The sequence below is a fragment of the Rhinolophus ferrumequinum genome, chromosome X (assembly GCF_004115265.2).
Source record: "Rhinolophus ferrumequinum isolate MPI-CBG mRhiFer1 chromosome X, mRhiFer1_v1.p, whole genome shotgun sequence".
NCBI classification, from domain to species: domain Eukaryota; kingdom Metazoa; phylum Chordata; class Mammalia; order Chiroptera; family Rhinolophidae; genus Rhinolophus; species Rhinolophus ferrumequinum.
The window spans coordinates 12,010,831-12,082,919 of NC_046284.1; positions in this window are offsets into that span (position 1 = coordinate 12,010,831).

Sequence of the window (72,089 nt, forward strand, 5' to 3'; positions counted from 1 at the left end):
TTCTCAGGAGCTAGCTCATGTTGCAGCTTGCACTTAACCCTTCCTATCCCCTCTGGTATACTTGTTTTGTTTTACTCCACGCTTGGACTTCTATATAGCCATAGTCAGCCATGCCAGGGTTATACTAGTACTGATTTTGCAGGAATATTGTAAATATTATATAGATCATCTAATTAGATATTATAATATAAAAGATTATATATGTACACACACACACACACACACACACACACACACACATAGTGTAGGCCCTGATGCATAGAGCACTCAAGAAATATCAGCTACATATTGCCAACAAGCCCTAGGAAGGATGACCTGTGAAAAACTGTGTGATCTTTTTGACAACCCCTAGTTGCCTAGTTGAAAGCACGCTTAATCCTACACTGAACGTTGGCCAAATGGCCACTTTGTCCCACACTCATCTATACACTCTCAGGACCTTCACCTACTGATGTCAAGGAGAGGAAAGTAAAGACAAACATAAGGAAAAATATACCACGGGAAATAAAGAATATAGCTCTCTGACTAGACGTTGCCAAAGAGGACACACCAACAGGAGTTGTCCAAGGGTATACACGTAATATCGTTATGTTCTAACTACAGGGCTTGGCAGAAGAGTGTAAATACTAAGTCTGACAATACCGTATTGTGATCAGCCATTGGCGATGTGGTACCCAAGTGCAGGCCCACACACCATGCCTCCTCTGGCATCTATTCCACCCTGATTTGGTTTTTGTACCATCTCCATCCCACCACATTAGAGATTTTAGACATTTTATCATTTATTTATTTATCTCTCTCTCTCTCTATTATTTATTTAGTTTACTGGTTTAACACACAAAGCCAATTCTTTTTTTTTCAATTACAGTTGACATAAAATATTATTTTATATTAGTTTCAGGTGTACAGCATAGTGGTTAGACATTTATATAATTTATGAAGTGATCCCCCTGACTAGTCTAGTACCCACCTGACACTATACATAGCTATTACAGTATTATTACTTATATTCCCTATGCAGTACTTTACATCCCCCTGACTATTTTGCAACTACCAGTTTGTACTTCTTAATCCCTTCACCTTTTTCACCTAGCCTTCCAAACCCTGTCCCATCTGGTAGCCATCAGTTTGTTCTCTGAATCTATGAGTCTGTTTCTATTTTCTGTGTTCATTTATTTTATTCTTTAGATTCCACATAAAAGTGAGATCATATGGTATTTGTCCTTCTCTGACTTATTTCACTTAGCATAATACCCTCTAGGTCCATTCATGTTGTTGCAAATGGTAAGATTAAGATTTCATTTCCTTTTTATGGCAGAGTAATATTCCATTATGTATATGCACCACATCTTCTTTATCCAATCTTCTATTGATGGGCATTTCAGTTGCTTCCATATCATGGCTATTGTAAACAATGCTGCAGTGAACATAGGGGTGCATATTGAATTAGTGTTTCGGATTTCCTTGGATAAATACCCAGGAGTGGAATTGCTGGGTCATAAGGTAGTTCTATTTTTAATTTTTTGGGGAACCTCCAAACTGTTTTCCACAGTGGCTGCACCAATTGGCAATCCCACCAACAGTGCACAAAGTTCCCTTTTCTCCACATCCTCGCCAACACTTGTTTGTTGATTTATTGGTGATAGCCATTCTGACAAGAGTGAAATGATATCTCATTGTGGTTTTTATTTGCATTTCTCTGATGATTAGTGACGTTGAGCATCTTTCAATATGCATATTGGCCATCTGTATGTCCTCTTTGGAGAAATGTCTATTCAGGTCCTCTGCCCATTTACTTGGATTGTTAGTTTTTTCAGTGTTGAGTTGTATGTGTTCTTTATAAATTTTAGATATTAACCCCTTATCAGATGTATCATTGGCAAATATCTTCTCCTATTCAATAGGTTGTTTTTCATTTTGTTGATCATTTCCTATGCTGAGAAAAAGCTTTTTAGTTTGATGTAGTCCCATTTGTTTATTTTTCCTTTTGTTTCCCTTCCTGAGGAGATACAACAGAAAAAAACATTACTAAGAGCAATGTCAGAGAGTTTACTGCCTATGTTTTCATCTAGGAGTTTTATTGTTTCAGATCTTACATTTAAGTCTTAATCCACTTAGTTTATTCTTGGATATGGTATAAGAGGGTGCTCGAGTTTCATTTTTTTTGCATGTATCTGTCCAGTTTTCCCAACACCATTTATTAAATAGGCTGTCTTTACCCCACTCTATGTTCTTGCCTCCTTTGTCATGGATTAAATGACCATATAGGCATGGGTTTATTTCTGGGCTCCCTATTCTGTTCCATTGATATGTTTGTCTGTTTTCATGCCAATACCGTAGGGTGTTTTGATTACTGTATCTTTGTGGTGTAGTTTGAAATGAGGGAGCATGATATCTCCAGCTTTGTTATTCTTTCTCAAGATCGCTGTGGCTATTCAGGGCTGTTTATGGCTCCATATAAATTTTAGGATTATTTGTTCTACTTCTTTGAAAAATGCCATTGGTATTTTGATAGGTATTACAATGAATCTATAGATTGCTTTGGGCAGTATGGACATTTTAATGCTGTTAATTCTTCCTATCCATGAGCATAGTATATGCTTCCATTTATTTGTATCTTCTTCAATTTCTTATAATTTTCTGAGTACAGAAAATTATTTGCTTCCATTTCATTTACTTCTTTTTCTGGAGTTTTCTCCTATTCTTTCATTTCGGACATGTTTCTTTCTTTCCTCATTTGGCTATCTTACTGTGCTCGTCTATGTATTAGGTAAATCTCTTATGTCTCTTAATCTTTGCCGGGTAGCGTTAGGTAGTAGGTGTCCTATATGGACCAGTGGCATAGTTTCCCTGGTCACCTGCCTTGGTGTTCCTGGAGTATCCCTTGTGTGGGTTGCTTGTGCCCTCCTGTTGTAGTTGAGTCTTGATTGCTGTTGGCATGTGAGGATTGGAAACATTCACAGAATATCAGCTGCTATGTGGAAGCTGACCCCACAGAGCAGGATTCACCCCAGTGTGCTTGTGTGCCTGTTGAGACCTCCATTTTGATGTGTTGTTTGTGAAGCTAATTGGGTAGTTCTCTTTTGTGGTCTGCAGCCAGCCTCCAGGTGTCTTGGTTCTGGGTTCTCTTGGAAGGAGCTCCAGTGCAGGTTAAAGTCAGCTGCTGCCTGTGACTGGCCCAGGACTATCTGGTAGCAGGTACAAAGCAATCTGTAGTTGGTCACTTACTTTGCTGGACCTGGAGGCACATGCAAGAGGCCACACTGTGATCCAAGGCCGGCTGCCACCAATACTGGGCCTGGAGCATCTCAGCACAAGGCCCAGGGCATCCTGAGGCCTGATGCCACCTCCTGGCTCCCTATAAGGCTCAGCCACTGCAAGAGCCTCAGGTGGTATGGGAGTTGAGTGAGGAGGGGTCCCAGGTAGTCAACAGTGTGGGGTTAGTGGTGTTCACCAAGTTAATGCAGATTCAGGTTTGGCACCAACGCTGAGTCTGGGGTCCCTTGTAAATGTCTCAGAGAACACCAAAGCCAGCCGCTGCCTGCCCCATGCCCACAGCCCCTGAAAGTTGTCCAAAATAGACTGCAGCATAGGTTGGTTCTGGTTGCCCACCACTGAAATTGTCTCCAGTGGTGCACAAGTTGGTGAGCCTGGGGCCATGTGGCAAAATGCCCAGGGTACACCAAGACCAGTCACCATCTGCCTTGGGCCTGCAGACTCCTGAAAGTTGTCCAAGAAAGACTGCAGCCTGGGTTGGGGCTAGTTGCCTGCCACCAAAAGTGCCTCAGGCAGCGCATAAGCCAAAGCTGGCTCTTTGCTGCTAATAGAGCCACCTGTGGTGTGTGGGGCGGAGCTGGTTGCCAAAAGTGCCTCTGATGGTCTGCAAGTTGGGCGGGATTGGGTCCCAGGGTGGCATGAGCAGAGTTTACCAGGCCATTGCAGCTTCAAATTTGGCTGTGTGGGGGAGGGCTCAACACAGGAAAGATGGCCCCTGCCTATAGGCTACATGGGACAAATGGTGGCTCTCCTTCTAGCCTTCACCCTGAGGCCACACACTCAGTCTTTCCCTGTATGTCTCTGGTGCCTCTTGAGTCGCCGTCCCTCCGTTGCAGCCCAGGGTGAGTGCCTGTGAGTGAGTCATTCTGTGTGCAGGCCCCTTAAGAGGACGTCTGGTTTTCCAGCAACCTTCTGTCTCTCCCAGATGATCAGAATCCCTGCTGATTATCCCCAGCCAGATGTTGTAGGGACTTTTCTTCCTGCTCCCTGAACCCTGAATTGGGGAGCTCGGTGTGGAGCTGGGACCACTCACTCCCCAGGGAGGACCTCTGCTGCAGAGATATCCCTCCCGATTTTCAAACTCCACATGTGGGGATGGGGCCAGCCAATTTCGCGTATCCACCCCTCTTACTAGTCTCAACGTGATCTCTTCTTTATATCCTTAGTTATAACAGTTCTGTTCAGCTAGTCTTCAGCTGGTTCTCCAGGTTGATTGTTCTATAATTTGGTTGTAATTTTAATGTGGTAACGGGAGACAGCAAGCATAGCATTTTCCTACTCCGCCATCTTGTCTGGAACTTAGACAAGTCTCTTTTTCATAAATTCTGTTTGTATTATTTGGTTGAAGAGACTGTTCTCTGAGCCCTGACATAAGCGGGTGTTCTGGCTGACAGGCCAGAGTTTGTACAGAAAAAAAATTTGTGGGAAAAGTCACATAATTGATCTCATTTGTTAGGTATGTTAGGCCTTGCCTGGCTCTGGTCTCTGCATGCCTTTTCTCCCACAGCTAAAATGTCTTAGGCATTTTAGAACCCTCCCTCCTTCTCTGCTTCTTCCTCTTTTCATTTCTAAGATCAGGGTTGCTTGCTTGTGTTACCTCCATTTTATTCCCACTTCTCCAGTTCATGCCTCAGCACTTCTCAACTATTGTAATAGCATCCTAACTAGTCTTCTCATCTCTCTAATAAACATTCACACAGCTTCCACTTATTCTGATTCTGGTATCGTGAATTGAGAATTTACTATATTTCATACATTGCTTTAGGTAGTTCACCTTTATCATTCATTTAATTCTGTCAACAACATTTTGAGCACAGAACTGGTGATAATTCACATTATTAATGCAGAAGCAAGTTCAGAGAGGTTAAATGACTTACTCTAGGTCTTTCTGCTAAACAGTGGCAAGGTTAAGTCTTGTGGTTTTGGTACCACTTCATATTTGCCTCATACATTTTCCTATAATACAGATCCTTTTGCAAAATGTAATTTTTAGATCTAGGCATTCAAAGATCTTCATAGTCTAACCCTATCCTACCTCTTAATTGTTATCTACCATCTAATAGCCCCTGACAATTCATGCTTCAAGTTAACTAGTTGACTTCTTTCCTCCCAGTATTCTAGGGACACAATGCCCCTATAACTTTGCATGTGCTTTCTCTCTGCCTGAAGTACACATTCCTCCTTCTTAGACTATCAAAAATCCTGTAATTTTCAGGTTCAGGTTAATTGCTACTTCCTTCATGAAACCTTCCCCAATGCCTCTTGGGCAGTATTCATGCTATTTTCCTCTATGTTCCCACAACACTGCATTTTTTTTTCCAATATAGTATTTTTTAAACTCTGCCATCTATTACAGTTGTTAATATATTTGTCTCCTCCCTCCAGACAAAAAGTTCCTTCTGGGCAGGGACTATGTCTGATTTATCACTCAATTTTCATCACCTAGCGTAGTGCCTGGTACATCCAATTTTATGAAAAAGGTCTGTTGAATGTGAAATGAATATTGGACTTCTCCAAGGGAATAGTAGGTCTAAGTTATCAGACTAATCCCCACTGCTGTAATTAGCATATGCAACCAGGCCCCTTCAGTCCGAGTTAGGAGCCTATCATTCAGGCTCCCGAGATATTCTGTGCACTTTGAACATTGTATTCTAATTATCTGTTTATGTATCTGCCTTCCCTGTTCGGCTGCCTGAAATACAGGAGACATGTGTGAAGCCCAATGATTGTGACTCATGAATGGGGTTTAAGTGAATAAATGAAGGCAGAATGGACCTATGTAGTGCCTCGCATTCTATGTGTGCTGAGGGATAAGCTTCTTCTCAGTGATGCCCTTCTGCTGACAAACTATTTGAGTCAGTGCACAATAAATCACAGTATGATTGGCAGAAAAATGGGCAAATCAATTGTTATCTAGGGGAAATGGACAACTACGGAACAGTTTGACCATAACGGTGATCAGAGTAACTAGACCTTTGTTGCTGCTGTTTCCCACATAGACCTAGTTTAAAACAAATGGACTGGGTATTTGGGCAGCATAGGAACATCCATGGACAAGATAATCATAAAAATAAATATATATCTACTTCCCATCTGCTATTAAGAGAGGTGTATCTGTTTTATCTAATTTCCCATTTCAACAATATCAAATTCTGATGGTCCAGTTCAACAAAACTCAACAGGAGATTTGATATTTTACAAAAATAAGTACATGGAAAGAGACTCAGCAGAACTGAACAATGTCATAAAGGATAGCCTGTGACATTATCCACATAATGCCTTGACCTTAGTTATTCCAACTCTTGATTGAAAAATACAAAATATTTGCATGCATAGATCCTTCAATAATAATTTTTTTCTTTTCTGACATCAAGCCACCTGGCCTGAGATTTTGTAAACCAGGTGACTGTTTGATTCTCACAAGCATGACATTTTTATGAACATAATAACACAAAAATATGTATCAGAGCCAAGGTATCTTTAATATTTTTCTATCAAACTGTGACCTTTTCTATTCAAATATCTGAATCTTTCTTCGTTATGTTCACAAAACCCATTGAGAAGTTCTAAAGATATAATCTGAAATGTAAAGGTGTGTTGAGTAAAATTGGTTAAACCCAGATGTTTATTCAGAGATGCAACAGTTAGATAGATCTGCTGATTGACAATGGCGCTTCGAGTTCCTGGGTGAGTTTATCTGAATTACCTTCCAGATGAGTGAGGCCACAGGACAGATCAAATATGTTCATAAAGAGGAATATTAAGAAGACTTAGAAGAGATCCCCTGTGGGGCCAGATTATAGTTCATAGGATATTTGGAGAACATTTGCTGTTTCTCGGGAGTGGACAAAAAGTGTTAAAGGTACCTGGATGGTATAACATAGGTTTGTGAGGGTATTCTCAGAATATCCACTCTATCTCTTTCTGTAAGTCCTTTGAAAAGTCTGAGCATATCTAATTCAAGTCCCGTATTCCCCTATATTATCTCCAACTGTGGCACAAGTAACTGGGGAAACAATACAAAATAGGAATGCTATATCAGGACAGGTGTCTTTCCCTCTTCTTCAGTGTGCAACCTACAGAAGTCCTATAGGAAGGGACTAAGTGATACGATTATAATACGGGGTAAAAGTAACCAGTTTATTTCCTTAAATAGAAAAGAGCTCTTCCCCTTCCTTCATGGCAAACTCCTCACCTATTAGAACCAAGCTCAAATAGCCTCCACTGTGAAAGCCTTTGCTAACCTCTCTGGTAATAGTCATACATACCTTTAGGGAGCCTTCTCTATGCCAAGCAATATGTGAAGCAGAGATGAAAGGACAAGACTTTCACTCTCAAGGATCTTAGAGTGCAGAAAGGAAAATAGACACATGAACTTAAAGGCCAAAATATTACAGTGAGTTGCTGCTCTAATGGAAATATCTACAGAATGTAATAGTGAAAAAAAAGTGCATTAGTCTGCCTGGGAGAATTTCAGAAGACTTTTCTGGGAGTATAAAACTAACTCTTGATTTCACTTAAGCCAACAAAAGTCATTTTTACAAGATTTCAAAAGAGATATCAAGGATTCCAAGAAGAAAGAATTGTTCTTAGAATTGAAATACTTGAAGGATTCTTATTTTATGTTTCTCATCTCTACTATTTTTGAAGAGTTGACTTCAGTCTTCGTCCCTCCCTCCCTCTCTTCCTCCTTCTGACTCTCAAGCAGCTATCACTAATTCAATATATCCATAGTAAAATATGGCTATTTGAATTTACAGTCTCATTTAGAGAGTGCCTCCTGAGAAAAGAAAATGCGACTGGCCCTACGAAGGTCCATGTGTACCCCTAATTCAGTAGGCTGTAACTAGGTGTCAGGGTCATGAACAGAAACATAATTGCTCGTTCACAAGCCCCTGGATAATAAGAAGAGTTCGCAGGGAAAAGTGTTTGGACTAACACCAATAGGTAATCATTGCACATACCATTTGCAAAGAAATTCTGGTAGCTCTATATGACCGAAACATAGGTATGATGTGGAGAGAGGGTCAGAAGATGAGATATAATGCTAGGTGGGGTAAAATTTTGAGGACTTTGAATTTGGACTTTATCTTCTAAAGTCATATAATAGGCTTTGCAAGGGGACAAAAATATCTGACATTACTGATTAAAATAGAGAAAACTGGGGAAGTAACAGTTTGAAAACTATTATATATTATTTTATATAACTATATTGTATATAATTTTATATATGATATATTGGATATGCTATTGTCTATTGTATGTTATTATATGTTATTAGCACTATTGAACTTAAGGTACTTATAACGAAGTGGAGCTGCTGCAGAAGAGCTAAGATTTATTGAACACTCACTGTGTACCAGGCTCTCCACTTTACATAGGCTATCTTATTTAATTCACACAAGTTCTCAGCCAGGTAATATCATTTCGTCTCCATTTTACAGATGAGGTTCATAGAGATTAACTTGCCCAGGGTCACACACATAGTTGAGCCAGAATTTTTACCAACAGTCCGATTGCAGTCTGTGTACTTACCCCTTATTGTCTATGGCTTCTCAATGCAGAAACTTATACAAGGTCTGACGATTAAGTTCACGAACATGTTGCAACGATGTTGCTAACCTTTTTTGATATTAGAAGGATTATTCATTATGAATTTGTACCAACTGGATAAACAATTAACCAAGTTTACTATTTGGAAGTGCTGAAAAGGCTGGGTGAAAAAGACGAAAACAACCTGAACTTTTTGCCAGTAATTTATGGCTCTTCCATCACGACAATGCACCAGCTCACACGACACTATCTGTGAGGGAGTTTTTAGGCAGTAAACAAAGAACTCTATTGGAACATCCTCCCTACTCACCTGATCTGGCCCCCAATGACTTCTTTCTTTCCCAAAAAATAAAGGAAATATTGAAAGGAAGACATTTGGATGACATTCGGGACATCAAGGGTAATACGACGACAGCTCTGATGGCCATTCCAGAAAAAGAGTTTCAAAATTGCTTTCAAGGGTGGACTAGGTGCTGGCATTGGTGCATAGCTTCCCAAGGGGAGCACTTCAAAGGTGACCGTAGTGATATTCAGCAATGAGGTATGTAGCACTTTTTCTAGGATGAGTTCATGAACTGAATTGCCTGACCTCGTATATGCTGGTCTGAAGCTCAGGAACAGAAGTTATCTTTGGTATCACACTTATTACTTTAAACTGTCTGTCTTCTTCCTTAGACTATGAATTCCTTAAGATTAGAGATGGAGTCTTATTTCCATACCTAATGCCTAGCTTAGGACCTGGCAAAGAGATGAGATGATGCATTTTGTGGTTATACTAGTCTCCCTAAGATTCTACTTCTAGTCTTTTCCACACCTCCTTGAATTTAGGCATGGCCCTATCACTTTGGCCAATGAAAACTAAGCAGAAGTGATGCATTTCACTTCTTTGTGGAATCATTTTAGAGTCTCCATGTGATTCTTCATGTTCTCTTCCTATTTTGTGGCAAACCCTGAAATCTCATGTTCATATGGAGGAATTATAAGATAGCAGAGCCTCTGTCAGCCTGAGTTCCTGAGTGACTACATGGAACAGAGATCTAGCCCTTCACCCCTGCCAAAATGTATTGGACATATAGCTTGAAGGAGAACTCAACCTTTGTTGATTGAATCTATGGTTTTGGAGGTTGTCTGTTACTGTAGCACAACCTGGTTCATTCTGTCTAGTATAGTGAGTAATTGTTGTTGGTTAATAATTACTATCTCTCCATCATGTCTACGTCCCATTCCCCATGTCAACAATGCCAGCATCCTTATCTTTTAGACCAGTCAATTTTGTAAACAGTGTTGATGAGACGTTGGAAGCATTCTGAGAAGCCTATTGTTTATCTATAATCTGAGGAAGCAGGACTGTATTTTCCCTTTACAAATATTCTTAATAATGACTTCAGTAGTCTGAATTTTTGAACTTCCTCATACCTCAGGCCGCTATTTGTGTGCCAGGCACTGTCCTAGGTTCTGAGGATACATCACTGAACAAAACAAAAAGATCTCTTCTGGAGTTTACATTTCAGATGGAGAGTCAAACAAAATGAGTATACTATACAGTACATTAGAAGGTGTTAAATAACCTGGAGAAAAGTAAAGGAGGAAAGAGGGATAGCAGGACTGAGGGGTTACAATTTTAAATAGGATGGTCAAGGAACGCTCCACTGAGAAAAAGGCAAGACAGAGCCACGAGAATATCTTTGGGAAGCTTCCAGGCAAAGGTAATGCAATAGAGAAGTGACTGAGGCAGAAGTGAGTTTGGTATTTTTGAAGGACAATGTGAAGACTGGTAGTCAGAAAGGTAAAGGCGAGGGGCAATTCATGAAGGGACTTATAGGCCATTGGGAGGACCTTGCCTTTTACCCTAAATGAGATGGAAAACTGTCACAGGGTAACTCAGTTAATACCCACCTTGCTTCTGAATTTTATGTTCAGTGACTACATGGAGCCCTTTTTGTAGGGCTACAGGGCATATTTATTAGAAGTTCAAACAGCAAAATGCATTTGTGAGGAAACAGAGTTTGAGGGACACTGTGAAAGTATCCCTGCCGTAGCTAGATCTCCATTCCCTTCCCGATCTCTCTTCTTTTTCTTAGCCCTTCCTTTGTAATAGCAGTTACTTGTTATCCATCACTCCCACACTCCTTATCTCTCTTGTACCATGGGAATGAGTTCATAAGTCCCTCGACCTGCCTCTTCTGCTACTCAACCCTCTATTTCACAGGACTGGAAAACTGAACTTCCTCAGCTACTGTTCACAGCCACTCACCCCAACTCAAAGTCATGTATACCATCAACTAAAATTGGTACTTCCGCTGAACCATAAAAATGCATTCATCGTTGTCTGATGCTTAAGAAGGTTTGCCTTAGAACAATGCTTTTTAAACTTGCTCTTTCAAATATTCCTAATGGCAGAAGAGAGGGACAGGGGCTGAGCCTGGAGCAATTCAGTTTAAGTATGAATGTTTTTAAAGTCTCCTGCTTTATCTTAAAATTGTATGCAAATCTTGCATTCTTATTCATTATCTATCCTTATCAATTTTAACCTGAAATAAGGTTTTCCCTCAGGTTCTCAAGGGATATTGATTTTTTCCAAGAAATACGTCCTGCAGATTGTTTCCTACGTATCTTAGATAATCAGAAAAAAATGTACCTGGACTATTATCTTAGTTCTCCATTGAAACATATTTGCTATGATTTAATGTTATTTTTTAAATATTTTTATAGTGGTCTGGCTAAGAAAAATCCATATGAAGAAAGCACCCGTGTCTTTTATCAAAGTGTACTCACAAAGTTTGTCGAAAATAGTGCTCAATATCCTTTATACAATATATCTTTATCAAGTTTTTCCTGTGTCTTTGACAACTCTGCAGGAGCCCACATCTCTCATTTTGAGGAGTAAGACCTTGGCACAGTGGTTCTCAAAGTGTGGCTGACCAGCATGGTGGGGACAGAGTCCCAGAGAGCAGTTTCCAGGCTCTCGGCCTCGTGTGCAAAGGTGCTGGCTCGGGTAGTAGATGGCCGTCAGCTGTGGCTGGTTGGCCATCAGCTGTAATCAGTTATCCATTAGCCACTGATACAACTGCCATGGCTGCTTTGGTTGGTTGGTTGGTTGGTTGGTTGGCAGGCAGAGAAGCGGACGCAGATTGTGTGGCTCCTACTTCCTGTGTCTCACCCAGCCGTCAATGAGACTGGGGTTCAGGAAGGCTCCTTGTTGGGGTACTGGTGGATGTTTGCTTTCGTATCTCCAACCCACCCGCCAGCAAGAATACAGTGGTATGACTCCCCTACCTATGGCTCCGTGGGTGTTCCTTTTTGGCCTCACCATGTCCCGCGTCCTGTGGAGGAGCTGAGTCCCTGCGTGACAAGCATCATCAACATCATTTGGGAACTTGTTAAGAATGCATATTCTCAGACTCCAGCCCAGACCTACTGAATCAGTAAGTCTGGGATTGGAACATGGCAATCTGTGTTTTGACAAGCCCTCCAGGTGATTCTGATATATGCTGAAGTTTCAGAACCACTGCTTCAGCAGATGCCTCAGGCCCTAGGAAAAATGATGGATGTTGGCAGTCAGCATCGTATCTTGTTTTTATTCCTTTTTCAGCTGCCCAGTGCTCTTGTGTTTATCTCTTCCCACGCCCTCCCCATCCCCTCGTACCACGTTCTCTTTCGCCCTACTCGTCTCCTTTCCTTTCCTGGAACACACCCAGCTCCTTCAGCCACAGAGCCTTTACACTCACCGTTCCCTCTCCTTGCAGCACTCTTCCTCATGGCTTTCGAGTGATTGATACCATCTTGTCATTCACATTTCAGCATATGTGACAGCTGTTCAGAGACACCATCGGCAGACAGCTCGTTTAAAGTAGCCAACCAGTCATTCCATAATGTCACCTTGTTTGTTTCTCTCCATAGCCCTTATCACCATCTTCCACACTACAGATTGTTCGTTTATTGTCTGTCTTCCCTACTGGAATAAAAGCTCCATGCAGATAGGGACTTTTGTTTGTTTTGTTTACATTTCTATGCCCCACACCTAGAATATTGCTTGGCGCATCATAGTAGCTCAGCAAAGGTTTGGTAAATAAATAAAGAATTAGTTTTAAAAAAAAACAGCTAGGAGTCAAGAGATTTGGAATTGATAAGAAAAACAGTTAGATAGTTTGAGTAATGTTGCCCACAATTTCTTCCAAATGAGTTTATGTCCAGAAGTGAGTTCGAACCGGAAGTCTGGACTCTCAGTTGGTCTCCGTTCCCATGTGCTGCACGTGGATTGAAGATGAGGCCATGTGGCATTTGATTTTTAGACAATGTGACTCTTCTACTCAAGCCAAACTACTTATTCCAGTACTCAACCAAAGAAACATAGCTATGTTCCAACACTGCGGGGAATAAATGGTTGTGTTGGACTTATTAAGAGGTGGTATATAGGTCTTCAAGACGATACCATCTTAAGAGATTTTAAAGTGAGTCTGACTGTACTTGAATGTAAAAGATTACATGATCTAAAGATTTGTGAGTCTGACTGTACTTGATTTTCACCTTAGACTGACTTTCTAACGTTATCCTTGAATAACATGTGACTTTTCTATAACTGTGCTCTATGATTCTTTCAAGTCACCTTAAAATTACATTTATGAGATCCCCTTTCTTTCTTCCTTCCTTCTTTCCCCCTTCTTTTCTTCCTTCTTTGTCAAAAAGCAATGAGGTAGCCTTGAATGTAATGAGAAAGCACTCGAGTGGTAGCTGAGGCCCGTTCAAGGAAGATGTGCAAGCTTTGCAGAGGCCTGGCAGGGTGGAGAGATTTCATATGTCTAGGGAGAGAAAGCAAATGAGTAAATATATTAACTAAATATTTTGAGAAAATAAGTAAATATTTTGAAGACAATGCGAGCCAGTTTTGTTTGTTTGTTACTATTTAAGAAAGGAATACAAATATGTAAAGGAGTAAAGTAAACTGAGCCCTAAAATGTTGGGTGGAAATTAGAGGTATTGATGTGAACTCAGTATTCAATATATACAATGTAGAAATAAATATAGATGCAAATGTGTGTACATATATTTATATGTGATTATGTATATGTGTATATGCATACTCCCACACACATACATATACACACACATATTCCCCCAACTCTGTCCATTGAGTAGTTCCGGAAGCAGTGATGTCCAGATAGCAAGAAGCACACATAATGTCCAGATATTGATTTCTAGGTACCACTCATTGTCCAATAAAAGGAGCCAGAGTGCCTTTGAGTAATGACTGCATCTAAGATTGGGATAAGAAAAGAACCAGAGGAACCTGGAACATTTTATTGTTCCCAAATAAGGAGTTCTGTAAGAATGATGAGGATATGTCAAAAGGATACAAAAGCCAGCTTCAAGAGGTTCACACTAGCCAAATCCAGGACAGTTTGATTGAATACCGGGGATGCCAAAAAAATGTATACAAGTGGACACTTTGGTCAACGTTGCTCAAGCAGTAGTTCGCCGTAATCAGAAGTGTCTGGACGCTGATGGTAACCACTTTGAGCACCATTTGTAATTGCAGAAGTCAAATGTGACCTGTATTCATCTTTTGTTATTGGTATATATTGAGGATTACAATTTTAATACAGTTTTCCTTTCTTAAAATGTGTATACATTTTTGGCACCATATATAATATACATAATATATGTCATATATTATGTATATTATATATAATACATACATAATAGTAATAGATAAAACCCACTAAAATCGTATTTCAGGGGTACATCCCGATATAAATAAATGACTACATAAATGGAAGGAAATAGGAAGCTCTGTTTTACAATAGAACTTTAACTAATAAATGTCGAAGGAATGATCAAATATCACCATTTGCAACCACCATAGAAATAAGTAATTCAGGTAAGAAGCAACAACAGATGCTAAAGCTAGTTGGTAAAAATGGGGTGAGGGATGGAATTTTACATAGTTCCAAAATCTCCCCGCCCCCGAAATAGTTATTCCTTGTGAAAAAGGAAAAAATGTTACTGCACAGGAGAAAAACAGGGCCGATACCATATTAATCAAGTGCCCAAATTTAACACCACCTTAGGCTGATAAATCAACATCATGTATCTGATAGGACAGAATGAGAACATAGTATCACTCTTGTAATATGTCAGTTAAAATGCAGAGCTTGTATCGAATCATGAGGAACACTCAGGCAAACTCATAATGAAGGCCATTCTACAACATGACATTTGTAATCTTTAAGAGTCAAAGTCATAAAAATCAAGGAAAGACCAAGGATTGATTCCAGATGAAAAGAGACTGGAGGGATGTATGAATAGGGTGCAACCTGTGGTCCCGGATTGGATCCTTTTGCTGGAAAAGACATTATTGGGACAAATGGTAAAACTTAAGTGGGGTCTCTGGGAAAAGGATACAATAGTCCACCCTTTTCCGTGGCTTCTCTTTCCACAGTTTCAATTACCCGCAGCAACTGCGGTCTGAAAATATTAAATGGGAAATTCTACAAATAAACAATTCATAAGTTTTAAATTGCGTGCCATTCTGAGTCACATGTTGAAATCTCACACAGTCCAGTCATGTCAGACCCATGACATGAACCATCCCTTTGTCCAGCATCTCTACTCTGTCTATGCACCCGCCATTAGTCCCTTAGTAGCTGTCTAGGTTATCAGATTGACTATCAAGGTACTGCAGTGCTTGCATTCAAGTAATCCTTTTTTTACGTCACAGTGGTCCCAAAGCGGGAAAATGGTGGTGCTGGCAATTGGGACATGCCAAAGAGAAGCTGAAAAGTGCTTGTTATATATCATCAAAAGGTCAATAGTAATGTAACGTTATATCACAATGCCCACGTCATTTACTTCACTTCATCTCATCTCAAAGGCATTGTATCATCTCTTCTCATCACAAGAAGGGTGAGTACAGTAAAATAAGATATTTTGAGAGAGACCATATTCACATCACTTTTACTTGTTATGGGTTATTGTTAATCTCTTACTGTACCTACTTTAGAAATTAAACTTTATCATAGATATGTATGTATGGAAAAAACTTAGTATATCTAAGGTTCAGTACTATTGCTGTTTCAGGCATGAAACTAGGGGTCTGGGAATGTATCCCTTGAGGAAAGGGGAGGACTACTGTATACGGGAATTCTTTGTAAACTTTTCTTGCTACTTTTATGTAGGTTTGGCATTGTTTAAAATGCAAAGTTTTTTAAAGGCACCAAATAATAAAGTAAGTCCATATAAGAAACTGCTTATATGCTTTGATTTAGATTCAGGTATCACTTTTTGAGCATGTGCAAGCCATTATGCTAGTTATGATGACTAACATTCCAGAAGTATTTATTAAGGGCTAATATGTGCTATATCAGAGTGGTCATAGGGCTAATCTCCTTTGTTTCCCCTCTTTCAGAGAATTTAGTTCAGTGCTACCTTGCGTCCAATATCTGGAAACAGTTGTTTCATTTATTTTGTCCCACTTACTCGTTGTCTACTGTATGAAGGCAAGTATGGAACCATTTATTCCATCATGGCCACAAACAGAAATTCTGTGTAATTTGATTTTCTACAATGATTTTGGAGAAATATTTGGCAGTTTCTCATAAAGTTAAACATATACTTAGCATTTGGTCCAGTCATTCCACTTGTAGATTTTTACCCTAGAGAAATGAAGGCATATGCCTATATTAAGATTTGTACACAAATGTTTGTAGCAGCTTTATTGTAGTAGCCCAAACCTGGAAACACCTAAAATGTCCAGCAACAGGGAAATGCATAAAGAAATTGTGGTATATCCATATGCTGGAACAAAAAGGAATGAAGTATCGATACATGCAACAACATAGGTGAATCTCAAAACTATTATGTTGGGTTTAAAAAGGCAGATACAAAAGGATGTATGTGAAATTTATATGGAATTTAAAACAAGCAAAGTTTATGGTCATGGAAGGAGAACTGACTCTGGGTGGTGAACACCACAATGGGATTTATAGATGATGTATTACAGAATGGTACACCTGAAATCTATGTAATTACTAACAATTGTCACCCCAATAAAACTTTAATTAAAAAACAACAAACAAACAAACAAACAAGCAAGCAAAGCTAACCTATAGTGACAGGAAAGTAAATCAATGGTTGCCTGAGGCAGGGGTAGGGAAAATGTGTCCAAAGGAGCAGGAGGGAACTTTGTGGCATCATGAAATACTATTCCGTGTCTGATTGTGGGGTGATGACATGGTGTGTATATATTTGGCAAAATGTATTGAACTGGTCACTTAAATGAATGTATTTTATTTTATGTAATTTGTACCTCAATAAAGTTGATTTACAAAGAAAAAACAGCAGAGGAGACCTCCTAATAAGAACAAATAAATCACTCTGCATAGACAACCATCTAATTTCGAATCTTCTGTTTCAACTATATTTGTTTAGCTCATACTACTCCCAAGGCGTTATGATAATCACAATAACAGCTACCATTAACTGAGTGTTTTGCTGTGTGCAGGTACTGTGCTAATGCTTTCCATGGGATTTGTTCTTTCAACAAACATTATCAAGGTGCCACTACTATGTTTCCCTGAAAATAAGACCTAGCCGGACCATCAGCTCGAATGCGTCTTTTAGAGCAAAAATTAACATAAGACCCGGTCTTATATTATGTTAGATAAGACCCGGTCTTATATTACAGTAAAATAAGACTGGGTCTTATATTAATTTTTGTTCCAAAAGACACATTCAAGCTGATGGTCTGGCTAGGTCTTATTTTTGGGGAAACAGGGTATACTTATATCAGGCAAAATAGACTTTAAATCAAACCTGTAACATACATACGTATATGTATGTGTATACATATACATATACATATACATATACCATATACATATACATATGTACTGGGAATACAGTGGCTCCTGTTTTCATGTACCTTACAACCTAATGCCGAAAGACAAACAACTTGTCAATGAAAAGGCAAGATGTGAAAACTTTAGTCTGAACTTCCCAGCTTAGGATACTTTTAAGTTAATATAAATGCCTGTGCACGTGTCAGTACACGCATGGACACATATACGAGGCCTGACAATTATGTTTGTGAACTTGTTGCAATGATGTTGCTAACCTTTTTTGATATAAGAGGGATTATTCATTATGAATTTTTACCAACTGGACAAACAGTTCACCAAGTTTACTATTTGCAAGTGCTGAAAAGGCTGCGTGGAAAAGTTAGACGACCTGAACTTTTTACCAACAATTCATGACTCTTGCATCACGACAATGCACCAGCTCACAGGGCACTGTCTGTGAGGGAGTTTTTAGCCTGTAAACAAATCACTGTATTGGAACGCCCTCCCTACTCACCTGATCTGGCCCCCCAATGACTTCTTTCTTTACCCGAAGATAAAGGAAATATTAAAAGGAAGACATTTTGATGACATTAAGGACATCAAGGGTAATATGACGGCAGCTCTGATGGCCATTCCAGAAAAAGAGTTTCAAAATTTCTTTGAAGGGTGGACTAGGCACTGGTGTCAGTGCATAGCTTCCCCAGGGGAGCACTTCGAAGGTGACCGTTAGTGATATTTGGCAATGAGGGATTGTAAGCACTTTGTCTAGGATGAGTTCGCGAACTTCATTGTCTGACCTCATATGCACAAACATCTTCATAAATGTGAATGCTGATCTGGGCTGGCTGCTTTGTTGCACACGCTCTGCAGTTGCTGGCCTAAGATGCTCCGGGTTACCCCTGCGTGTCCACATGCAGGCTTGGCCAGGTCCTATCAATCACTAGCATATGCTGTCTCAGAGCTTTCAGACAAGTATACTGTACAGGCATAGCCATTACACCCACCTCTTTCACTCACTTTTTCCCTCCCTGCCCCAACAATTGTTTTTGCTACATGGAGCCAATACCTATAAGCATTCTGTAGGACAAGAATAGCCTGGATCCCACTGTACTTGGGAATACTCTTCATTGAATTTTATCCACTACAATGTTATGGGGTGTCCGTGGTGGCAGGCCGTGGAATTCAGCGTGAATGAAACCAAGTCCTTGTTCTGAAGAAGCCCATCAAGTGGAGAGTGCTTGAAGGTGAACGTCACACCCTCACCAACCTAATCACCACACTTTACCATCCTTGGAGAAACACGGTTGGGCCTCTTGATCTGTGTAGCAGAATGGACTAATCTGTTGAAGTGATGTTAGTTCCATTCAGCATCAGTCTATCTGAGCTGAGAGAGCCCTCAAAGATCTTCCAGGCCAATGCTACTCAATATGTGGTCCGTGGTCTGGGGCTGGGTCTTAAACTGTTAACTGTCCACATTGTGCTAAGGGCAGAGCATGAAAGCAAGCATTTATGGGCTTTGAAAGCAATTGGAAAGTAGTTCAGCATTGCGATGACATCCCAAAGTGTGATTTAAAATTTTAAAGAAGTATCGGTCTATGATATATTGGAATAAAAATGTCTCTCACTGTAAATAGTTTGAGAAGCATAACTCCCTCATATCCCATCTGAGGAAAGTGAATGCCAGCGTGAGAAGTGACTTTCCCAACGGCTCCTGGCTCTTGCTTCAGGCCTGTTGCTTAGCATGTTCCAGAATTTATTCTGAGTTCATTGGAGGCAGAATGCTTAACTGATAGCAAAAAAAGATTAATGATAACTCGCATTTGCAAGTGTGGCCTACGTGTCAGGCACCGCATGAGGCGGTGTTCATGCATTATCTCTATTCTTCACATCTTTGTTGTATGTATTATTATCGCCATTTTGCAGAAGATGAAATGGAGGCTCAGAAAGGCAAATCAACATGTCCCAGTGTCACTCAAGATATAAGGGGTAGAACTGGGATTCCAACACAGGTCTATGCAGATCGAAGCTCTTATCCTCTACACATCTTATCTCTGAATCCTCAAGCCACCCTGGGAGGCAGAGATGTTCATGAATCCCATTGTACCGTTAAAGAAACTAAAGCTCAACACAATGGGTTTCCTAAGGCCGTATAGTTAATGAGTGATAGAATTGGATTTCATTTATCTGCCAGCTCCAAAACCCACACATTTTCCCACTATGCTCCACTGCCCTACAATGTTCATCTGAGAAATGTGAGCAAGATAATAGAATATTGTTCCCTTGGTATTGAAGCATATTGGTTTCATGGGAAAGGTCATAGGCTGGGCAAGTTCGGATGTCTAATCTGGGACTTATGCCAAAGTCTGAGTCCCGTCTGGTTGGCACATACTTAGACTGGATATATATCAGTGTGTCACCAGTGTGGGCCATAGCTCATGTTGACTGTTTTATTCCTTTTCTGTAGCCAAGTCTCAATGGAATTCTCTAAGATTCTTCTGGACTCTCTCCATTCAGGCAGATGCCAGTGGTCTTCCCTTCATCTGGAATTATCCTTTCCATCTTGTCACCTGGCGAATGCCTATTCATCATTCAGCTACCAGCTGAAATTTTATTTCCTCAGCTAAGCCTTCAGGCACCCCTAAAGAAGTTAGATCTCCCCAGTATGCATCTTCATTGCATACTAAAATCCTCAGTAGCATGCCACATAATTGTAAATAACTGATTATGTAATTCCTATTTTTAATTTCTCTTACTAGGATGTAAACTTTGAGAGAGCAGAGCTTTGTCTTGCTCACTCTTGCATCTTCAGTTCCTAGAACAGTGCCAGGCATGCCAGGTACTCAATTAAAAGCTTTGCTTTTGGGGGTGGCCGGATGGCTCAGTTGGTTAGAGCACGAACTCTGAATAACAGGGCCGCCGGTTCGATTCCCACATGGGCCAGTGAGCTGCGCCCTCCACAACTAGATTGAAGGTACGACTTGGAGTTGATGGGCCCTGGAGAAACACACTGTTCCCCAATATTCCCAATTAAATTTAAAAAAATAGGCTCTCATTTAAAAAAAAAAAAAAAAAACATTTTACTTTTGAAAAAAGAATGGACGCTTAGGCAAACATGCCAGTTCTCTTCTCTGTTCCATCAGGCTGGTTTTTCCTAAACTCACCTGAACATAAGAATCACCTGGAGTGCTTGCTGAAAATATAGATTATCAGGCAGAGAAGCCTGGGGGTGGTCCAAAAATCTCAACTTGATTTTTTGCTAGCAGACTGGGTGATTCTTGTGGGCAGGCAAGTTTGGGAAACACTGACTTTGAATATCTGTGCCTTATTTCTCAGTGGTTTTGACAATTGGATCTTTAGCTTTGTTAATCCTGTCATTTAACCCAGTACTCAAGTACTAGTTGTCTAAATATCTTATATAGGAGGAGATGTTATATACAATGGTGAACTTGCAGTTCTGATCATAGCTCCTCTGCTCAGTTGCCTGGCATGGATGACCATTGATGTCAGAATGAAATTTAAAAAAAAAAATCACCCCACCCTATCCTGGCATTGAGAGACTTGCAGGGTCTGACTCAAAGCTCCTTTCCTATTGCCCCCTTCATGCCCTGTCCTTCAGATGCACTGAACCACCTGCTATTCCTCATACACACCCCACACCACAAATATTTTTATTTTAATTGTCCTATTTCTATATGTTAGAATATTTCCCCCATTTCTGTTCTCTTCAAATGATACTTTTCAGATCCAGTTCAATGCTGCTTCCTCCAAGCAGCCTTCTGTGGTTTCGCTTTCTTCTGACCACTCTTCCATTGCGTGCTTTGATGGCTCTTATCATATTCTACTTTGTATCATACTTTTTTATGTCTCTACGCTATCACTCCTTTTAGACTGTGAGCAACTTGAGGGCTAGAGACCCATGCCCAAGTAATTTTGGTCTCTCCTGAAGCCTGCACACAATGCTTTGCCGCCAGTAGCAACTGGGTATTAATTTAAGGCATTTCCCCACCAACTGTCCAGCACCATTACGAAAATAGAAATCATCAGTTGGAGACTCAACTCTTCTGTTCACTCCACCTTCCAACCTATCCAGGTCCTCAGCCGTCTTTTCCTTTTGTCTTAGAAGACTAGAGATGCTTACTCCTTTCTAAGGTGAACCTCTCCACTAAATGATTTAAACATTTTGATAAACAAAGAAATGAATTACAACTGACTAGATTATTCCATGACTTTAAAAAACCAACAACAAATATCAGTGGCTTAACACATCAAAAGTTTATTTGTCACTCAGGCCACGTGCAAAACAGTACTCCTTGTGGTTACTCAATGTCTCAGGGTGATGGAGGCTTCATCTCAACATGCACTTCCCACATCACTGTAGCAGGGGACGAGAACATTGTAAACTATGTACTGGTTCTTAAAACTTCTGCCCAGAAGTCACAGACACACACACACACACACACACACACACACACACACACCCCACTTCTACTCATATCTCATGTGCCAAAACAAGTCACGTGGCCGTCTCTAATTTAAAAGGGGACAAGAAAGTGTAAAACTATCATTTGCCTGAAAGGAGGAGAAAACTGGTACATCTGTGGACATTCCTAATGATTACTGAAATATATGGATGGAACATATTTCAGTGACACTTTTCTAGCTTTATTTTTAATTACTTTCCCCAACTCTCTCCTGGTTCAAGGGTTCAGCTGCCTCTCCTTTCTTTGGCTCGCTGAGAGTATGCACACATTGGAGAAATGGTGGCGTCATCTATGACTCTGTGTGGATGCAAGAAAGTTCAGGGTAAACTGAGTCCTGCTTTGGTAGAGAATCCAGGCATGTTTTTCACAGTTAAGAGTCTGAGAGTCTGACTCTGTTATTTTAGAGGACACTTAATTACACTTAATAATTTGTAATTTAGTGCTTGATGTTCCATACAGATAACATCTGCTTCCTTCTAAATGATATATTTGGAAGGAGATTGTAAAGAGCATCCAGGTGTGCTGATAACAAATCCTTTCGTTGTGGCAAGCATTTAGGTTCGGTTCCTGACTCCATTTTCACTTGTTGTTGCATGTTTGATAACGTCACTTAACCTTTCTCCACATCATCCCTCTGTCCCCCTGTCTGCACAAAGGAGATCGTACTTGCTTTTACAGCTTTTGGGGAATTTCAGGGGAAAGGGTTTGGGAGTAACACAGCATTGGGAAAGAGACCTTATATGGACAGGAGACTTCAGCTAATATATTATATATGAGCATAATCTTAAACAGTTATGTCTTTTAAAAGGGTGTATTATGTAGAAGAAAAAGCACCCATTTGGGATCAGAAAGATATAACTTTGAGTTCTATCTCTGTCACTTCCTAGCCCTGTAAACTTGGAAAAGGCACAGTCTCCTCTGAAAAATGGGACAGCGCTTACTTCACGGCACTGTTGTGATAAGTAAGAGAAAATACACAAGTCACCCACCATAGCGTCCGGCTTAGTAAGTAGTAAATAAAAGATAACTATTAAAATTAAAGAGCAGGCCAAGAGATGGATCATTTTAGGGGATTCAGCACCTCCCCAAGCTTCCTTTAATCCAGTGTCCATTTATGTTAAACATTCTGGATTAAAACATTTTACTTTCATAACTTTTCCTGATAATTACAATGTACACAGATACTGTTTCTCACCTATTTCTGAATTTATGGTGGTTAGCTGTATTGTTCTCTGAGTCAGTGAAACACATAGCTTCCAAAAGGGCTGTTCATATCTTGCAGTGTTACATAGATTCTAACAGAGAGAGATTGCCATGCCCTTATCTTTCAATGTTTCAAAATCAGGACTCGAATACTCTCTGCTGTGATATTCATTATTAATGTGTAACAGTAAATTTGGAGTTCAAGTTATGAATATGTGAATTGCTATGGTGTCACAAATTATGGCTTTGCATACTGAATCACTTCTTATATTAAATATGAATAAAATGTAGCTAGAAAGATATATTTATGTAATAAATTGAGCAGAAAAAACAATACTGAAAAAAAAAACAACCATCATGAGGCTAGGAAATGTTTCTCTTAAAGTGCCTTGTTTCTTAGTAGGTACCGTATTATTTCTATCTATTTTTTTGCTACTTCAATAATGATGAACAGTCTCAAAGAAATATTTACATGAACTATTTTTGCATGTTGCTTACTTAATCTGTATAGCGCATCTAGTGTTTGAAATGGCTTAGTTCAAATTGCACTTTCAAATACTTGGTTGAGAAAAGCTGAAATACAAAAACGAAGAAGAGCTTGTGTCCCTGTAACATTACAGCTGGGAGGGGCATTTAATCCTCCCTAATCTAATGCCTTCATCTGGAAATGGCAGTGACTGCTGTCCAGAGAGCATCGAATTCCTTCTCCAGTGATAACTGTTAGAAGGAGAAGCGGGATTAGAACTCAGGCCACCACACTGCTTCCCATGTTCTGATCCATTTTAAATACAGGATTGGCAAATTGGAAACGGAGCCTACCACATCCCCATAGGAGGACTCTGAACCTGGTGCTTTTGACCTTCCTTGGGACAAAAAGTGCCAGATAGCTGTCATCTTTATTTTCTATGTTGCCCTTTGAGAAGAAGACAGGATGAGCACGGAGATATTCCAAAGGGAACAAGTATACAGTGATATATCTGGCAGGCAAGATCCCCCACCCCAACCCCCAACAGCAGGTGTAACCCATTAAGTACAAATAGCAAACCACTGAAATAGGAAACAGCATACAGAGGGTGCCAAAACATATATATACACACATTTTAAGAAAGGAAAAAACTGTATTAAAATTGTAATACAACGGATGACGGTAGCATTCATTTGATTAACGCCAACTTTTGAGCGAACGTCATACTACACACTGCACCGTAATTCAATTCAACTTTGAAAAGTAATACATGGATAACATCTCTTAAAATGTATCCTTTTTTTTTGGCACCCCCGGTATCCCAGTTTCTCCCTGCCTCTCCTTCCTTCACACTTATGTAAGACATACCTGATCTAGTCTATGTGGCTCAAGCTGGGACTTAATTTAAATCTAAACCGTTACTGTGGTTTTGTTTGACTCAAGCTTTTGTGATGCTGAGTGACAACACAATAATGATGTGAACACTTATGCATATCTTTTCTCTGCTCAAATCTACCGTATTTCCCCGAAAATAAGACCTGGCCGGACCATCAGCTCTAATGCGTCTTTTGGAGCAAAAATTAATATAAGGCCCGGTATTGTATTGTATTATACTTGGTATTATATTATTATTATTATATTGTATTATATTATATTATATTATATTATATTATACCCAGTCTTATATTAAGTTAAGACCGGGTCTTATATTAATTTTTGCTCCAAAAGACGCATTAGAGCTGATGGTCTGTCTAGGTCTTATTTTCAGGGAAACACGGTACAAGGCTTTGTGAACTCCAGCTCCGTGCACATGCACAGTTGCATTTTCCATTATTATTCTTAATAAAACTTATCACTCTTTGCCATGTCATTAAGTGATAAGGGGCATTAAATAATATGAAACTTCGAAGCAGTCATTCGATTTGTGAAGTAGCTAATGCTCTTGCTTAAACAAAGAAGAATATTACTGAAAATCAATATGGTTAACCTTCTGATCACACTTAAAGACTTTTAAAAGTTGAAAGAACAAATCTAAAAAAAAAAGAAAGATAAACATGTTGGTATGATTTAACCAAGACAATGAAAACAATTTAATGATGGTTATAAGCACATAGAGGTTTTTTGAGGGGGGAGGAAGGTGGCTACCCCAATAAAAGTTTATCAGGCACATGAATTTCTTGACAGTAAGGGCTGTTTCATGGTGGAATGGCTGGACCGCCCACTGTTTATGTTTTTTCCCCTATTTGTTCAACCAAATCTTTATTGTAAGCCAATTTCCTGTATGAAAAGGATCAGTGAGGACATCCATAATAGGAGATCTTTTATTTCATAAAAAATCTAGTCTAAAAGATGATCGATCGAGTCTGGGTGGTGAACACACAGTGGGATTTATAGATGATGTAATACAGAATCATCCACCTGAAATCTATGTAATTTTACTAACAATTGTCACCCCAATAAATTAAAAAAAAAAAGATGATCGGAGCACCAATTAGCAAGTGTGTTGCTGGACTTCAAAGTAGTTTTATCTGTAGAACAAAGTCTTGGTGGTAAGTTTTGGAATAGGATTCTCTGAGTACTGGGTTAGGCAGAAGAGAGATACGGAGGAGGAGATTGAATGCCTGCTTGCTGTAGTGACATTTTCCTTCAAACACTTGAGACCAAGGCAAAGCAAGCACGATCCATAACTGAGTTAGAGAGATGGGGGACACACCAGGTCCTCACTTCCTCCTAATAGATTTCACATTCTGTGATCCGTTCGTGTAGCCTTGATTTCATGCCTTGCAAATCATTTCAGAAACCTCTGTTCACAGTCTCTGGACAGAGAATAAGAAAGAACATTTCTGAGGACTATGTATACCTGGTATGCCACTAGGCTTTTTATATACACAAACTCTAGGCAGATATTGCTATGATCCCCATTTTTTTGTGGGGCAAAAAACCTGATACAGAGAGAGGTCATGTAACTTTTCTGTGCTAGCTAGTAAGAGGCAGATTTGGGATTTAAATGCAAATGCGGATATCTCCAGAGCCTGTATTTTTCTCACTACTCTGGGCTTCCTGTCATATTATGTTTGCTTGAAAAATAAATGTTTTTAACTAAAGGCGAAAAGGCAGGCAGTTAGTTGAATTACCATGGGTGAGTTTTAAAAGGTTTTCTATATATGGTATTACAATTCTATTGAATTTCCTGGCTAGCATTCTTAATAGTCAGGTACTGAGATATGCCTGTAGATTATTTTTATGCAATGGTGAATATTTTCTGAATTGAACAGTTTTAATAGCTACATTCAGGCATGCACGTACGTATGTGTGTGTATACACACAGAGTGAACAGATCAAAGGACCTAATGTTATTGCAGGAAGCATCAATATTTACATTTGGTAAAGTGTATTGACAGAAGTTTTCAATTAGGTAAGCAGAATAAAATAGTGAAACTAAAATTGAACAGCAACGATCTGAACATTTAAGAATCAATGGAGTAAATGTTATAGTTAACTGAAGGTTAGAGATACAAATCCTCTCTGCTTCTCCCTGATGGGAAAGTTCATCAGTTCCCTTTTCTACCCTTTGAACCCCATTTTTTGTTGATTGTGTTCTTGTGCCAGTCAGGTCCTGGTGTGTGTCTTTAAGACACACATGGGTGTGACTTGTCTAAAGCGAACTGAAATGAGAAAAGCATAATTGGGGGATGCTGGTTGGGCCATCCTCACCACTGTTTCCATGTTTCTGTCTCTTGTTGCTCCGCTTCCTGTTCATATAGACTGACTTATTAACATAACTATGCTCGGTGGACTTTTATAGACAGTTCAGAGAAATGGCCTGAGACTTCTTCCTCATCCTATAACCAGTTCCACCACCCTGGTGGAACTTGGGCTTTTAGAACTTATCTAGAAAGCTCGGCTAATCTTCATATTCACAGTATTGAATCACAAATGCTCATCCTCCTTGGCCCCAGCTCTGAGCAACCAAGTAATGAGCAAGGGGCACATAATATGCGTCCAATAAAGTAGCGGAGCATGCTTTGAATTTTTGTTTTTTCTGAGTCCTGATTTTTGGCATCTGCTTAAGACAGCCCTCAGAATAACCTAGAATAACAACCTAGAATCTTTCCATCTCACCCACCCCCTTTAAATTGACTGGATCATTCCACCCAAGTCATGCTATTTAGCAGATAAAAAACCTACCACTATCTAAAGTCCACTTCTGGATAAATAAGAGTCCAAGGTAAGAATCTAGGCTACTTGTCCACGTCTTCTTTTCATTACACTTTCTTGATTATCTTTCTCTGTGGATCTTCTCATCTCAACTGCAGGTATTATCTCCTACTTTCCACCTTGTGCTGGGGATAAACAATGCACTTTTGAATTCTTGTAGCTGATGATGTCAAAAACCCTTGTAGAGCACGGATTTCTGTATTTGCACCTAGCTTGACTCATGGAAACCCTGGGTAAGAGGTACCTCATACCCCATTTAAAACCATGTTGGATTGAGCAGCCAAGCTCACCCTTTGCCTAGCTCCACCTCAGAGAGAGAAGGTGTACAGGATCCTATCTCTGACCCCACCACTTGGATCATGGACTGTATGTGCCATTTTCTTCTTGATTATATCAGTGACTTTGTGTATCTCATGCCCTCCAGGCACTCAGGGTAATCTTGGTTAACATAATTTTCATTGCTTACCTGAATAAGTGGAGAAGACACAGATTAGCTTTTGCATCTCTAGACATCTCAATATATGCATATGAAGCTGCATTTTAAGAATAAATACTTCATGTTCACTTACTTTCTCCTAAAAGCAAGAGGTTAGAATATTCTATGGATGTAACAATGTGACTGAGCTGCAGTAATATGGGTACTAGTACACATTTCTTTGTTTTAAATTAAATTTATTGGGATGACATTGGTTAATAACATCATGTAAGTTTCAGGTGTACAATTCTTATTATCTATATATTGCACTGTGTGCTCACCACCCGAAGTCCAGTCTCCTTCTGTCAACATATATTTGACCTCCTTTCCCTTCTTCATGCTCCTCCCACCCCCCTTCCCCTCTGGTAACTACCATACTGTTGTCTGTGTCTATGAGTGTTTGTTTTGTTTGTTCGTTTGTATGCGTATGAGTGATATCATATGGCTCTTGTCCTTTTCTGTCTATTTTGCTAAGCATGATACTCAAGATCTATCCATGTTGTCGCAAATGGCAGTATTTCATCCTTTCTTATGGCTGAGTAATATTCCATTGTGTATATATACCACATCTTCTTTATCCATTCATCTATCGAAGGACACTTTGGTTGTTTCCATGTCTTGGCCACTATAGATAAAGCTGCAATGAACATTGGAGCACATGTGTCTTTATGGATCAATGTTTTCAGAATTTTTGGGTAGATACCCAGGAGAGGGATTGCTGGGTCATATGGTAATTCCATTCGTAACCTCCACACTGCCTTCCATAACGGCTGCACCAGTCTGCATTCCCACCAACAGTGTATGAGGGTTCCTTTTTCTCCACAGCCTCTCCAACACTTGTTATAACTTGTCTTGTTGATGACAGCCATTCTGACTGGGGTGAGGTGGTATCTCATTGTAGTTTGGATTTGCAACTCCCTACTCGCTAGTGATGTTGAACATCTTTTCATATATCTGTTGGCCATTTGTATGTCTTCTTGAGAGAAATGTCTGTTGAGGTCCTCTGTCTGTTTTTTAACTGGATTGTTTATTTTTGTTGTTGTTGAGTTGTATGAGTTCTTTATATATTTTAGATTTTAGCTCCTTATCAGAGATATCGTTTGTGTATATCTTCTCCATTCCTTTGGTTGCCTTTTTGTTTTGTTGATGGCTTCTTTTGCTGCTAGTGCACCTTCCTAAAGGGTCCAAATGCAGTTACTCAGGTACTAGAATAAGGAAGAGGAAAAAGTAAATTGAATAATCATTATAGAAAATGTATTATAATTGTTATTAGCATTTGCTTTGCGTTCAGCTTAAAGGAAGTAGCTGAAGGTGTTCTAAAATGAGATTTTGCTTCTTTTGTTTTCTTGATGTTAACTGACTCTTTAGTGTTGAAGGGGAAACCCACTAGCAATTGCATCCTTGGCTGTTTTATTATCAGGAAGAAGATTAAAAAGGCTTAGCATCAAATACCTGACTCGACAACCAATGGAAAAATAAAATACACACCAATGTAATGGTGGTGAGTGGCATGTCAGCATGGTCAGGCTTCTGGAGACCTTATTTACGTGCCCTGTGGTTATTACCTTCGTTATACCCCACTGAAGATGCGGTTCTCTGGGGCACTGTGAATCGTAAGATAAAGTTTAAAGTAGCAGCAATATTACACACTGACAGCTGAAATTAGGTCAATTACACACATAACGCTGGGACTAGTTAAATTTGTTCATACCCGATTGCTTGATGAATGTAAACCATATCTGCCTAGTTCATCTGATTATGATTGTATCATGTATTTAATCTCATCCAAATGAATGAAAGTTAGGTTATAGACAAAATGATATAGGCGTTATTCTTTTCAGTTATTCCTGGCACTAGTTTTAAGGGCTTGTCTGTTCACAAGGCTATAAGTTTTACCCCAGCTTCCTGATCAGAAAATACACCCATTTAAGCTAATGTGGCAGAAGCTAATGTGGCACCCATTTAAGCTAATGTGTCCTCCTCTGGCTGGGCTGTCCTTCCATCTGCTCTTCAGTGGCTCACTTCTACTCATCTTTTAAGGCTCAGGGAAAGGCTTCTTCGTCTGCTACTTCCCTGCCCCATCTCCTAAAGTTCAGCTGAGGTGACTTTCTTCGGTACTCTTCTCTCATTTCCTGTAAGAGACAGGTTATCATATTGCATCCCAAAGATCGGACTCAGAAGTCTGCAGATATCACTTCAGATGACAATATGCTGGTTTGGAAGGGATCTGCGACAACCTACAGTAGCATAGCATGGTTCCTTTGGTCTCTCTCAGTCCTACAGAGATGGTCTGACTGATGGACCCAGACGTCAGTAGATGGTTTTTACTCACCAGGACTAAAGAAACAACCACTGACTTTTAAAACTCTTTGTTTACTGGGGTTACCAAAAAATGTATACAAGTGGACACTTTAGTCAACGTTGCTCAAGCAGTAGTTCGCAGTAATCAGAACTGTCTGGATGCTGATGGGAACCACTTTGAGCACCTCTTGTCATTGCAGAAGTCACACGTGACTTGCATTGTTCTTTTGTTAGCGGTATATATTGAGTATTATGATTTTAATACAGTTTTCCTTTCTTGAAACATGTATACATTTTTTGGCACCCTCCGTATACCCCTTTTTTGTATTGCGTTTGTAAGCAAAATGTTGCTATTATCTTAAACAATCTTCGCTTCATCAGGATTCATATGTATATACCATATTTAAATAACTTGTTTAAATCTTTGGGCAGCTTCCCACCTGAGTACATGGCCCAGGTTTCCCTTTCACAGGAACCCCCTATATTGTGTCTCTGATGTAGTCACGCACCAGCCTGTTTACTTGTGTGTCATCTACACTCGGCCATAGACTTCTTGAGCACAGCCAAAGTATTTTGTTCACGAAATCCCTAATACTTAAAATGATTCCTGGCATACAGTAGGTGTTCAGTGTTATGAGTTGGTTGACTGTGTAATAACCAGCATTTATTGGATGCTTTTGATATGTGGCGTCATGCCCAGCACTATCCCACACAGTTATAAGGTAGTTGCTGTAATTATTCTCACTTTGCACATTAGCAAACAGAGTCTTAGAGTTAAAAATGACTGAAATCACCAAGCAAGTAGGTGCTGAGTGAGGCTATGAGGTCTGACAATTAAGTTCGCGAACTCGTTGCAACGCTATTGCTAACTGTTTTTGATATCAGAGAGATTATTCCTTATGAATTTGTACCAACTGGACAAACAGTGAACCAAGTTTACTATTTGGAAGTGCTGAAAAGGCTGCATGAAAAAGTTAGACAACCTGGACTTTTTCTAGGATGAGTTTGCGAACTTCATTGTCTGACCTCGTATAACCCAGGTTGATCTGTCCTCATAGCTTTTGCCGTAAACTATTATGAATAATGCTTCTGATAGCCAAATCACCCTGCCAAGGAAAACAGGGTCCTGTGGCACTGTACCAAGGTTTGAACCTGTTACTACCTCAATCTAGGATGGACTATCACTTGTAACTCAGGCTCTGGTCTATGAAAACTGGGAGGTGTTGTCTCAGAAGCATTACCCGGTGGAGAAATGGTGGTGGAGATTGGCAGACAGTCCCACTAAAGGACCTCGGCAGATGGGGACTCCAAATGCAACCCCATGCCAACGGAACTGGCAAAGAGCAAGAAGGTTTCAAGTGGAGGGTTGAAGCCAGAGCATCGAGGGATTGTTGAACTGGAAAGAGTAGCTGTGGTATTTGTAACAATGCCAATCCGCGCGGACTGCTGAATAAGCACTCATCCATTCACACAGTCCTCATTTATTGGGAACCTGAGCTTGGTCAGCCACTGAAGATCCAGAAAGAAGCAAGCCATGTCTCTTGGAGCATCAGAAAAGGACATGCTGCACACTTGCACAGACTTGGGTGCACAGTGGGTCCTCACACTACCCTGCATCCATGGCTGCCCGGCAATCGTTGGCTGACAGCACGTTCTTATTGGGCAGTCACTACAAGTCAGGCACTGCTCCAACTGCTTTTTGTGCTTTCAAACATTCTATCCTCACAACGGCTCTTTCGGCTGGGTATGGTAAGCATCATCATGCTACAGATGAGGAAATGGCAGCACAGACAAGTGAAGGGTCTTGCCCAAGGTCACATAGCGAATCAAGGTCAGAGGTGGGACTGGAACCTAGGCAGTCTGGCTCCAGAGTTTGATCCCCTAACTTCCGCATGCGCTAGCTCTCTCAGTGTTACTCGTTCCTTAGGTTCCCTTTTATCCAGTCACATTTACTCATTCACCACAGCTTTATTGAGAACCTACTCTGTGTTAGCATGGGGCTGCTTGCTGAGGATGTAACGGTGAAAAAGCTAAGGTGAGTTTCTAATAGCAATATAGAAGGACTGTGAACTGGCCCATGAGATTCGAGAAAGCAATGACATGCCACCTGTCCATTTCAGGACCCCAGCCTCGTCCCTCCTCTATTGCTAAAAGCTGTACATGCTTCCCATTAAAGGGCAATACTGAACCAAGAGAAATTCCACCTACACTGAAATGCTAGGACTTTGGTTTGAATCCCTTCTGTGTGGGGATTGGCTGGTCTATGAGTATAATGGCAAACAGTGCAGCCATTGTATGAAAGGGAATTCATACTGGAAATGTTTAATTCCCGGAACCAAGGAGTTTCATTTGACAGCAAGGATATTGATTGAGAATCTGCGGCCACACTACTGCCCCTAGAAAAAATGGCCTTGCTTGTGTCAGCTTGAGAGCATCGGTCTGTACCCACCTAAGGCAGTATGGAACAAAGTCAGCAGAAGGTCTAGAAGATGCTTTTTAAATGAAAGGACCTGTCCAGTTTTTTGTCTTAGGCTAGATTATGATGGTGACTACTTAGTGTTATAAGATAATTTTATTAGTTAAAATAAAAGTAGAGCTGATTACAAATCTATACAGAGAACAAGGTAAATGGATGCTTACCATGTTCTTGTTTTCAAGTGCAATGGTGAATAACTGAAAATTCAATTTTTAAGGAGAGCAAAAGGAGGGAAGAAAAAAACTGCCTTTTGAAAAACAGATTTCATCTGGACTACGTGGGAAGCCCTTCTACAGTGGAACACAGGCTATTATCTGCAAAATGTGTCATACTTATCTCGGAGTCAGGCAAAGGATTCCATCCTGAACCTCCACTTTGAGTCATTTTAATCCCCATCCTGCCTTCTTATACTCTGGTTTCAGTATCAATTTTGTTTTATTGGCATGAGTCTTAGGAACCACAGATGCTACAAATCAGTATTTTGGATTAGCCAAAGTGAAGCACCTTTGAATTCCAATGTACAGATTTTGACAGAGAGCTCAGGACAGGGGGCCTAAGAAATTTTGTATTATCTATTCAACACACATTTACTGTGGGCCAGATCCTGTGCTATGAGCTGGGATACAAAGCTCAATACTACATACTATTTCCTGGCTCACCAAGCTTGTCGTCTATTGGGAGAGTGACACAGACAGATGAATGTAAGATGGGAAGTGAGTTCTCAGAGATAGATGAAAGTGGGTTAATTCCAGCAGGAGCGCACATCTGTGGCTGGGGTCCCCAGAAGAGGGCCAAAAGCCACTGAGGTGGGAGCCAGAGTGGCAGTACATTTGTAGGTTAAAGCAGTGGTAGTTAAGGGGACCAGCTTTTGCATCAGCCAGATCTGTGCCAAGGCTCTATTTCAGGACGTAGGAGCCATGAGGCTCTGGGCAAGTTAATTAACCTCTCAGAGCATCCATTTCCTGAACTAGTGAAGAGTTTTACATAGAGGGAAGATATAGTCAGATATCTGCTTCAGGAAGATCTCTCGAGCATCCATGTGGAGAGTGGGTTGGAGGAGGAAGGAAGGCTAGAGGCAGGAATGGAGAAGAGAGAACCCAGCTCTGTTGAGGAAATCAGCATCTCCAAATGCAGGCTCTTTTATATGCATTGGCCAGCATCTGGCAGTGCCTGCGCTGACAATGATTCACCATATACAGTACTTACTTCAGGTTTGGCAGGTGGCCAGGGGCTCCCCCTCCCCTCTGCTCAGCACACAGGGCCCATTCAGTATCATCCCTTTAGACGACGGCTGGGCTTCTTGCCCTCCAATCCCTGGGCTCCCCCGGACCCTGGGGAAATGACAGGCCCTGGGAATCTGAGAGACAGTACCCTTGCTCATCACGCTCAGCTGCCCTACTGTCTGGGAGGTCATGGATTGTCCCGGAGGCAGCAAAGCTTTTAGTGCATTTGCTAGGAGGGGCTCGTGGATGTATACTCTGTCTACCTCGCCCCCTCCCCCCAACAGGACGTGGGCAGGCTGCATCCCTGCTGGACCAGAGCCAGGATGCAAAAAACCCAGCATCTTCGTGCTCCCTGGGAGCAGAAGGGCTTGTTCCTGCTCACTGGGACAGTGCTTGCTTACAAGGGACATTTTAAAGCAGTCAGAGGTTTTTCCCAGGGCGTGTTTCCTGCTCTGGTTTTCGTGATACTCTTCAAGAACAGCAACAACAAAAATAGGGCCTCTGCCTTTTTCTCTCTTAAGGGCCTCGAGAAGTGCTGCTGCAAAGAAACCTTTAACCTTAACTTTTCGTAAGCCAATTTCCCCACCGTATTTGGCATTGAACTCTCTTCCCTATGCATCTGTTACCAGCTCTATTGAAATAATTTGGGGAAACACCACTGTAATGAATCTGGGAGAGGCAGGAGGGATTCAAGGGTGTGGTGTAATGGAGAGTGACTATTTTGGACTCTGTGTTGTACTTTATTATCCATGTGACTGGACAGATTAGTTAAACCCCGCTGAGCCTCTGTTTACTCATTTGTAAAACTGAGATAACACTTAACTTGAGGGTCGTGAAATAGGTAAATCCTCTGGTACCTATGAAGTAATTAGTAGTTATTATTTCTGCAGTGTGGACAATCGTGGATCTAGGCTTCCAAGGATTAGGTCACCCAGTACAAGTGTAGTCACTCATTAAAGTTTTAGCTGCAAAACCTGCCACTGACACAAATATGATTTATTTGAAAACAACATTAGATTGATTTCAGGACCGAGGATAGAGGCAGACTATGGAATGGTTTGCATCTCCCTCATGAAAATAGGGACTACATGGAAACTTGGATCTCTACTTCCTAGTAATGAACAATTCAGTCACATCTTGTAAAAGGGTTCCCATTCTTCAAGTCTGTGACATTAAAAGTTAACCAATTTTTATTCCTCATTTTTTCTGTTTTCTACCTGCATAGGAAAATCAGGTACTGCACTTGCAGTGTGAGGAGATTCTGAACGACAAGGAAAATATTGTGATTCCTGGGGCCCTTTGCTAGCCTAAAACATTTCCCCACCTGCTGGTTGGTTGCTTGGAATCACATATCACAAAGCTCCTCTTTCCATATTTGGCTATAATAACTGCCACACAGATGATAGATGGACAAATGGATACATGGATGGATGGATGGATGGATGGATGGATGGATGGATGGATGGATGGTTGGCTAGACACAGCCCAAAGTTCCGTTGCTGTTATCTTGATGAATTGTCCTTTTGTATACAACAACCCTTTCCTCATCTGAAGTTATCTATTTTGTAGCGTCCAACTCTTCTCCCAGCTACACTTCCATAGTTTCTTCTGCTGTTGCCTGTATGTCAGATTCAGTCTGTCTCCCAATCCTCTGACACCCTGCCTGCCTCACCGATTAAAGCAGGTCCCTTATCCACAAACATTGCTGGAGGGAAGTCTCATCTAGAACCCATATTCTCAGGCCTCTCAAATGTGTGCCATAGACATTGGACTCTTGTCAGCCCCTGCCCCCACTGGCCCCTGCCCTGTGTTTAGGGTTCAGAGGTCAGAGGATAGGAAGATTCCTAGTTTTGTGCGTGGGAAGGGAGCAAGAGTGGGAACAAACGTCAGCAGATGACACTCCCTGACATCGCTTCCCCTTTCTCAGAAGTGGTGTTTTGTTGGTTGCTTTCCCACAGCTGAGCTTGTCATAAAAGGAGTTCTGTTCTCCCAGGGTTTGTTAATTGCAGCATCACTGGGTTAAAAAAAAAAAGAATCCTTCAAGAATGTAGGGAATCTTGTTCTACTCCCTTACTGTAGTGTCAGTTTCCAATCTTATTTTTTGTGCATCAACAATTAAAGTTTTAAAGTCATAGCGACATACTCAGACTTCCAATATTTAAATAACCCTCTATGCTAATTAAATGTAGATTACCTTAGATGTATCAGGTTTCCGCTCTACATATCACCCAATAGTTACCTCATCTTTTGAATTGTGTCACAACCTACCATTTCAAACAGGTTTCGCTTTTTTAGGAAGATGCTGTTAATATCTAGTGACTCTCTAGGCCCCTCCGTGAAAATTTTTTGACAACTAATTTTCTAGCGCAGCAAATACCAGTTATACCTGAGAGTTGGCTTTGATCCTTTGATCTGGTGATGGTGTGGGAGTGAGTATGAGGGACGGAAATGGCTGAGTGTCGTTCACTTGGTGATGTATGCAGTTCCTTTCACAGGAGTAGAGGGAGAATCCTACAGAAAACAGCCTTGTTGGCAGCCATAGTAATTAGACGGCGTCTCTTTAGCTGGACTCAATTCCAAAGCAGTCCCAGTGGCTTGGAAGTCAGAGAGTCCATTTCATTCTGTGCTTAAGAAGCATTCTCCTGAAGAAGTACTGCTGATTCTGGAGATTAAGGAAGATGTTCCTGGTGGCAATTAATTAATTGCATGCAACGCTTTAATTTAAAATGAGTCAGTCTAGTTTAGGAATAAAGAAAAGCCTCTAAACTGTGAACGTAAAATGAAAATAAATGTTGATGGCCATATTGCCAACCTCGTCTGTGCATTTAAGCATGTTCCTTTTCGAATCTGAACGCCAGTGCTACCAGAACCACAGTCTGTACAGCTAACAAGAGCATTCGGCTTAGTCCCAGGGCCCACGCTGATCTCCTTAAACATGCCCACGGTGTGGATTGCCAGGGGAACCAAGTTCGAGCTGGGCTGGGGCTGGGCTCAGTCCATGCCATCCTTTTCTAAACCCAAACACGGGGCCGCAGCATTTGCTTTCTTATCAGGCGAATTCTCTCAGGGCCTCAGTGCTTCTAAAGCCAGGAGAATCTGTGCAGAGCAGAGGGCACCCCAGGGAAGCTGACAGCACATTTTTATCCTATGAATCTTAACCATGTGGTGTGCAAGCTCATTTGTGCTTTCTCATTATCCCTGTTAACCAGATGCTCCTAGAAAGCAAAGCTTGTCTGGTCGCTTTCCAGACCTGCACAAGTGTTGCTTACAAGGGGCTTTTTCCATCTCCAATCCAATGTTACCCATGCCTCTTGGGCAGAATACATTGCTCCATTGGAATTTGCTCACCTTTAAATGTGGCTCCACAGCAAGCATCCTGCTGTAATGTTTCTGGCCCCGATCTTGGTCCGTTTTTCAGGCTTGTTGTCTGGGCTTTGGGCCTATGGCAGGTGGGGACACTTCAGTTCTGCGCCTACACAGTGCCCTAAGCCCTCCCACACAATCTCTCCTGTACCCACAGGATTCTTATAAAAAGCCTCAGCAGCTGGGGACTGGTCAACTAAGGAAAATGCTTCAGGCCTTGCCTTCCTTTCTTCAGCTCCCACTTCCCTCAAGGTTTCAGAGTCTCTAGTTATACCATCATAAGTCACCATTTCTTTCTTTCCCTGTTTAGACTTTTTTTTTTCAGCGTCAGGTGTACAAAACAACGTAATAGATAGACAGTTACACCTCTCACAAAGTGATAACCCCCTTCCCCCATGCTACTACCCCTCTGATATTGTATATAGCTGTTGCAGTTCTACTGACTCTATTCCCTATGCTGTACTTCATATCCCGTGACTATATATATATTAAATTATAGTTGACATTCATTATTATTCAGCTTCAGCTTCAGGTGTACAGTGCAGTGGTCAGGCACCTACACCGTCCCTGAAGTGGTCTCCCTAATAAGAAATGTGCCCATCTGACACCCTACAAAATCTTTACAACATTATTGATTACATTCCCCAAACTGTCTTTCGTATCCCCGTGGCAATCTTGTGTTTTCCGAATTGTGTTTTCTAATCCCCTTTCCTTCTCCCCCATCCCTATCCCCCTCCCGTCTAGCAACCCTCAGTTTTTCCTCTAGATCTCTGAGACTGTTTCTGATTACATTGCTCACTTATTTATTCTGTTCTTTAGATTCCACATATAAGTGAAATCATATGGTATTTGTCTTTCTCTGTCTGACTTATTTCACTTAGCATAATGTTCTCTAGGGCCAGCCATATTGTTGCAAGTACATTGATACAATGGAGTATTACTCATCTATAAAGAAGAATGAAACCTTTCCCCGTTTAGACTTGATGACTAAACTCCAGCCTTTTCTCCGGGGCTAACTCGGAAATGTCACAGGCTGTGGTAGCTGCAGATATGTCAGGGTTTTAGTCTGCACAGCCCTAAAGCACCCATTCCAGAACTCTTGTCCAGTGCAACACAATTTATGGAAAGAGGCTGGACATTTTTTGTCCATCCCTTACCATGGCTTGGGGCTCTCTGGGGGTCACTGCACCCTGCCTCATGCTAAGCCCAACCCTGGCTGCCTGGCAGCTGGAACATGGCTCTTTCTTCTTCAACACAGAGCTTTTGGCTTGTCCTCAGTGCTTTAAGCTTGATCTGTATAAGAGTTACTTGGCTCGGTAGCCATCATTCCCCTGTAGAGCTTGTGCTCCCTCAAAAGTGGATGAAGTCTTGTCTCCCCGTTCCTCTCTATGGTGTCTACCATATTGAAAGATTTCAGTAGTTTCTGATATGAATGGACTGTGGTTGTCCATCATGACAAAGCCTCAGAGAGAATGAACAGCAGAGACAGAAAGGGAGAGTAGATAGGTAACGGGGACCCTGTGTCTCCTATTTTTGAAATTTAAACCTCTGATGTCATTCGATTTGACTGAGGTTTGGCTTGGGACTTTTGGAAAAATTTTTTCTTTGCCTCCCTCCCCTCCCGCCAAGTTTAGATGACTCTCTTTACTGTGCATTTACTATGCATACCAGTCCCAATGATTCTGTTTACTTCAGGCCAGTGTACACACTTGGCCTATAACTTGGGAGAGGTTTTTTGCATCTGTAGGGGATTCACTCCTGACCCTGGGGCAGACCAGCCTCTAGAAATTGTTTTTTCCTGGAGTTGCCTGGACAACTTCTCCTTCCTTTGTTCTGTCCTTCCTTGCGTATCTATAAAACCTTTTGGTGGTGTTAAGAGAAGGAAGGCAGTCTTTGTGACAGGGAATCCACTGTCTTCCCTTAATGCTGGCATTGTGGAGTAAACCTGCTTTTCTTTCCACCAACCTCGCCTCTCGAGTTTTGGCTTTCATGCAGCGAGCAGCCAGACCTTTTGCACAATAGCAGATATGAGGGGCAGGCTCAAATTTTTGAGAATCCATGTATGGAAACAGCACCTTAAAATGCTCCTTGCACACGCACTATTTGGGATTTAACATTATAAAGCCTCTCCTTAGAACTTTGCTTTGGTTAACGTGAGTGGGTTCATTCATATTTTAAAATCCCACCTCTTTGGATAGTCAGCATTAATAAAAACTATTCTGAAATTTCCAAGTTTATAAAGATGATGTATAACCCTCCCTATGGGATGAGCAGTGATATTTGAACAATATCGTCTTCCACAGGCCTCCCAAAAGGACCAAGTTGATTTTACATTTGATCATGGTATTTTCATTGTAAGCCCATCCTCTGTGGTACCCAAACAATACTCTTAGGACAAAGCCCCCAGGCCTCTTGTGTCCGAGAGATTGCCTGACCTGTATCAAAAGCCCCCTCAGGATCAGTGCCATTGATAAAAGAAAACTTGTTCAGAAGATACCTTCTCTCCATAACGAAGGCCTTCTTCTGTAAGCGGGGCAAACCAAAACAGAGTCATTGCCTTCCAGAAGTTTCTTGCATCCATATAGTAAGCCTGGGCATCTGCAAAGCTGACATATTTTACACCATAGTCATTAGCATTTTTTTTAGAATTATACAGAGGGTGCCAAAAATGTATACACATTTCAAGAAAGGAAAACTGTATTAAAATTGTAAGACTTAATATATACCGATAACAAAAGATGGATACAAGTCACATGTGACTTCTGCAATGACAAGAGGTGCTCAAAGTGGTTACCATCAGCGTCAAGACACTTCTGATTATGGTGAACTCCTGCTTGAGCAACGTTGACCAAAGGATCCATTTTTATCAATTTTTTTGACACCCCTGGTATATTAGCTGTTACTTTCATCATGTGCTACTGTCCTGTTTGGTTTCTGTATTTTATGTTCACATAGCATTCTACATTCTCTTTCTTCACTATAATCTTCCTTACAGTTGCTTTTGCAATATCTATGTCCCCGACTTATTCACAGGTACCCACCTCTATGCCCAACGGCACTCATTCTACTACTTTATATCAAGCTAGATCTTGAGATATTCTTGGCCATTTCTCTTGGAATTGCAGTGTTGGGGTCCTGCTTTAAGATACATTTAAAAGATCCATGATATTATGCATTCTGCATACCAGCTTCTTAAGACCCCCCCCCTTTTACTCTTTTTTATTCTCACTCTTATTCCTGTGGACTTCTAAATTTCCATCATTAGGGAAGCTGGCCGCACAGTCTTCAGTCTCATGAAACACGCAACCAAAGTTCAAATGGGTGTGAGGTTGAGGAGAACCTGGAACCTCCTTCGGGTCTTGAGAGTCCTGGTATCCCTGGAGAGTTAGAGATGGCTCAATAGTCCCAGTCCCAGGTAGAAGCTTTGTATAACAGCAGAAGAATGAGTACAGGCCACTGGCCAGACCCACGCAGGTGACACCACTCATTGCCACCCCACCCTGCATTTGACCTTCGAGGAAAGGGGATTGACCATAGGCAGCCAGGCATGTTGCTGGCACGCTAATATGAAGTCAAGCCAGGAAAATAATGTAATCATGTTTTATGTAAGAAAATGGTTATCTTACAGCATAGTGGGTGTAATGTACTCACTGATCTGTTGTTCTTATCTACCTGTCAAAACTCCAGTGTGAGGCTTCATAGCAAACTTATTTTAGTTTGCAAAGAAAGGCTGTTGCTATGGGTGTTGGGAGGAAAAGCATCACTGGGTTGCTGATAACACTTGACAATCCTTTCATATACAAAACCAATGTCCACAAAATAGAAGAAGACCCAATCAGAGAAAGGATTTATAGGACAATTAATCACACAAACACACATACACACACACACACACACACACACACACACACACACACACACCTGCTAACTGGAAGGCAGCATGTTCGGTATGCAGATGGCAGCAGAGAGACCAAACAACACCTTCCCTTCAGACAAGACAGCAGTTTTCTCATCTGTAACCTCACACAGGATAATTATAGCACCTACCTCATGGGGTTACTTTTGAGGATGCAACGTGAGAATGTAGGCACAGTGCTTCACATAGGGCAGGGCACACAGGAAGTCATCAAAAACGTTCATTTGCATTCTTTTGTCAAAGTACTGCCTGACCAGTTTTTGAAAGTGCAGTCAATGCTATGCTTTGTATGTCAAGGTGATCCTTAGTGAAGTGTGCAATGATAAAGTGAACTGACATCTTAAGATGCTTAACCAAAGAGCTGGGAGGACTATGGGCAGAGCTGGGCCCCTTGTTAACTCTCTAGCCCTGACTTCCTGTTAAACTTTGTGGTAACTTCCAGGCAAGGGATTCAAATAAATATAGAGGCCGTCTTGAGAAGGCGCTCTTTTGCACGTGGGTGGCGGGTTGGGGTCCCCGCTGGAGGTGGTGTGCGTTCACACACTGCTGGAGTAGTCTCGTTTCTTTTGCTTTTCCCTAATAAACCACTTTTTTGGTGGATTTTCTGGAGAGTTATTTTGGCCAGTGGACAGCAATTAGCATTGCTTCTCTAGAACTGGGATTGTGAAACTTCATCCTAGTTCCAGATGCTTTCCTCAGGTCACTGTACACACTAATCACTGAGGTGGCTGCCCAAGGCTGCCACTACTCCTGGGGCCAGGGAATGGAGTAAAGTTAAATTCCCATGGGGCCCAAATTATAATTCTATAACAGCTCCTATTTGTTGAGTGCACTTCTATGCACCCAGCATCGTTCCCGGTTCCTAACATACATGATCTCATTTTGATTTAATCCACAGAACAATTCTAAAGGTAGGCGCCATCATTAGCACCATTTTACAGAGTTGCGAAAGGAAGCAAGATAGGGTAAACACTTATCCAGTGCTGCTTTGTAATCTAGTAAGTGGCAGGGCTGGGAATAGCCTGTCTGAGCTCAAATCCTGAGCCCAGATCTGAGACTATCGTAATATTGGTAATAATTGTAAAAAATATTCTTCTATTCCTTATTTTGTATATTCCCCTAGGTGTCTTATTTCTATTATGACTTCCAGGAAAAGACTGTGAAAATCTCTTTTAAAGCAAAATTATTATAAGTAACTTTTCCTCATACACTTAAAGATTTATCAAGGCACTTTTATTAAAATTCCTTATTCAGGATTAAATTGTTCAATTTATAGTACTTGATAAATTACTTTGATACACTTAGCTACCTCTTCTCTAGCATCTTTTTAAATTAAATTTTTGCTTTAAGAGCAGAGAACACTGACAAAAATGAGAATTCAAAATAAATGACTGCACATAGAAATCTGTATATAGCTCTAACATTTCTGAATGTCTCAACATTTTAATTCCTATCACATGGATATAATCTTGGACTTACAATATCTATAATTTCACTTTGAATCATACATTTAATGATTATTTTTTATGCCTCGCTGAATTTGTTTCTACTTCCTCTCTTCACCGTAGCCATGGTTTTACCGACATGAAGTGACACTAATCATGAGACCAGGCATGATTTCATTTTAGTAATTTGTGTGTACGTGTGGATGCTGGGGCAGTATTAGTGATGCATCCACATACTGGACTTAGCGGATTTGGAAGAAAGCCTGGCAGAGCTCAAATAGCCTGGGATTTTATGTTAGATAGTACTGAATATGATTACTGACAGTGTCACGTACTAGCTGTGTGATTCTGAATATCTCATTTAATCTTAGTGGTCCTTCATTTCCCCATCTGTGAAATGGGCTGATAACACTTTCTTCCCAGGAGGGATGTATATCAAGGGCATAACAATTCCCTCCTTTATTGAAACTAGGAAAAAGTATTAATTACAAACAATCTTATCATCGTTAATGTCAACAAAAATGAAAAAAATTGGATCACTTCTAACGCATAATGTAAAATGAAACATTCAGTACTTTCTAAATATATGTAGTATGTACACATTTCTGTATCTATATTACATATGTATAAACTGTGTATATATATAATCTATATACTATACTCTATATATACATTATATATAGTATATGTAATATATATTTTTAGAAACTGTAATACACACACGTGTACACACACACACACACACACACACACAAGATCAAACAATTAAGTTCATGAACTCATCCTAGAAAAAGTGCTACATAACTCACTGCTGAATATCACTACAAGTACTCCCCTTGGGAAGCTATGCACTGATGCCAGTGCCTAGTCCACCCTTCAAAGCAATTTTGGAACTCTTTTTCTGGAATGGCCATCAGAGCTGTCGTCGTATTACCCTTGATGTCCTGAATGTCATCAAAATGTCTTCCCTTCAATATTTCCTTTATCTTCAGGTAAAGAAAGAAGTCACTGGGGGCCAGATCAGGGGAGTAGGGAGTGTGTTCCAAAACAGTGATTTGTTTACTGGCCAAAAACTCCCTCACAGACAGTGCCGTGTGAGCTGGTGCATTGTCGTGATGCAAGAGCCATGAACTGTTGGCGAAACGTTCAGGTCACCAACAGTTTGTCACTAACTTTGTCACGCAATTTTTTCAGCACTTCCAAAGAGTAAACCTAGTTAACTGTTTGTCCAGTTGGTACAAATTCATAACGAATAATCCCTCTGATATCAAAAGAGGTTAGAAACATCGTTGCAATAAGTTCACAAATGTAGTTGTCAGACCTGTGAAACCATGACTACAGTCAAGGTAGTGAACACATCCATCACCCACAGAAGTTTCCTCTTACTCCTTTGTATTCTGTTCTTCCTTGCCCAAGCTACCATTTATCTGCTTTTTGACGCTATAGATTAGTGTACGTTTTCTAGAGGTTTATAAAAATGGGATCATATAATAGGTGGTCTTTTGTGTCTGGCTTATTTCAATTAGCATAATGTTTTCAAGGTTCATTCATGTTTCCGCATGGATCAGTATGTCATTCCTTTTTATGGCTGAATCCATCCATTGTGTGGATGTTGATGGACATTTGGGTTGTTTCTACTTTTTGGTTATCATAATGTTGCTGTGAACATTAGTGTATATAGTTTTGTATGGACATATGTTTCTATGTTTGTTGGGTTTATATCCAGGAGTGGAATGGCTGGGCTATATGGTGACTCTGTATCTAACTTTTGAGGAACTGCCAGACTGTTTTCCGCAGTGGCTGCCAAATTTTACATTCTCACCACAGTTTTTAAGTATTTGAATAAGCAGTTTTAAAATATATGAGAGAATGGAAAGAATTTATTTAAGGCCACATCACTTGGAGTCAAGTCCACATTTCTCAGAGTATATCATTTCAAAAATCCAAGTAATGGCAAGCTCCTTCAGGATAGGGAAGTTTCTCAGACTTATTTAACTTACAGCATGGGCAGACTGCTTAGCTCTTAGCCCAACTCCACCACTTACTGGTTGTGTAACACTAAGAAAGATTCCTAGCTTCTCTGTTCTTCAATCTCTCACATGGAAAAGAGGGCATAATGCTAGCTACCTCATAGGATTGTTTGGTGATTAAATAAGTAAATCGTTATAAAATACTTTGTCCAATTCCTGGAACACATAAAGAGTTCGATAAAGATTGGTTATCATCATCGTCATCATCATCATTGCTGCTATTGCTATTATTTGCATCCAGAACACATCACAATAGATGCAAAACCAACCTTCCTTAAAATCATGCCAGGAGTGGCCTGTTAGCTCTGTTGGTCAGAGCACGGTGCTCTTAACAACAAGGTGGCCAGTTCGATCCCCACACAGGCCACTGTGAGCTGCGCCCTCCACAATTAGATTGAAACAACTACTTGACTTGGAGCTGATGGGTCACGCAAAACCAAACTTAAAATAAATAAAAGTTTTTTAAAAAAAGAAAAAAAATCATACCAACAGGCTGCTCTGCGATATATGAATGGCAGCTGGTTTTAGAAGGCATGCTTGATTCATGTCTCAAAATACTGTGGCATTGTGTATATAGAAATGAATAAGGGGCTTTTCTGCTTTTGAGACTCTCAGTCTAGCGTGGTAGTTCTTAACCTTTTGGAGCTTTGAGCATTGGATGAAAGTTACAGACTTTCTCTGGGAAAGTTCATAAAGCACTTTGAATTCATTTCAATGATGGCCTCTCTTTTAGAGAGAGGCATGAGAACTAACATTTAGTATACACCTCCTCTATGACAGGCACTAGACATTTTACATCTAGAGCAGGGGTGTCCAACCTTTTTTCAACGTTTTTCACCAAGGACCATATGCGGTAAAATACACAAACAGCAGGGCCACTCACTGGAGGTGAAGTACGTATTGCCTCACCTGGTTTATTTAAGTAAACTAAATATCTTTTTGGAATTTGCTGTGGGCCAATTAACAATGGATTGCGGGCCGCAGTTGGCCCGCGGGCCGCAGTTTGGACACCCCTAAACTAGAGGCTCATTTAATCCTCATGACCATAAGGATTTATCACTTCCATTCATAGGGGAGAAAACTGAAGTTCACAGAATGGAGCAGCTTTCTCAAAGTCACATAGTAGTGGTCATGCTTGCTCTGTTTCCAGAGCCATTTCTCCTCTGCCACCTTTTCCACTTCTTATTTTTTAACTATAGATTTAAGTTCCCTTAAAGGTACAATTCCTTCAACACTCCTTCCATGATTTGACAGTTTATATCCAAACATTTTAGCCTAATTGGAGAAGTCAGTGGGCAGGCAATTCTAGCTTGCTATAGTAGAAGCTGGTGAGCTATCTACTTATGATTCTGTTGGTGAAGTTTCTCTGCCATCTTTCCTCTTGATAACACAGCAGGATGTCATTTTAAAGGATGCCAATCCCAACATGGTTCTTGCACCTAACTTGCAACATTCATTATTGACTGGTTGTGCAAAACGCATCCATTGTATAAATGGACCCATCCACTTTGACACCTAAATTGTCTTCCAATCACATCATGCTCAAGGCACTCAACTTGAATACGAGGCGGTTTTTTAATGTGCTTGTGAGAAGTGGGAGGATGAGGAGAATGTTTCCACTTGCAGACCTCTAATCCAATTTGCCAGACACTGCACCAGATGACAACTTTGACAGCAAGACAGGACATACTCTACCACTTTCCAGAGTAGACTTTCCATTCCACGGGTGAATACATTTCATTGGGCAGAATCCTAAAAAGGAGATTATTGTTGTATCGAGGGCTAGAGTCCAAAAAGAAAAGGGGATCTCTTCAGTGGCTGTTGTTTCTCAAAGCTGAGTGGAAAGGCCTGGAACAGTCTCCAGGTGGTGAAGTGTCAGGTGGGAAAGGAGGTCAACGATGCAGGGGGATGTACAAAACCCACCCCTACGTCCTGGACTGAGACATGGCTTTCCATGGGCTCACATGCCTGGTCACGTCTCTCTGCATCCTCTAAGTTCTATGAATTGGGGGGAAGAAAAGATTCAAGAGATGGCATATGCTTTTATTCCCTAATTATATTAAGTACAAGAGAAAAACGCATTCTGAGCTCTCGTTCACTATGTTTTTCATTCTCCTTCTCAGTGTGCCACAGGGATCCCACTTTCAGGACCAGCCATCCGCCTTCCTCTTCGCACACAGAAAGTAAAAGGGGTAATTATCCCCCAGGAGCACCTTAATTGTTCCAATTAACCTGACCACTTTTTGCAATCAAAGCCAGGCAGAGAAGAGAATTTAAAGTGATCAAACACCATTTTATGGGCCGTAGATAAGTAATATACAAGGCAGGGCATTTTCTATAAAGGATGGACTCTGAAATGACGTAGGATTGCACTCAGGGACTTTTCTACAACTATTACCGAGAAAAAAAAAATGACATCTTAGGAGCTTTTAATCCTACCATCACTGCACCTTTCCTTAATGATACATTACATGATGCAATTACCTGTGCTCATTTAAACTGTAGGTGGAAGTGTTCTGTGAATGAGACTGTTTAACTGGCTTCTCAGACAGGCAAGGCTGGATTTGAGCCCTCCTTCCAAAAGTAACTTTCACTACAATGTTAGACAGGTAACTAAACCTTTCTGCACCTCACTATTCTTATCTGTGTGTCAGACACTTATCTTATAGCATCTCAGTCAATCCCCACAACTCTAGGAGGTGGGTATTGTCCCCATTTTTTAGATGATGTGAATATGAGCCTCCATGAACCGAAGTGACCTTCTAAAGTTCATAGTTTTGCTTGCTGATGAGTTAGAGTCCGTGTATTCTTTGTTTTCCAACCTCCTAACATTCACTGAGAACCTACTCTGTGCCAGGTACTCTGCTAAATATTGGAGGCATAATGGTAAAGATACTGATATAATCTCTGTCCCCATGGAACTTCAATCGAATTTAGCTCTGTCCAATTGCAAAGCCCCTGTCCTAATCACTATACCATAGAATTTTGCTTTCCTCACATGTTGTTAGGCTCATATGAGTGAATGGATGCAAATGTGCTGTAGTCCTTAAGGGAGTTGTGTTATATATGTCACACACACACACACCTTACAGCAGACTAAGTCTTTACCACCTTGCTCAGAGCTCATGCACACAATATGTATTGTGGGCTTTACTATAGACATGACGAAAGTAACTTGATAACTGAAAAGTGAGTCTCTTGGGTCAAAATCAGCTAATTTTCTAAATAAACAGTGATGGAAAATAGATAGGCAAATCTATAGAGACAGAAAGTAGATTAATGGTTGCCTGGGGCAAAGAGTGGGAACAAGGAGGGACTGCAAATGAGCCTGCATTTCTTTTGGGAGGGATGGAAGTGGTCTAAAATTGGATTGTGGTGATGGTTGCACAACTCTGAAAATTGACTAACAATCTTTAAACTGTACACTTAAAACGAGTGCATTTTATGATGGATAAGTTATATCTCAAATAAAGTTGTTGAAACAGAAACATAAAGTAAATTAATAAAGGCCTGTAAGTTAGTCCTGATGGGAAGTGTGCTGACTTCAGGTATTTCTGGGCTGATCCAGGAAGAGACGGGATCAAGAGAGGCAGTGACACAAGCTTTCCTGGGCAGTGCAGGGACAGGAGAAACGTCCCTTCCAGCAGACCTTCCAGAGACAGCAGCTTGGGGCTATGTCCCTGAAGAGGAATAGGGCAAGAGACCTCACGGGGGGAGAGGGAAGTTGGAGGGGACCTTCTGTGTCTAGGCCATATTACTCAGCAGCAAGGTGGGGAGTCTCTGGGTCGGAGAGCTCTGAAGTGCGGATGTGGTCTGGGGTCTTTTAGAGACACAAGATTAGTCTTAACTGTGGTTAGCAGATGCTGGTGCAGTTTCACAGGGTATTTGAAGTAGGTAGGCTCCATACAGTTAAAAGTATGTTTACTTGGACCCTATTTAAAGCAATTAGATGGGTAAGAATTGGAGCTTGGTGCCGCAAGGCTTTGGACTAGTGGTCCCAGCCTGCTGTGAAGAAATAAACAACGTGGGGACCATTTCAAGCCAATACACAGGGGCCATCTCTGGCCCATTTATATAACAGGAAGGTATCATGAATTTGCTGCACCACTTAGCTCATAGTAGGTAGTCAGCCTCAAAAAATATAGTGGTTAAGAGTAACAGCTTTGGGCGGCCAGATGGCTCAGTTGGTTTGTGCGCAAGCTCTGAACAACAGGGTTGCGGGTTCGATTCCCATATGGGCCAGTGAGCTGCACCCTCCACAACTAGATGGAAGACAACGAGCTGCCCTTAAGCTTCCTGAGTGGCTGCCGGATGGCTCAGTTGGTTAGAGTGCGAGCTCTCAACAACAAGGTTGCTGGTTCAATTCCCGCATGGGATAGTGGGCTGCGCCCCCTGCAACTAAAAATTGAAAACAGCGACTTGGAGCTGAGTTGCACCCTCCACAACTAGATTGAAGGACAACGACTTGGAACCGATGGGCCTTGGAGAAACACACTGTTCCCCAATATTCCTCAATAAAAAATTAAAAAAAAAAAAGAGTAACAGCTTTGTTGTCAACCCAGATAAGTCACATACCTCTTATGTAATGATCCTGGGCAGCTTTCCATGTCTCAGTTTCCTCATCTATAAAACAGGAAAACACGAACATTCTCCCAACAAGACTGTGAGGATTATAGTTGGCAACGCTTATTATTCAGAAACTTAAATAGCAATCAGTTTTAGAAATCTCAGGAAGAAGAGTAGTTTTAATTCACAAAATGTCGACGCTATTTCTACTTCTGTCCAACTTTTAAATCAGTATATCAGAATCGCTATCAGAATAGCTAAAAGTCTTCCACAGAAATGCAAATATCTTGCCATCAGTGCAGAATAGTAAGTGGACAGGCACCAACCCGTTCCCACATTCCCGGGGAGCCGTGGCACAAACGCCCGAAGATGAGGGACTCTTTAGCAGAATGCATCACTGCTCTAAATCACCAGCGTCTGCATCTGGTGACAGAACATGCCTCATTGGATCGTTTTGACCATTAGATGAACTACCATATGCAAAAGCACTCGGTTCAGTTACTATTATTAGAAAATTGAGGGTCAGAGATATTAAGTAGCTTGCCAAAGATCCCAAGGATAGTAAATACTAAAGCTAAGCTTTGAACCCAGTTGATCTGATTGCTGGAGCTTGTCCACCTAACCATTACGCTCCACAACTTGCCGGCTGTGGACCGTAAGGCAAGTTTCACCTCTCTTATCCTTAGTCTCTTCATATTTAAAATATGAGAGTTAATAGCACCTCCACATCAGATTCTTATGAGAATTAAATGAAATATATAAAAATATTTAGAATAGTGCTTGGCATCTAGAAGTGCTCGATAAAGGTGCTGAGTATTCTTTCTATGATTATGATGATTTTTGCCAGGGGCACTTTCACTTTGAAAGTTATCTCCTGGAATTAGGTCACAACTCATGGGAGGAAAATTGGGAAGGGGGGTGCCCTCCCCGGGTTCAGTTGATTCTTCGTCCCAGTAAATGTCAACTCCATTCTTTGGCTACTGTTGAAAAACCTTGGAGTCATCCATGACTCCTGTCTTTCTTTTACACCCCACTTCCAATCAGTTGGGAAATTCTTTGGGCCCTGCCTTCAGAAGTCCAGAATATGACCATTTTTCATCACCTCTACCACCACTATCCTGGCCCAGGCCACCACCATCTCTGAATTAGATTATTGTAATAGCCTACTAATTTGTCTCTGTGCTCAACTGCCCTTGCTTCCCTCAGCCTCTTCTCAAAACAGCAGCCACAGCCACCCTGTTAAAACCTATATCAGGTCATGTCACACTTTTGCTCTCCTACTATTTTCCTCCTTTTATCCCCAGGTAGCTGCATGGCTCCCTCCCTCAACCCCTGTATTAGTGATCCACTGCTGTGTAGCAAATGACTGTGAACACAGCAGCTTGAACAACACCCATTTATTATTTCACTGCTTCATTGAGTCAGGAATCTGGACACAGCTTAGCTATGTCCCCTGTGTAGGGTCTCACAAGGCTGCAGTCAAGGTGTTGACTGTGCTGTGCTCTTATCTGGAGACTCAGATAGAGAAGGGGCCACTTCCAAGCTGCTCTGAGTCGCAGGCAAAAGTCATTTCCTTGTAGCTGTAGAATTCATGGCAGTTTGCTTCTTCAGAGCCAATAACTGGGACAGAGAGTCGTGCTCCTTCAAATCTCTGACTTTGAGATGCTTTGGTACAGGGATCTACTGATTAGACCAGGGCCACCAAGAGTGATCTCCCTTTTAATCACCACAAAGTCAAGCTGATGGGGACCTTAACTCCATCTGCAGAAGTCCCTCCCCTTTTCCTTATAACATAACCTAATCACAAGAGAGATATCCATCATGTTCACGTACTCTGTCCATACCCAAGAGGAAAAGATGGGAATGGTGGGGGCCAGCTTAGAATTCTGACTATTACACTTTCTTTAAACCTTTGATCAAATGACACCTATTCTGGTCACACCACTTAATGTTGTAACACACCCCTCCCCCACCACCCACAGTGCTCCAATTACTCCTACCCTGTTCTCCTTTTTTTTTTTAATGAATTGTATTTATTAGGACTGTTCTAGATTTACAGAACAATTGCAATGATAGTGGAGTTTCCATTTATTCCACATCGTTACCCTATTATTAACATTTTATATTTTCATGGTACGTTTGTTACAATTGATTAATCAGTACAGATACATTATTATTAACTAAAATCCATACTTTATTCAGATTTCTGTAGTTTTCCCCTAAGATTCTTTTCAGAGTCCAGGATCCCATCCAGAAGAGTGGGGTATATCTACTGATCATGCCTACTTGGGCTCCTCTTGACTGTGCCAGTTTCTGAAACTTCAGTGGGACTCTTTACAAATTATTGGAGGCTGAGAGTAGACTAGCTTGAGCGTGAGAAACTCCTGGGGGCAGCAGTCTTAGGTAGGGCCTCACTCTTTTATGTGGTACCCCACCAGGTCATCATACAGAAGAGCCAAGAAAGATCTGGATCTGGCACGGAGAGGGAAGAGTAATCATTGTGAAATATTTCCAGCACATTCTCCATAAAAAGGCCAACTCTACCAGGGAAAGACTTTGCCAGCACCTTATAATGCCTGTGGAAGGACATTTACTTGACTCCAGCTACCTCTAGCCTTCCTGGCTAATCTAAGGGGAGAAACAAAAAGGGATGAAAACAAGGGTGACGATCACAGTCCTAAAAGAAGAGAGACCAAAGCACCTAAAAGAAGAGAGAAAGGGAACGTAAGGTTGGACCTACACTCAGTATTTCCATATGGTATAAGAAAAGCATCAGAAAAAAATCAAGGTGGAGGCCTGTTTTCTGACTGGCCCTGCTATAAGGAGGCAGGAAGCAGAAGAGAGAGTTATGCACATGGGTATGGCCTTTCAATGCAGTGTCTGCACCTGATGGCAAACATGGCCAGACAAGCACTGTTGAAGTTGATTGATCTGGTGATTATTCTCTCCTTTTCAGTAGGAGTAGAAATGGGTTGAAGAGAGAGATAGTGACACAGTCCTACTTATACTGGGCACTAAATGACATGGTGGGGATAATCTCAGTGTGTGGGGAGAGGGGGCACATGGGAGGGATGGGCAGTTCAGGAAAGAGTGTCAAGAAGAAGTAATGCCTTAGCATCGTCTGAAAGGATGGGTAGGAACTAGGTAAACAAAGGGAAGGAGGGCATTCCTGGCAGAGCAAGAATCATGAGCATAAGCCTAGAAGCAAGAGAGAAAAAGGTCTATTTGGGCATTTGTAAGACACTGAATGTTACTGGAATATAGAGTGCTATGAAAAGAGGAAGCAGGGTCAGAATAATGAAGCTGAAGAGGTAGGTGAGGGTCAGATCATACAGCGTATTGTGTGCATGGCTAGGAAACTAATTTTTTATTTTAAGAGCAATGAAAAAAACCATTGAAGGGGAAAGGTACCAACATATTTTTTATCTTAGGAAGATGATTCTGGTTGCTGTATGAAGAATGGATTGTAGAGGGGTGGGGTGGGGTCAAAAGGAGTATCAAAAACATCAAATAGGAGTCCCAGTCCCTTGAATTAATCTAGAGAAATGACAATGGCCTAAACTTAATGGTGGCAATGTGCATGTACAAGAGTGGGTGAATTAGAGAAAAAGTAGAGAAATAAGAGCTAGAATCTACTGGTATCGGTGATTGATTAGCTAGGAGCATGGAAAGGGGAGAAGAGAGACTCAAAGCACGCAGCACCTAGTTGTAGGACTTTGTAGTCACAACGATATGCTGAGAATTCATTAATTGTCCCTTGTCAGGTCTGTCCTTGTTATTGACAAATCAATTACAGACAAACTGAGTTTCTAACTTTTCAGTTGATCAACTTTCAAAATACATGAAGCATTTACTGCCCTGAACTATTTACCTGATTGAGTTATTTTTAAATTGCACTGTGAGAGTATTGCCAAGTACTGAAAGCTGACACATCATCTTAGCAGGGGTGAAGTTTGATTGCGAAATTGGACGTGAATTTATCTGGCAAGAACACAACTTCTGAAGTGTTCTTGCCTAAAATGTTTCTTCTCATATAAACTTAGGAGAATATCAGAGATGAAGTGTGAAAGGTCAACCAATCCAGCCCTCTTTTAAGCATAGATATACTAAGACCTACAGAGAAGTGGTTAATGAAGCTCCCCATGGTCACATGGCACCTTTGGGGCTGAGTCAAGACTCAAAATCATTAACCTTCAGACCACTAGGTTTGACGTCCATCAGATGTCTTGCACCCCTGGGTGTGACTGTTTTCCAGATGTACATGGGTGCTGTCATTAATAAAAATGATAAAACATAAATGTATTTCAAAGCATTGCTGAATTTAGGGGAAGTTTAAAAAATTAAGGTCTTTTTTCCCCCAATCAGTAAACAGTAAGATTACAACTCCCCTCAGATGGTGGTCAGTATCTTTGAAAGAGGGCTGTTGCTAAGGCATTCTCATAGTCAAAAATAATTTGGAACCTTCTTGTGGGTTGAATCCTGCCCCCTAAAAAGATATGTTGAAATTCCAGTCCCCAGTACCTGTGAAGGGGACCTTATGTAGTTAGAAATAGGGCTTCACAGATGTAATCAAGATAAGATGAGGTCATACGCGATGAGGGTGTGTCCTAATCCAACAAGACTGATGTCCTTATAAGAAGAGGAGCGGAGATATACAGGGAGAGCACTGTGTGAGGACAGAGGTGGAGGTTGGATCCATGCATCTATCAGTCAGGGAACACCAAGAATTGCCGGCAGCCCCAGAAACTAAGAAAGTCATGGAAGAGATTCTCCCCAAGAGCTTTCGGAGGGAACGTGGTCCCTCTGACAGCTGCATTCCAGATCTCTAGCCTCCAGACGACTGTTCCGATAGAACGTTGTCCTCATGTGTTGTTTATTTGCCTGACTTATTTCCCTTCATCGAGATGCTACTGCTTTCAGCATAGTGCTTCTCCTTCACCTATACAATGTGCTGAAAGGGTTTTAACTAAGGCCATTTATCCTCCTGTCTCACTCCAATCGCCATCTTCCCTCCCTGTTTCTATCTGCACGGATGGAAGTCTTCCACACAGCACTTGGAGATTAGATTTACTTTAGAGGATGAAAGCGGATGCAGCAGAGCAATGATTGCTTTTATGAGCTCTCCTATACTTTTATTTTCTTTAAAACTCAGTTCGCTTTTATTGAAAACATTAAGGATTATTTCCTCACTGGTTTTTCCCCCTCCACAATGAGACCTGTATATCTTTGTATCTGAATCCAAACTGGAAATCTGGGCTCTTTTTGCTGTACCAGCCAAAAGATCAAAGCAGAAGTCAATATCTAGGAAAGACAACAGAGAATCATGAAGGATGGTATTTCAGTGGCATAAAACAAATAAAAGTATTCCCCTTGGCAATTCTGTTCCAATTAGATATACAAGTGACCTCCTCACTTCATTGCTCAATGTACTCAAGGGTAAGGCTTCTTAAATATTAACGTGACACTGGCTTTAAATCTTGCTCTTCCAACGACATCACACTCGGGCATTAAATTTTAGAGTTGGGAGGGATCTAAGAATTCAGTGAGCTCAGTGGGGTCTCGGGAAGCACTAAGACTTGCAGAAGTTCACAAAACTAATTGATGATAGAGTTTAGCTTGGAACCCAGGGCTCCTGGGCCCCAGCCTAGCATTCTATCATCTAAATCTCTCTTTTTCGATGAGATTCAGTTTCCTTTCAGAAAGTGTTATTGCTCTTCCGCTCCTCTTCTAGACAAGTGTGGTGTATGTAGTTCAAGGTGTGATCTCTTTGTACACAAAGAACAGAACTTTCTTGCAGAGTCATCTACTTAAGTGTCCTCTTATTTCAACTAGAGGTACAAAACTTTGCCCTCCCATCAATAAAATAATAAAATAAAATAAAATAAAATAAAATAAAATAAAATAAAATAAAATCTTCAGATAATGAGATAGCTAATTCACAATATAATCTCAAATTTAAACAATGGTAATTTTTTTTTTTGATCATTATAGGTCAGACAACTAAGTTCACGAACTCACCCTAGAAAAAGTGCTACATACCTCATTGCTGAATATCACTATGGTCACCTTTGAAGTACATCCCTTGGGAAGCTATACACTGACGCCAGCACCTAGTCCACCTTTCAAAGCAATTTTGGGAGTCTTTTTCTGGAATGGCCATCAGAGCTGTCATCGTATTTACCCTTGATGTTCTGAATGTCATCAACATATCTTCCTTTCAATAGTTTCTTTCTCTTCGGGTAAACAAAGAAGTCACTGGGGGCCAGATCAGGTGAGTAGGGAGGGTGTTTCCATACAGTTATTTGTTTACTGGCTAAAAACTCCCTCACAGACAGTGCCGTGTGAGCTGGTGCATTGTCGTGATGCAAGACATGAATTGTTGGCTAAAAGTTCAGGTCGTCTCACTTTTTCATGCAGTCTTTCCAGCACTTCCAGATAGTAAACTTGCTTAACTGGTTGGTAGAAATTCATAACGAATAATCCCTCTGATATCAAAAACAGTTAGCAACATCATTGCAACAAGTTCAGGAACTTAATTGTCAGACCTCGTACTATGACTATGTAAGATGTTTAACATTTAGGGGAATCTGACTGAGGAATGTAAAGGAACTCTATACTATTCTAAACCATTTTTTGCAACTTTCCTAGTACATCTAAATTTAGTTCCAATTAGAAAGGCTTAAAAATTGAATAAGCGGCATTTGAAATGTACCAATGGCTTTCCTGCCTAACCTTATTCTTGAAAAAAAAAAAATGTGTGTGTTTGTATTCCTCAGAACATTCTTTATAAATTCTGACCATATACTGCTGTAGCACAGCAAGTTAGATAAACCCCTCTTATTGTCTTGTGAAATTTACATTTTGTTGGGGCAGGCCAGGTGGCTCAGGTAGTTGGAGCACCACGCTCCTAACACCAAGGTCACAGGTTCGATTCCCACATGAGCCAGCGAACTGTGCCATCCGCAACTAGAATGAAGTCAATGAGCTACCGCTCAGCTCACGTATGGCCAGATGGTTCAGTTGGTTGGAGTGTGTCCTCTCAACCACAACGTGGCCGGTTCAACCCCCCCAAGGGATGGTGGGCTGCACGCCCTGCAACTAACAACGGCAACTGGACCTGGAGCTGAGCTGCACCCTCCACAACTAAGATTGAAAGGACAACAACTTGACTTGTAAAAAGTCCTGGAAGTAAACACTGTTCCTCAATAAGTCCTGTTCCGCTTCCGCAATAAAAGAAAATCTTTAAAAAGAAATTTACATTTTGTTAATAGCCATTAACAGTCATATGATACAGTACCGTGTTTCCCTGAAAATAAGACTTAACTGGAAAATAAGCTCTAGCATGATTTTTTCAGGATGTCACCCCCTGAACATAAGCCCTAATGCGTCTTTTGGAGCAAACATTAATATAAGACCCGGTCTTATTTTGGGGGAAACGTGGTATGCCGTCAGTAGCTATAATTTACACATAGGAGAGGGAAGAAACAGTATGAAAGAAACAGTGAGTACTCTTGGGGGAAATGCAATGGTTGAATAATCCTCTATTGGAGAAGCCATAGTGCTCTACTTATGGGGTGGGGTGGGGTGGAAATGCAGAATATAAACTAGAGTCTGGAACTGGTAGGTTCTTCTCTCCAAGCCCGTTCCTACATTCAAAATCCATGTAATGGTTTCTGAAGAAGCCCAGACATATTTAATGTTATCTCCCACAATCACCCAAAAGGGATCTTGCAATGCACTTACATTCATCAACCACCTACTGAATGCCTACTGTTTGGAAAGCACCATTGTTGTTGGACAGACGAGTAAATAGATTATCATTATATAGTTTGAGGTGTGCTGTAGGGGAGGGAGTCCCATGGTCCCATGAATGCACAGAGGAGGAGAACTTCTGATTTGGCCTTTGTGGTTGCGGATATCAGGGAGGACTTCCTGAACGAGGGACTACCCAGGGCTGAATCTTTAAGGAGAACATGAGATAACCAAGCATAGATGGCAGGGACAGTAGAGAGGCATTCTAAGCAGAGAGAGGAATATGAGCACCAGTATAAGAAAACTATGGCACGTTTTGACAAGTAATTCATTACAGCTGGGCCACGAGGTAGGTATATGGGAGGGATCCCAGGCAAGACCTTTTGTCCTGAACCCTTTGGGGTTCAGAGAGGAGCAACAAGGACTGACTTCTTTTCTGAGGGCTCACTCTGGCTGCAGACTGGAAAGTGGATCGCAGGTGAACTAGAATCTGGAAACAGGGAAGCTAGTGAGAAGGCTACTGCAATAGACCAGGTAAGAGAGGATGGTGGCTTTCAGAATGATGGTGGCAGTATGGGTAGTGAAGTAAACTCTTTAAAGTGATATTTAGGCGGTCAATTTGAAAGTATTTGGTGCTCTATTGGATGTGGGGGTTTACTGAGAGTAAAAGATGATGTCCAGGTTTTCACTTTTCCATAATGAGTTAGCTACAGCTTCACTGTCTTGCTGAGCATCTCCTCCATCTCCTTGTCTTAACTGAAACCTGGCTCTCCCAAGGACACTGCTTTCCTTGGGGCCCTCTCAAATGAAAAGGTAGAGTAAAGGGAATACCATATATTCTCAGATACAGTTTATGGGGATGCAAAAAAAACATAGGTCAAATAATTTTTCTTGCATCGTGCACTCAGTTAAAATCAATGACGTTTTTGAAAATTGAATGCAGAAACATACTCTAGGTTTACTATGAATTTATTATTTTCTAGGCAAATCTTAGCATGGAATAGGGTGAGAAGGCACAAATAGACTACATGTGCCACGTGAGCATCAATTATCCTTGCTATGTCACTGCTCAAGTGGTGGACCTGGAAGTAAAGACAGTGTCACCATTGCTCTCCATGACCTCTTCTAGAATACAAGGTCCGACAATGAAGTTTGCGACTTGTTGCAATGATGTTGCTAAACTTTTTTGATATCAGAGGGATTATTCATTATGAATTTGTACCAACTGGACAAACAGTGAACCACGTTTACTATTTGGAAGTGCTGAAAGGTTGCATGAAACAGTTAGACGACCTGACCTTTTCGCCAACAATTCATGGCTCTTGCATCACGACATTGCACCAGCTCACACAGCACTGTCTGGGAGGGGTTTTAGCCAGTAAACAAATAACTGTATTGGAACACCTTCCCCACTCACCTGATCTGGCCCCCAATGACTTCTTTCTTTACCGGAAGATAAAGGAAATATTGAAAGGAAGACATTTTGATGACATTTAGGACATCAAGAGTAATACGTTGACAGCTCTGATGGCCATTCCAGAAAAAGAGTTCCAAAATTGCTTTGAAGGGTGGACTAGGCACAGGCATCGGTGCATAGGTCTCCAAGGGGAGTACTTCGAAGGTGACCATAGTGATATTCAGCAATGAGGTAGGTAGTACTTGTTCTAGGATGAGTTCACGAACTTGTCAGACCTCATATTACTCATCCATGTTGTATGTAGTTAAACCCCTTTGCTAGCAAGGACGCCCTATCATCTAGCTCTAAAAACCTCTCCCTGCCCATATTGCTGTCAACTACCCTACTCATTTTTCTAAGTCTTTGGCACCTGTGTCTCAGTCATCCACTCCACTCTAAACCCTAATCATCCAAGGATGGCATCAATGCCGATATAGGTGCCCCGTGCGAATTCTGGCCTCCTGGTGCCAATGATTTCTTCCCCCGTCCTCCTCAGTTAGCTCTCCCCACAGACACCCTCTGAACTTATCATCATCCGTAACTACTCCACCTCCCAAATCTCTAATTCTGGTACCCCATTCTATTACCACAACTACCTCTCCTTCCAGCTTTATAGTTTAACTATTCCTATCATGGCTGTTATTTTACCTCTTTAAGACATCCAAACCACTTATCCCTCTATTTTTTCCCAATCAACCTTCCCCTTTCTTCACTTTCCTTTTTAACCAGCCTAATTTCATAATTCATCGTTTCGATAACATCTTTGCCACTATCCCCAAACACCTTATATTATTTGTCTTTTCATTGCGTCAACCTGAAGGAAACCCAACCTTGGATCAATTCACCTGTCCACCTTCTCCAATTGCCAATAGGCAGCTGAATTCTGCAAAAGTTGTCATTTAGTAGAACAGGTGAGTTCTAATATGAATTCATGCTCATGAACTTCATGTGGGCCCTCAGTTCTTCCTGAAAAACCTGTCATATTGCGATGGTCCGTCTGTTATCCATCTCGTCACAAAGATGATTTCAAAACTTTTCTTTAGACCTGAGCCCTGCTTCAAGTCATTCTTTGTAGGTGACCTTTCATCCTGTCTTATCAAGGAAAAGGAAGATAACAGAAGGGAGCTTCTGCATTCCCCCAATCAAACATACAAGTGTACCTATACCTGAACTACATCCATTTCATCTTCCTTCATTTTTGTCGTACTGTAGGATCTGTCCATCCTTCAATCTGATGCCGGGCACTGGACTTGAGCTTCAGATTCATCACCTCTCACTTTCCCAGGACTTTTACAATCAGGAACTTACAATGTTTGTTTACTTCTTTCTCTTTATTAGTTTCAAACTTTCGTTCTCAAGTCAATTATTCGCATCAGCTTTTATACACGCTTAAATCTGTCATTGAAAGCAAAATAAGCAATCATTTACTGACCTCTCTTCTCCCATGTACAGCCAAACTTCTAGATATAATTATCACCTCCACTTCCTCCCCTTCTTTCACTCCTCAAGCCAACATAGTCCAGCTGCCATCCCATTGTACCACAAACTAGCTTTCACTACAGTCGTCAATGGACTCTACGTCAGTAAATCTAAAAAACACTTTAAATTTTTCATTTTACTTGACCTCTTATGAATATGCAACCTGTTGACAACTCCCTCTTTTTCTGGAAAAAATGAAAGCTTTCATGATGCAACCATTTCTCTGTTTTCCTTCTCCATCTCTTATCTCCCCATTCTCTGCCTCCTTGGCAGGTGAATTCTTTTCCTCCACCTTCATCCTAAACTTCAAGCTTTCCCTTTCTCTGCAGTTTGGGTGCTATACATGGTAAGATAGGATGCTAGAAATAGATGGAGCATCTTGCATCATTGTATTGTGAATTCCTTGGTGCTTTCATTGTAGGTGTTCAGTGAAAGAAAATCTGCCTCAGACTTCTCACAATCCACCGTCTAAGGTTAACAGCTCTAAAACTTTGTCTGCAGAGTTCTTGACTTCTGTGAATCTGCTTCAGGTGCCACTGTAAGGTGGTTCCAGGACAAGACTGAGCTGATGGGACTCCAGGTCCCTTGCTGGATTTCAGTAAGGCCAGCTCCATTTTCATCTGGTTTATATTATCGGAGTTTCATGTAATGTTTTGTTTGAAACCATGTTTATTCCACACACACACCTATATTTATAGGTACACACACACACACACACACACATACACACACACACACCCCTAGTCCAATGGCTGAACTGAGCTTGAGACGAAGAAACAAAACGTGTTGGTATTATTTTAAGATTCGGATATATGACTGCCTGCTTCCAATGCATTAGTCCTCTGTAGATACAAATTAAGGGTCACATGTGAAGATCTCAGACAGGATGAGGTACACTGGTTTCAATGGTGCCTCACTCTGACTCAAAGGAAAAATATGTTCCTTTATCCCATTACCTGAACTGGATGTGTCTTGGAATTTCTAACCCAACATCCATTTAATCTGTCATGGCATCGAAAACCTTTTGCTGATGTCCTAAACTGGAAATTGCCAGCCACAGATGGCAACATCTAAAGAAGACTGATGAGTATACTAATTATTTCAGGGGGTGGAGGCTCTATAAAGAGGACTGGTGGGAAATACTTTCAATGTTAGCTACCAAGAAAAAGAAAGAGAGCATTTTAGCAAATAGGATGCTTAATCAGCAAGAGAAGGCCTTCTAAAGATCAGTTTAAATCTTAAGCATGAAAAGGATGTCAGTGAATGTCAAGTTGAGTATTCAGTCTGCTCTCTCCAATTTAAGTTTGATTCAGAGCACATTTATCGGGGCTTGGTATATGTCAAACACTCTGTCCTGTGCCATGGGGCATACAGATGAATGAATCATGGTGTCTACCCTTAAGGAGCTTGCAATATATCATGCACAGCTCACATGTCTTTTGCACCAAATGATTAACCCCTAAAGTCTGAACTGCGCAAGGTGAGTTGAGAATGCAAAGTCCAATGGAGGTAAACAACAACAAAAAATCATGGTACTGCTCAGAATCAAGTTTCCATTAAGACCCAAACAGGAAGTACAGTTTGATCCAAAGGAGGTTTAAGACACACGCTATGTCGCCACGGTGCTCTGAGAACAAGTACAATAGAAAGGACATATCCAGCAGAGCAAGTGTATCTCATTTGGGATAAAAAGAAAATAAAACAGTATTATGAAGCCATTCCTATAAATCAATAAAGCGAGAAGCTTGTATTTTGCATGGTTAACTGAGTCAAAGAGGCCTGAGAAGTCACATAGGAGGAGGACTAAGGATCGATGATAAGATTTATTATAATTTTACTACTATAATAATTTTATTATTAAGTTGGTGCAAAAGTCATTGCAGTTTTTGCAATTATTTTTAACCTTTTAAACCGCAATTGTGCACCAACCTACAACTGCTGCTGCTACTAATATTACTAACAATAGATAATTATTATCCAAAGTAATTGGTGTAGCCACAACTTACTGGCTGGACAGTGATCTGGACAGAAATGATTTATAGTGGAGTAGTAGGAGTGGAAAACAGATTGGAATGGATTTAAGAGTGAATAGACATGGAAAAGTACAGGCAAGACACAGAGGAACACATTTGGAAGGAATTTTTTGTACGGATTTTTTTTTTTTAATTAAAGAAAAAGGAGGATCTCTACCATAACAAGAAGAAAGAAGGAAAAGACTGGTGCAGATTTAAGTAGGTTTGTAATATTTGATGGGCAAATGAGGGTAAAGGGGGTCAAATATATGGTGATGGAAGGAGAACTGACTCTGTGTGGTGAGCACACAATGTGAGATATAGATGATGTATTGCAGAATTGTACACTTGAAACCTACGTAGTTTTGTTGACCATTGACACCCCAATAAATTTTAATAAAAAAAAAGAAACAGCGTTCAAGAATGACATCTTTGAATCAATGCTTTCAGTAGCAGCGTAATTTCAGGTAATAAGAGAGTCCACATATGACTTTGGAAATGGGTAGGTAGATACGTTAGAGTAGGAAAGACAGCTTAATTCTTTCTGGATATGCTAAACTTGACATAAAGTTTAGGTGTTGCCATTTTTTGGTCATTATTTCTATAACCCGTGTAATGAGATAATCTACGGTCTGTTGAGATACTAATTTTTGTCTTGCTCTTGTGTAGGATTTGAAAAATCAAAAGGTAAAAGTGCCCCGCACAGTCAAGCCTTGTTTTCTAAATGTAGGCCACTGGTTCTCAGCCGGAGTACAGGGCTGCTCACCCCACTCTCCACCCCACATGCCCACCGCCCAAGGAGGCACTTTGGAAGTGGACTGGAGTGCTTTTGAGTGTCACAAAGATTAAAGAGCACTACTGGCATGCAGTAAGTATAGTGGTACCTCAGTTTTCGAAAGTAATCCGTTCCGGAAGGCAGTTCAAGTTCTGAAACGTTCAAAAACTGAGGCAGGGTTTCCCCATAGAAAGTAATGCAAAATGGATTAATCCGTTCCAGACCTTTAAAATCAACCCCTAAAACTGCAAATTTAGCATGAATTTTACTATCTAATGATACCATAGATCCATAAAATTTATGGCGTTCATAAACTGAAATGTTTCTCAACAGAGACGTTTGAAAACCAACGTACCACTGTAGTGGCTAGGCAGCCCCGATGTTCTACAATGCTGGAAAAGGCTTTGCAAAAAGAAGACTAATACCATTTTCTGCACTGTTTTGGAACGTCCCACCCAACGTTATATATAGTAGGTGGAAAAACTGTTTATCTGCGTTTGGAACCAAACTTAATTTTACATAAAAACCTAAAATATTTGTTGCATATTTTAATAATCATTAAAATTTCCAGGAGATGCAAAATTCTATATAAAATGGGGAAACTGTCTTTAGTTTTTTTGTTGTTTATTTTTTCAATTACAGTTGACATTCAGTATTATTTTATATTGGTTTCAGGTGTACAGCGTAGTGGTTAGACATTTATATAATTTACGAAGTAATCCCTCACCCCATAAGTCTGGTACCCACATGGCACTATACATAGTTATTACCATATTATTCACTATATTCCCTATGCTGCACTTTACATCCCCATGACTATTTTGTGTCTACCAATTTGTATTTCTTAATCCCTTCCCCTTTTTCACCCAATCTCCCAACTCCCCCTCCCATCTGGCAACCATCAGTTTGTTCTCTGTGTCTATGAGTCTGTTTTGTTTGTTCATTAATTTTGTTCTTTAGACTCCACATATAAGTGAGCTCATATGGCATTTATCTTTCTCTGTCTAACTTATTTCACTTAGCATAATATCCTTTAGGTCCATCCATGTTGTCACAAATGATAGGATTTCATTCTGTTTTACGGCAGAGTAATACTCCATTATATATATGTACCACCTCTTCTTTATCCAATTGTCTATTGATGGGCACTTAAGTTGTTTCCATAGCTTGGCTAGTGTAAATAACACTGCAGTGAACATAGGTTTGCATATATCTTTTTGAATTCGTGTTTTGGATTTCTTTGGATAAATACCCAGGAGTGGAATTGCTGGGTCATAAGGCAGTTCCATTTTTAATTTTTTGAGGAATTTTCATACTGTTTTGCATAGTGGCTGCACCAATTTGTAATCCCACCAGTAGTGCACGAGGGTTCCCTTTTCTCTACGTCATTGCCAACACTGTTGTTTGTTGATTTACTCATTCTAAATGGTGTGAGGTGACAGGTGTGAGGTGATATCTCATTGTGGCTTTAATTTGCATTTCTCTGATGATTAGTGATGTTGAGCATCTTTTCATATGTCTATTGGCCACCTGTATGTCCTCTTTGGAGAAATGTCTATTCAGATCCTCCACCCATTTTTTAAGTGGATTGTTTATTTGGTGTTGAGTTGTATGAGTTCTTTTTTTTTTTTGTATGAGTTCTTTATAAAATTTGGATATTAACCTCTTATCAGATGTATCACTGAAGAATATTTTCTCCCATTCAGCAGGTTGTCTTTTCTTTTTGTTGATGGCTACTTTTGCTGTGCAAAAACTTTTTAGGTTGATGTAATCTCATCTGTTTTCCTTTCCTGAGGAGATATATCAGAAAAGAATATTACTAAGAGCAATGCCAGAGTTTACTGCCTATGTTTTCTTCTAGGAATTTTATGGTTTTGGGTCTTACATTGAAGTCTTTCATCCATTTTGAGTTTATTCTTGTATGTGGTGTAAGAAGGTGGTCTAGTTTCAATTTTTTTTTTTTTGCATGCATCTGTCCAGTTTTCCCAACATCATTTATGGAATAGACTGTCTTTACCCCCCTGTATATTCTTGCCTCCTTTCTCATAGATTAATTGACCATATAAATGTTGGTATATTTCTGGATTCTCTATTCTCTTCCATTGATCTATGTGTCTATTTTTATACCAATACCATGCTATTTTGATTACTACAGCATTGTAGTTTAATAACAGGTTGCATGATACCTCCAGCTTTGTTCTTCTTTCTCAAGATGGCTTTGGCTATCCAGGGTTCTGTTGTGGTTCCATATAAATTTTAGAATTATTTGTTCTAGTTCTGTGAAAAATGCTGTTGGTATTTTGATAGGGGCTTGATAGCCATTAAATCTATAGATTGCTTAGGATAGTATGGACATTTTAATGATGTTGATTCTTCCTATCCACAGTATATGCTCCCATTTATTTGTAGCTTATTTGATTTGTTTTTTATTAAATTTATTGGAGTGATATTGGTTAATAAAATTATGTAGGTTTCTAGTGTACAATTCTATAATACATCATCTGTATATTGCATTATATGTTCACCACCCAAAGTCAAATCTCCTTCCTTCACCATGTATTTGACCCCCTTTTCTACCTGTTCCTCCCCCCTTTCCCTCTGGTAACCAGCATAAAATTGTCTGTGTCTATGAGTTTTTGCTTCTTTGTTTGTCTTGTTTGTTTGTTGCTTTCAGTTTTATATCCCACGTATGAGTGAAATCATATGGTTCTCGACTTTTTCCGTCTGACTTATTTTGCTTAGCATGATACTCTCAAGATCTTCGATTTCTTTGTTCGATGTCTTACAGTTTTCTGAATACAGGTATTTTACTTCCTTCATTACATTTATTCCTAGGTATTTTTGGATGCATTGTAAATGGGACTATTTTCTTAATTTCTATTTCTGACAGTTTGTTATTGGTGTATAAAATGCAACTGATTTCTGAATATTCATTTTATATCCTATTACTTTACTGAATTCATTTTTCATTTCTAACAGTTTCTTTGGTGTAATCTTTGGGGTTCTCTCTATATAGTATCATGTCATCTGCAAATAATGACAGTTTTACTTCTTCCTTTCCAATTTGGATGCCTTTTATTTCTTTTTCTTGTCTGATTGCTGTGTCTAGGACTTCCAATACTATGTTGAATGAAAACAGTGAAAGTGGACATCCTTGTCTTGTCCCTGATTTTAAGGAAAACGTTTTTAGCTTTTCACCATTGAGTATGATGTTAGCTGTGGGTTTGTCATATATGGCCTTTACTATGTTGAGGTATGTTGCCTCTATTCCAACTTTGCTGAGAGTTTTTTATCATAAATGGTTTTTGGATTTTGTGAAACATTTTTTATGCAACTATTGATAAAATCATATGATTTTTCACTTTCATTTTGTTTATGTGGTGTATCACATTAATTGATTTGCAGATATTGAACCAAACTTGCATCACAGGAATAAGCCTCATTTGATCATGGTGTGTGATTTTTTTAATGTATTGCTGAATTCAGCTTGCTAATATTTTGTTGAGGATTTTTGCATCTATGTTCATCAGATATATCAGCCTATAATTTTCTTTTTTTGTAACAACTTCGTCTGGTTTTGGAATGAGGGTAATGCTGGCAGCGTGAAATTAGCTTGAGGGCCTTTCCTTCTCTTGAATTTTTAGGATTAGTTTGAGAAAGATAGGTGTTAATTCTTCTTTGAATGTTTGGTAAAATAAACCTGTGAAGCCATCCGGTCCAGGACTTCTGTTGGCTGGGAGTTTTTTGATTACTGATTCGATTTTGTTAGTAGTAATTGGTTTTTTCAGATTTTCATTTCTTCTTAATTCAGTTTTGGAAAATTGTTTGTTTCTAGGAATTTATCCATTTCTTCCAGATTGTCCAATTTGTTGGCATATAATTGTTTGTCATATTTTTTAATAATCCTATGTATTTCTCTGGTGTCTTTTGTCACTTCTCCTCTTTCATTTCTGATTTTGTTCATTTGGGTGTTCTCTCTTTTTTTCTTGATGAGTCTGGTTCAAGGTTTATCTATTCTGTTTATCTTTTCAAAGAATCAGCTTGCGGACTCATTGATCTTTTGTATTGTTGCTTTAGGCTCTATAACTGCATATTCCAAAGTAGCGTCCTGTCCTGTTCCTCCAGCACATTTCAAAACAACATTTTTATCTTTAAATCTGCACGTCCATTAGCATGTCTGTGTTAAGTCTCCAGGGAATAAGTCAATGTAAGGTTCTGCTTTCCAGAAAGATTCACACATGTCGCTCCAGTTTGTATGCTACGGAGGGCATGGTAATACTTCTGCTAAAATAGCCTCCAATTATCAACCCCCAGTGCTTTTGTAAAACTAGTGTTTATAAGAAAGTAGACTGAATTCATCAGGGTCAGACAGCATCTGGAGTAAATCACCAGGGAAGACCGTGAGTGGCAGGGAGAAGCTATTGGGGTGCATACACTTGGGAAATGAGAAAACAGATCTTTGAACTGTGCTTACTAAACAGAGCTCTCTGAACATATTGCTTAGGAGTGATTGGATCGTGAATTAAAATGCCTGCATTCGTATTTCCCCTTGAATGCCTGTTGCACAATGAATGCTTTCGAGGAGAGATCTATATGGCTTATTTTCTACTCAACTGAATGCTCTGGAGCTCAAGACAAGATATTTCAGTTGTGTGGCTTCATTGTGTGAGTCGTCACAAAATGAGGTGGGGAAGAAATATTGCTCTTTAAAAGTTAGTGAACCGTGGGGATTTGACGTGGAATTGTAAAGAGTTCAAACTAGTCAAGGAAAAAATGGCAGATGGACAACCGAAGAGGGTTCAGGCAATGCTTGAGAGACATGGGCATTGATTTCAAAAGGCTTTCCTTTCAGAGATGCACAGCCTAGGCCTTGGGGACTTCAATGGATGGTCAAGAAAATATCCATGTTATTGCTTGGGCTTTTGGCTGAATACAGTCTCCACATCCATCCTCAAGACAAGTTTATAGCCAGCTCTGCACAGCACATAAAGTACTTTGAAAAGAACCCAAATGGTTAAATTTCATCAAACAAGTGGTTACTTTGAAAACTACTCACTAGCATCCTGTCATCCAGCAGGGCATCGGCTGAATTAAGTTGCTCGTTTGCAAACACCTATTTGAAAATGTACCATCTGCAGACCAGCTCAAATCGAAGAGAATCTTTGTTTTCAGAAACAAAATATTAGAGACATTTTGAAAACAAATAGTAATTGCCAAAGCATTTTATGTCTCTTTGAGGAAGACATGCTTCTGGGTATCTTTTAGTACCTTTTGTGCAACTATTGCAAGAGTAAATCATGGCCTTTATAAAATCTTCATTCTCCCTGACATCTCAGCAGCATTTGACACTGTTGGCGGCCCTGTTTTACAACTCTATTTGCCATTGTCTATTCACCTGCTGGCTTCCCACTTTAGTTCTATGACTGTTGCTAATCACGTTCCTTTGTGGGTCCATTTCTCCTGGCATCCCAGAAATGCTCATTTATTCCCCTCAGTCCTATTTTAGGCTTTCTTCCCTTCACAGTCTACACAATCTCTCTAGGCAAACTTATCCTCCACTGGTCTTCAATTTTCCTCTATATTTGTGCTGTCCACACTATCGTAGCCACGATCCCAGTATGGCCATTTGAATCTAAATTAATTAAAATGAAATAAAAGTGTAAAAATTCAGTCACACTAGCCATATTTTCAGTGCTGAATAGCCACCTGTGGCCACGGCCGGCACTACTATAGAATTTTTCTGTCATCACAGCGAGTTCTATTAACAAATGTTCCTTTGTATGCTAACGACTCTCAGACAGATCTCTAGTCCAGACATCTCTCCGGGGCCTCAGACTCATAAGAGCTTATTGGACATCTCCATCCGGATGTTCCATCGGCCTCACAGACTAATCATTTCCACCAAACTGCTCCTTCCCAGAAGTTAGATGAGGGCTTTGAATGCAGAGGTAAGGAATCTCATCTTTATTCTTTATGAAGGGGAGAGTTATCGAGAATTTTGACTGTTTCTAGATGATGACTTTTAATCTTGATAGTTTTTTAAAATAAAGAAGACACCCAGTTGTCATGTGTGACATTTGGCAGCTTCTAAGTTGAATCATCCATTGTAGTGACCCTGGTACTGGCACCTGTTCCCTCCATTACCCCTGCCCCAAATTATTTTCACATGCTGAATGAAGAATGAGGCTAACAAAGCAATCTTTGTGATAAGAATTCCACAGATTGCTTAATTGACACTTTCAAATCTCTCATCTATTTGGATTTCTAAATCAACAGAATTAGACTACATATTAATTCATTAGTGCAAACAATAGAAAATGAGGTCAGGATTATTAAGAGAAGAATAGACAAGGAGATGAATTGATCCACAGTCAAATATACAGGGTGATGCCTGAAACTCAGTAAAAGTAGGTCAACCTTTCCCCTCTCTCTTAATTACATGCCCACAAGCTTTCTTCTGTCAGGTCTGGAAATCTTGGGGCTTATTTCTACACAGTGTAATTATGTTTCCATATCTGATTGTGTCCAATTTTGAAATGAAATAAACAGTAGGAAGTAGTCACATTAGTAAGTGAGGCCACCAAATTACATTCATTAAAGCATTGTTCAATTATGGAGTACGATCGTCCAGTGACCCCAAGAAAGCAAAAATTCAGTTTCCAATTAAGGATCTGTGGTACTCAATAAATATATGTACTATTTTAGACAGAATGCATTCTTTCCCCTTCTATCAAAGGGAATCTAGATCTAAAAAGGGCTTGGATAAAGAATAATTACACTTTGATGAAAAGAAGCTGAATTCACCTTGATCCAAATCAGGTCAGTTATTATCCACCCTAATGCAGTATAATCATCCTTTGGAGTTATCATATTAAACCTTCAGGAGAGTCTCAGTATCATTCTAAAGTAAGAGCAAGGTAACAAACCATGTTTCCCATTTAATTTTCCACAACATACAGCACAAGTCTATACTGAATTACTAGTATTCTGTGATTATAGTCATTTTTCATGCTTTTAAAAAATTCCCTCCTCTATAGAAAAAATATATAGCTTCCTATGTCAATCTTAGCTTGTCTTCCCACCTTTAAATACATTGTTCTCCACACTTCTGAAGCAAACCACCTCTTATCAGGTAGGCAAAACGTCTGTTTCCACCCAAAGTTTTCTTTTCAAATTTCTTTCGACAACAACAGCTTTTCCAGGACTGCAAAGAGTCAGCAAGGAAGGATGATTTCAGCTCAATAAGCAAAATCGCCAAAGGGGAGACCGTTACTCCTCCTTACACTCTGTTTGCCTGTCAACTATATCATGCCACATACACTTTTACTATTTCATTGGGTTACAGAGTAAAATTGCACAGCACACAGTCTATATGGCATTGAGAGTGAGACACATATACTGACACAGACAGAGGGACAAAGAGGGAGAGGAGAGAGAGAGAGAGAGAGAGAGAGAGAGAGAGAGAGAGAGAGAGATTGATGAAGCAATATTAATAGAAAGCACACTGACTTGCACATTCATTATGTGTCCTTGAATCAAATATTTAATCTTGTGAGCCTCAGTTTCCTCATCTGTAAGATGAGAATCAGAATATACAGAGGGTGCCAAAAAACGTATACACGTTTTAAGAAAGGAAAAAACTGTATGAAAATTGTAATACTTAATATATACTGATAACAAAAGATGAATACAAGTCATGCATATACATTTTTTGGCACCCTCGGTATATATCTCATAGTGTTGTTGAAGATTCAATAAGGTAAAGCTCTAAATTATCTAATATATCACCTGCCACAAATAACTATTTAATAAACAATGGCAGTCATTCTATTAATTACCCGAAAACCACATAGACATATTAGGCATATTGACATATGTAACTAGTGTAAGCATACAATATTATATATATGTTATACACACTTGAATTAGAAAGCATATTGGCATTATATAGAGTATAGATATTGGGCAAATGTGAAATATGGAATAATTAAAATAATGCCTGGTTTGCAATCAGGAAATCAGTTTTTGATTCTTAACTCCAATTGTTACTAGCTGTGCAACGTTGGGAAAATCACTTAACCTTTGGAGCTGGAGTTTCCATGTCTGCAAAACAGGGACCATATTACCTACTCTGGACATTGAGTATGCTAATACATGCAAATGAGCTGTTGTTTGTAAAGCCCTTTATGTATGTATAAAACATGAGGTTTTGAATCCTTTGCCTTTGGAGAAGCAGTTCCCGGGGCAGGCCTGCTCTGTGTGTGGCTGAAAATTCTCGTGCAGGATTCTTTCCTCCCAAACAGGCTTTTAAGTTGCATATGGAAACTGCGCCAGTCTTAGACTTGGACTCTGACAACAGCCTCTGGCCCCATTTGCATTAAGCTTCCCCATTCTGTATCCTGAGGGGCGACTGCCACAGTTGTAGGCTGTGTCCAGGCATATCTCACCCAGCAGTCAGGAAACGGACCCACCTGGGCACTAGCTATGGACATGAGTAGGGGAGCGGCCCAGACTTCTTGATGATTTGCACAGGAAACTGGGCGGAACACACCCATTTTCAGGGATCATAGACACAATCTCGAAATCATATTCTCATCAGCAGCATCTAGCAAATCCCTAGTACGTAGTAGGTGACCAGTAAATATGTGTGGAAGAATTCCAGGCAATCTCATGGTTCATGACCCAATACATCTAATGACTTAGAGTCAATTGTCTCTCCATTCATTCACTAGACACAGCATTTAATGGAGAGTTTGTGCCTCGTTTCTGGGAAAATGACTTGTCTCGTTTGTTTTTCTCTCCCCTCCCCACCCCCCGTCCACCCCCGGACACAGCCTTTCTTTGTACTCTCTTGGGACCTCACTTTCAAATCTCCTGTGCAATCAGGTGGGAAGCATCTTCTGGATTTTTCTTTCGCTGCCAACTTTCAGTTGTTGATGGGGTGGCCATTTTGGATTGCTAAATGGCCTCCTAATTCCCATTTCATGCCCAGGGCTTTGTCTCTTGTCGGTTCCACAAGACTGTCAGAAGCTATTTGCTAACCTCGCCTATCTCCTCCTTCAGAACTCTTCAGCCAGGCTCTGTTTCCTGCTCTGTATTCTGTTCACTGCTGAACCACCCTCACAGGCCTCAGCCGCCACTGACCAGTCCATGGGAAACAGGGAACTTAGCTCCGTGACGCATACATTTGGAAGAGAAATATCCACTCTTTTTTGAATCGGTGCCATTTCAAATACCAAAAGTCTGTTTCTCTATTAAAGAATTTCCAAAACTTGATACATGGGCTT